The sequence below is a fragment of the Ranitomeya variabilis genome, chromosome 6 (assembly GCF_051348905.1).
Source record: "Ranitomeya variabilis isolate aRanVar5 chromosome 6, aRanVar5.hap1, whole genome shotgun sequence".
Lineage (NCBI taxonomy): Eukaryota > Metazoa > Chordata > Amphibia > Anura > Dendrobatidae > Ranitomeya > Ranitomeya variabilis.
The window spans coordinates 281,423,824-281,495,912 of NC_135237.1; the positions used below are offsets into that span (position 1 = coordinate 281,423,824).

The 72,089-nt window shown below is 43.8% G+C and overlaps 1 protein-coding gene across 1 annotated transcript; it reads right to left on the bottom strand.

Annotated features, from left to right (window-relative positions):
• Nucleotides 1-11,846: 11,846 nt before the first annotated feature.
• On the bottom strand, nt 11,847-59,958 carry MED10 (mediator complex subunit 10). Its single transcript, XM_077269689.1, has 4 exons — nt 59,633-59,958; nt 53,552-53,635; nt 18,260-18,362; nt 11,847-12,363 (listed from the first exon to the last, which is right to left on the bottom strand). Exons 1-4 carry the CDS (start codon nt 59,752-59,754, stop codon nt 12,265-12,267), a joined length of 408 nt encoding a protein of 135 aa, XP_077125804.1. The 5' UTR covers nt 59,755-59,958; the 3' UTR covers nt 11,847-12,264.
• Nucleotides 59,959-72,089: the final 12,131 nt, after the last annotated feature.

Genomic DNA, 72,089 nt, shown 5'->3' on the forward strand with positions numbered 1-72,089 from the left:
GTGCCAGAAGGGCTGGTCTGAGTATTTCAGAAACTGCTGATCTACTGGGATTTTCACGCACAACCATCTCTAGGGTTTACAGAGAATGGTCCGAAAAAGAAAAAAAATCCAGTGAGCGGCAGTTCTGTGGGCGGAAATGCCTTGTTGATGCCAGAGGTCAGAGGAGAATGGGCAGACTGGTTCGAGCTGATAGAAAGGCAACAGTGACTCAAATCGCCACCCGTTACAACTAAGGTAGGCCTAAGAGCATCTCTGAACGCACAGTGCGTCGAACTTTGAGGCAGATGGGCTACAGCAGCAGAAGACCACACCGGGTACCACTCCTTTCAGCTAAGAACAGGAAACTGAGGCTACAATTTGTACAAGCTCATCGAAATTGGACAGTAGAAGATTGGAAAAACGTTGCTTGGTCTGATGAGTCTCGATTTCTGCTGCGACATTCGGATGGTAGGGTCAGAATTTGGCGTAAACAACATGAAAGCATGGATCCATCCTGCCTTGTATGGAGCATCTTTGGGATGTGCAGCCGACAAATCTGCGGCAACTGTGTGATGCCATCATGTCAATATGAACCAAAATCTCTGAGGAATGCTTCCAGCACCTTGTTGAATCTATGCCACGAAGAATTGAGGCAGTTCTGAAGGCAAAAGGGGGTCCAACCCGTTACTAGCATGGTGTACCTAATAAAGTGGCCGGTGAGTGTATATATATATATATATATATATATATAAAGATGTCAGTCACATATATAATTAGTGCAGTGCTTGTGTAGCTTACTTCACATGTATTTTATTAATAAATTATTTTCTGAAAAAAATGGCATAGGCTCCCCCAAAATTGTATGAACCAGCAGATGGAAAGTGGACAGCTGGGAGCAGATGTTTATAGCCTGGGAAGGGAGTAATACCCATGGAGCTTCCCAGGCTAATAATATCAGCGAACAGCTGTATATCAAGCTTTTACTGGTAATTAAAATGGGGGACCGCAAAGAAAAAATAACATAGGGTCCCCCTATAATTAATAACCATTAAAGGCAATGCAGACAGCTGCATACTGATATTAATAGCCTAGGATGGGGTCATGGATATTGGCCCCATCCCAGACTTAAAACATCAGTTCTCAGCTGTCCCAGAAATGGTGCATCCCTAAGATGCGCCAAATCTGGCCCTTAGCCTCACTCTTCCCACTTGCCCAGGTGATAGAATTGGAGTTCATGTCAACTTTGTATTGTCAGTTGACATCAAGCTCAGGGGTTAATAATGGAAAGGTGTCTAAAATAGGTCAGAAAGTCTGTGTATCTATTTCAATTAAAGGATTTTACTACGTGTTTCTTTATTAAATTTGACTATGGAGCTAGTAATGGGGGTGTCTGATAGAAGCTTCTCCATTACTAACCCGTGGGCTTGATGTCAGTGATCATAAAACAGCTGACATCAACCCCATCACTATTACCCCACTTGCCACTGCACCAGGGCAAGTGCCAAGCAAAATGCCAGAATTTGCGCAGCTAATAGATGCGCCTTTTCTGGAGCAGCTGCGGGTTGCTATTTTTAGGCTGGGGAGGGCCAATGTCCATAGTTATTTAAATAATTAAAAATTGGCATGGGGACCCCAGCCAAGATAACACTGACAGTTGAGAGCTGCAATCCGCAGCTGTCAGCTTTACCTTTAATCTTGCCTTACGCAGGCGTGTACTATGGAGGACAGAGAATGAACTTCAATCCAATATTGCAGCCAACATGCAGCCAGCGGGTAAGGAAAGGGTGAATCAAACACCCGAAAACCCCGCCCCTATGGCTGAAAATTGTTCCCTCCAAATTCAGGTGACAGAGTCCCTTTAAGATAATAACCTCCACGAAGTACAGTGCCTTGAAAACATATGCATACCCCGTGAACCTTTCCGCATTTTTTCATGTTACACCCACAAACTTAAATGTAGTTTATTGGGATTCTCTGTGATATACCAAGTATTTGTGAAGTGTAAAGGAAATGATACATGGTTTCCTAATTATTTGAAAAATTAAAATTTTAAAATTGTGACATGCATTTGTCATTAGCACCTTGTAGTCTCATACCCCTAAATAACATCCTGAGTGACCAATTGCCTTCAGAAGTCACATAATTAATAAATTGAGTCCATCTGGGCATAATTTATTCTCAGTATAGATACAGTTGTATTGTGAAGGATTCAAGAGTTGTTTGATAATATTAAGGATCAAACAGCATCATGAAAACTAAGGAAGACACCAGATCAGGTCAGGGATAATACAAATAAAAAAATATGCCAAACTGTGAATATTTCAAGGAGCACTATACAATCCATCATACTGAAATGGAAAGAGTATGGTACAACTGCAAATCTTGCAAGACATTGCTGTCTACCTAAACAAATTAGGGAAGCAGCCATGAGGCCCATGGTCACTCTGGAGAGGATACATTGATCCACAGCTCAGTTGGGAGAATCTGTCCACAGGATAATTATTAGTCATATTCCCCACAAATATGGCCTTTATGTAAAATGGCAAGAAGTAATTTTTGAAAGCAAGCCATAAGTGTTTCAGTTTGTAGTTTGCAATAAGCTATGGAGTAGACAGAGCTAGTACGTGGACGAAGGTGTTCTGGTCACCAAGGTGTTCTGGTATCCAAAGTGTAGCTGCTTGAGTTAAACGCAAAACGCTAGGTGTGGCGAAAAACTAACGATGCATATCACCCTGAAAACACCATCCACACCGTCAAACATGGTAGTGGCAGCATCATGCTGTGGGGATGCTTTTCTTCAGTATGGACAGGAAAGTTGATCAGATATGATGGGAACATGGATGAAGCTAAATACAGGGCAATCCTGGAGGAAAACCTGTTAGAGTCTGCAGAAGACTAGAGACTGGGGTGTAGGTTCACCTTCCAGCATGATAGCAACCCTAAACATACTGCCAGAGCTACAAAGGAATGATTTAGATCAAAGTATAATAATGTGTTTGAATGACCCAGTCAAAGTCCAGACCTAATTCCCATTGAGAATCTGTGGCAAGACTTAAAAATTGCTGTTCACACACGCATCCATCCAAGAGTGGGCAAATATTTCAGCTTCTAGATGTGCAGAGCCGGTAGAGACATAACCCAAAAGACTTGTATCAATAATTGCAATGAAAGTTGGTCCTACAAAGTACTGACTTAAGGGGGCAGAATACAAATGCATATCCCAATTTTTAGATATTTTTTAAATATTTGAAAAACTATGTACATTTCCTTTATGCTTCACAATACTTGATGCTTAGTGTTGGCATTTCGCATGAAATCCAAAAAAAATACATTTAAGCTTGTGGGTGTAACATAAAAACTGTGGGACAGTACATGAGGGATGAATACTTTTTAAATGCACTGTACTCCTCTATTATTCAGTTTTTCAGTGAAGGTCATGTACAGTACAAGATTCTGAGCACTGTTTGTCAATTATATTATAGTCATCAAAGATAAGCTACAGAATAAAGTGTTCCTCTCTCTTAAATAATATACAGTGACCCCCATACCTTGGCTCTGAAAAGTGACTGTTCATTTCTAACCAACAGTCATCCTACCCACTTACATTCTCCGCTCAGATTGGTGGTCTGCTCCCCCTGCTTCCAAGATGGCTGCCGCAATAGTATGAGGAGTACAATGGTAAATCTAAAGCACAATATTCCTGTGTAGTGGGGTAGGAAAGGCAGGGAATGTGTGCTTTAGACGTACCACTGTACCTTCCATGCCGCTGCAAAGTTCATCTTGGAAGCAGGAGAAACAGATCTGAGCAGGAGGTGGCAGCAGGTGCCAAACAGGGCACAAGATATACATGAGAATTGTACAGTCATCTTCAGTTACCGGCGCGAGTAGGGTCACTTCAAGGTCTCATTCAGATGTCGGTGATTTTCCTCCGACATAAAAACTTAGACCATTATTCATCAGTGTTTGGTCAATGTGAGCGTTTTTACCGTAAATGTTTCATGAATGATTTTTACGTATCTATTGCAATGTAATACAATAAAAGATGGACAGGTCTTTGTGACTCGTTTTACAAAAAAACACGGATATGTGAACAGCCCCAGAGAAAACACGGTAATGGATATGTGTTCTATCTGTGAAGAACAAGAATAGAACATGTACGTGACTCGTGGACATCTGAATAGGCCTAATATACAGAACATTGGATGAGCATCTTTCCCACAAGACCTCTAAATAAATTCCCGGATGTGCATTGTACATTGTGTCATGATATCTTACGGGTAAATGTCATAAGTGAATACATCATAGGTAATCACACTTCTTAATCAGCAAACAGTACACTAAAAGCAGGATGAATAATTATTTCTTCATTTAGTCAAATAGAGCAGGAGATGTTCTCATAACAATCTATCAGGGGCAGGAAGTGTAGACAGATTGGAATGATGACAGCCAAATTACGACAATCTGATTCATGGAAATGATCCTGCTGTTAAATAAAATATAAATGATATTACAGCATGTTTTCCACATAAAAACACACATTTTCTAATGTCTTAGCTAGATATTTCCATAATGTGTCTCTCTAGATGTTCCAAAACTACAAACTGAGACAGCTCTGCCAGCGGATTCAAGATCACTGGTCTACAGGAGATCGGTCAATGAAATTAATATTTAATAATCACGTCATATCTCACATATGTAGACAAAACTTAGGTGCCTTTAAAATTCTTATTCTTAATAAATGGCACTAGAATATTCTATCGCACTGAGCAAATATTAATTTCAACCGGTGCTAGCACCTTTAAAGATTCCCAATTTCCTTTTGAGCCAGAAGGAAATTCTGGGTGATTTTAGCTCCGCACCTGGTAGGATTGTAAATGCAGCTGTGAATAGGAATAGATTATAATATATGGATCCGTTCAAGATGAGTAATCCAGTGTAGCCGTGCTGACAAAGTTCCTTTAAGTGCACCTATGTCACTGCCCCCTGTATTTTGATTGACAGCCCTATAAATAATAAGGTTTTATGTGCTGACAGATTCCCTTTCACACATCCCCTGAATTTTATGGGACAACACATGATGGCACCACAGATGTGTTATCCATTACATCACGGATCGACCTGTGAGGTTGGTACACAAATCAGACCAAAGTCAGAATTTTTTTTTTCTGGATCATTGGCAAATATATCCATAGAACGTTTACCTGTTAGATTGTATGAACAACGCAGAACACACACGTAAATTACGGACATGTGAATTGGAGCTTTCTGCAAAAACCAACTTCGCTTGCTAAAAAAAAAAAACCTTGACAGATACTTTGTCACAATATGTTATTCAATTCATCGGTCAGTGGTTTTAATTTTGTGGCAGATCAGTGTATAGAATTCTATACTAAATTAGATCTTGATTTTGTAGTATTATTAATCCTAATGTTTTACTGGTTTATTCCTTTATCTATTCACGTCAGTTTCTGGTTTTATCTTTTGAATCTGTTTTTTCACATCTGGTTTTGAAAAGTAAAGTTGGTAAATTGTCAGAACTTTATTTTTTTCAATGTCACATAGCAATAGATCCATTAAAAGCTGATGAAAACTGGATGGACAGCGAATAGACGTAGACGTCAAAGGCTTATTATAATCTGAAAACAAATGCAGTATAGGAGATGCTCAGAGATTAAAGTCCACTGCTCGGGCAACCCCTTCTCAACCACTATATTTCTCCCAGCGAAAATAATAACGGGTATTATGGCCTCTTGTGCTGCACCATTCCAGTAATATTGAGCCCCAGTGAAGAAAGTACCGACATTACTGGAATGGCGCCCACACTGGAAAGGAGCATAGGTGTTATTTTACATTGGGGAAATCTAGTGTTTGAGTTGTCCAAATAGTGGGGCTTTACTTGGACAACATCTTTAATGCAACACATATCAATATGTTAAAAATAATATTGTGTGAATAGTTCCATTAAATGCTATGGATTTGTGTGTTCTACACTTTGAAAAATAAACAGCACATGGATGATGAAAAAAAAACACGATGTGTAAATCAACCCACACACACACAGCCATCATAGAAATAATCATAACATTCTGCGCACCTCCTGCCATCACTGGTGAGACCTTATTGAGCTAATTGAACCTAGTAGGAAATGTGATTTCAGTCAATGGCCCCTGCCTTCAATGGGTAGATGTCTCATCAGTATGTCATTGACATCACAGCTATGACTACACACTACCCAGGAGGGCGGCTGAAAGGGCCTGCAGTACATGGGCTGCCCATGTACAAATTCTATCTACTATATAATTGTCTAAGGGTCACTTCCGTCTTTCGGTCTGTCCTTCTGTCTGTCACGGAAATCCCAAGTCGCTGATTGGTCGCGGCAAAACAGCCACGACCAATCAGCGACGGGCACAGTCCGGCGGCAAAATGGCCGCTCCTTACTCCCCGCAGTCAGTGCCCGCTCCATACTCCCCTCCAGTCAGCGCTGACACAGGGTTAATATCAGCATTAACGGACCGCGTTATGCCACGGTGTAACGCACTTCGTTAACGCTGCTATTAACCCTGTGTGACCAACTTTTTACTATTGATGCTGCCTATGCAGCATCAATAGTAAAAAGATCTGTTAAAAATAATAAAAAAAAAAGTTATACACTCACCGTCCGTCGGCCCCTCGGATCCAGAACAGGCCTTTCCCGCTCCTCGCGACGCTCGGGTGACCGCTCCATGCATTGCGATCTCGCAAGATGATGACGTAATGCTCTCGCGAGACCGCTACGTCATCTCGCAAGATCGCAATGCACTCTTGGGACCAGAGCGCGCGAGGAGCATCGGTAAACGCTTCGCCTGGATCCGGGGGCCAACGGAAGGTGAGTATATCACTATTTTTTATTTTAATTTTTTTTTTAACATGGATATGATGCCCACATTGCTATATACTATGTGGGCTGTGCTATATACTACGTGGGCTGTTATACACTACGTGGGCTGTTATATACTACATGGGCTGTGTTAAACACTATGTGGGCTATGTTATACACTACGTGGGCTGTGTTATATACTGCGTGTGTGGGCTGTTATATGCTATGTGAGCTGTGTTATATGCTACGTGGGCTAGTATAAACTACGTGGCTGTGTTATATGCTATGTGGGCTGTTATACACTCCGTGGGCTGTGTTATATACTCCGTGGCTGTGCAATATACCCGAGGTGTCAAACTGCATTCGAGGGCCGCCAACAGGTCATGTTTTCAGGATTTCCTTGTATTGCACAGGTGATAATTTAATCACCTGCACAGAATGATTCCAGCACCTTGTGGAATGCTAAGGAAATCCTGAAAACATGACCTGTTGGCGGCCCTCGAGGAATGCAGTTTGACACCTCTGCAATATACTACGTGGCTGTGCTATTTACTACGTGGGCTGTTATATACTACATGGCTGTGCTATATACTACGTGGCCGGCCGCGAACAATCAGTGACAGGCGCAGTCCGGCCGCGAATTGACGTGGGATTTGAACCACGCTTTGCTAATTGGTTGCAGCCAGCCGAATCCTGTGTATTCAATGTATTATTTTAAAATCTTCATAAACTACATACATATTCTAGAATACCCGATGTGTTAGAATCGGGCTTTCATCTTGTCAACTAATATTTAGACATCTAGATCATGATTCTATCACAGTGTTAAAAATATTGGATTTAGTGCAAGCTTCTTGCTTTCTGGGCTCTACAAAAGCAGCCAATTTTCCTTCAGAACGTACGAATGTTAGTACTTCCAATCTTCTGATCTATTTCCTGCAAGTTCATTTTAATTTTTGTTTTAAACTAATCTCTCATTCTAGTTTGGTGATTAGACTTTTAGAGCAAGTTCTATTATCTTTCAGTCTTTTCTGCAGGAATGAAATGATACAAGATATCACTTCAACGGGTTATTCCACAGACAGCGTAGAATAATACAAACTCTATAAATATTCAACTTCTAGAATTTAAAAGATATGCACATTAGAATTACGGTGGACCCGTTTGGATTATTATTATTTGTAATAAATAGGTGAAATGAGGAAATTGTCAGGGAGTGATTTTCACAAATAAAGGACTTTTCTGTGTGCGTGTTTATTTCTTTTGACGAGTCAGTAATGTGGCTGTCTGTCAGACACCTCTCCATTACTAACCCCAGGGCTTGATGTTAGCGATAGCTGCTGACAAACCCATTACCGCGATCGCCAACACACCAGGGCAATTGGGAAAAGCAGAGGCTCAGAGCCAGAAATGGTGCATTTAATGGATGTGCCTCTTCTGGGGTGGCTGGGGGCAGATCTAGTTAGGCTGGGAAGGGGCCAATATTCATGAAAATTCCCAGCCTATTAATATCAGACCACAGATGTGTCTGCCCTTCAGAGTCTAATAAAAGCCCGCAGCTGTCTGCTTTCCCTTAGCTGGTTATTAAAAATATGGTGGACCTTACTTCGCATTTTTAAAAAAAAAATAATGAATTTACCGTATACACTTGAGTATAAGCCGAGATTTTCATCCCAAAAAATGGGCTGAAAGTGCCCCTCTCGGCTTATACTCGAGTCATTGGGGGATCAGCGGGTGAGGGGGAGCGACGACGGGCACATACTCACCTGCTCCTGACGCAGTCCCTGCATGTCCCATGGTCTCTGGCAGCTTCTTCCCCTGTTCAGCGGTCACGTGGTACCGCTCATTAAAGTAATGAATACGGACTCCACTCCCATAGGGGTGGAGCCGCATATTCATTCCTGTAATGAGCGGTACCAGTGACCGCTGACCGAGGAAGAAGCTGCCGCACCCGGAGACCATATGTCCAGAAGCAGGGACCGCGCCGGAAGCAGGTATTTCATATTCACCTGTCCCTCGTTCCAGCGTCGGCGCCGCTCAGTCGTCCGTGCGTCCTCTGCAGTGACTGTTCAGGTCAGAGGGCGCGATGACGTATTAGTGTGCGCGCCGCCCTCTGCCTGAACAGTCAGTGCGGAGACACGGGACGCTGAGGAGCAGCGACAAGAGGAGAGTATGTCATTTTTTTTTTTAATTGCAGCAGCAGCATTATATGTGGCACATTGTTATATGGAGCATCTATGGGGCCATAATGAACTGCATGGAGCATTATATGGGGCATATTTGTATATGGAGCATCTTATGGGGCCATAATGAACTGGATGGAGCATTATATTGGGCATATTTGTATATGGAGCATCTTATGGGGCCATAATGAACTGGATGGAGCATTATATTGGGCATATTTGTATATGGAGCATCTTATGGGGCCATAATGAACTGTATGGAGCATTATACAGGGCTCCTGATTCAATATGGATATTCAAAAACACGCAACCTACTGATCTCAATTAATTTTACTTTTATTGGTATCTATTTTTATTTTTGAAATTTACCAGTAGCTGCTGCATTTCCCACCCTATGCTTATACTCGAGTCATTAAGTTTTCCCAGTTTTTTGTGGCAAAATTAGGGGGGGGGGGGGGGTGTCGGCTTATACTTGAGTATATACGGTAATATGTTAAAGTTAAACACCCTTTAGTGCCACATGAACGGCACTTAAAGGGTGCTAGTTTATTATATATAAATATATGGTTGTGACATTAAAATTTCTACATGACAAATCTATTTTAACAGTTAGGGCTGTGAATTTACTGTGCCTGGCTGATGAAGCGTCAGGTTACCTTTGAGATGTGCAAGGACATTTTTTTTTTCCTTGCACCTATTGATTTGCATTGGCAAGTGTGGTCAGATTCTCGCAGACAATGTCAGTATGATACGATTTCTATGTCTTATCTGAGCTGAGAAAAAACTTGCAAATGAACACCGACTCATTTAATTTTGGTCAGAGTGCAATGCAATGTTTCCTTGCATTGTACACCTCCATATTATACGCCAGTGTGAGCGAGCCCTTAAAGCAGCTCTAGATGAGACTCTACTTATGTTTCCATGTGCTGTATTGAACGGTCGACCATCACTGGAGATTTATTTTTCATCATTTGAACACGCTATGTGCAGTAAATATTGACAAGCTGTGCATTTCAAGTTAGAAGAGCAGGTCAATTTACATTGATTATTTTCTACACGGTGCATGCATAAGATTATATGAAATCTATTTGCAATGTTGCTACTGTAATACATAGTGAATTTTCAACATGCAAATCTACGTTCCCATGGAACATGTTTACTGCGATCCTTCAGCATCACAGGTCTTGCAGATGATATGAAAAAATGTGCAGGAAGTCAGAGATTTCACTCTTTGCAATGCAAACATTTAAGTAGGCACTTATAAAAATCTTTGGGGGGGACTTTTTTTTTTTACACTTAAAAACCCATGATTTCTGATCTATCTTAAAAATAAATAAAAATTTGTTTGGTTTAATTGAAACTTGAGCGCCATTTGGCTTTTATTGCCTCTTTCTTGCACTGTCTATAGTTGGCTGTGGAATGATTTGTGAATCCATCAATGGAGCATGGGAGTTGATAACTTGTCGTTCTTTTTCGGAACTCCTCTCCGCTGATGTATGACCACAGACCACATTAAAGTGGAATAATTAAACAAAATACCAGCTATGTACTAGCATCCAGTTAGTTCAAACAACTCATGCATAAATTTATATAAATAGGAGGACACAGAGTTAAACTGAACATATAATTTATTGAAATAAAGATAAATACACAAAAAATATCTATTTTACATAAAAAATGGATAATACATCTCAAGATGCAATAAGTGAACTACCCAGGTGAGTATATATGACCTATGGGCCACACAGAAAGCCAAAAAAGAGCCAAAAAAGAGCATGCTACTAATCAATAATAACGTAGTCAGCCTGATTTAATCATACGTCTATGCTTCAGCATGTAACTAGCTGACCACCAAACATCTTATACATGTCCCATCCACTTCCTTGGCAAGGTATCATCATGCAGGGTATATTTGTCTCAATATTTACCCATTTTGGTGTTTCTCAGCTTCCTGTGTGGGCCTCAGTCTCCCCTAGTGGGGAGACTGAGGCCCACACAGGAAGCTGAGAAACACCAAAATGGGTAAATATTGAGACAAATATACCCTGCATGATGATACCTTGCCAAGGAAGTGGATGGGACATGTATAAGATGTTTGGTGGTCAGCTAGTTACATGCTGAAGCATAGACGTATGATTAAATCAGGCTGACTACGTTATTATTGATTAGTAGCATGCTCTTTTTTGGCTCTTTTTTGGCTTTCTGTGTGGCCCATAGGTCATATATACTCACCTGGGTAGTTCACTTATTGCATCTTGAGATGTATTATCCATTTTTTATGTAAAATAGATATTTTTTGTGTATTTATCTTTATTTCAATAAATTATATGTTCAGTTTAACTCTGTGTCCTCCTATTTATTAAAGTGGAATAAGCAGAGAAACAACCCAAATGGTGTAAAAAAAATTAAACATAACTTAATGGTAAATTTTTTACCTCAAAATACATGCATTTATAATTATAAAGGAGTTTGAGCAAAAGCTAGCTGCTTGACCTATAGGTGAGAAAAAAATAAATAAATAATAATAAATTATATATATATATATATATATATATATATATATATATATATATATATATATATATATATATATATATATATATATATATATATACATATATACACACACACACATACATACACACACACACTCCCAACTTGGAACAACTCCTTTAAAACAGAGGATCCTGCAGGTATCCTTTCGTCACTGCTGTCTTATTTCCACAGTCAGATGTGTAATATTAGGAGACCGGAATGTGTGTTTGCTCCTGCAGTTCTCCATCAGATCTCATTGTGCCTATTGTTAAGACCCAAGAGCTGCAAAGTGAGGCATTTCATACAGATTTAATCATTTATTGAAAACAGTACACAAAATGCATAACTATGAATTGAACCAAAATAAAATAAACAAAAATGTAGAAAAAAATATATACATATCTGAAACAGGAGAGAGAATGCATTATTCATTTTACTCAATTCAGTGCTGTATGGGGTTTTGTGATGTGTGGCGAGAAAACGGTGAAGAATCTTCAAATATTCCATGTTCAGCGTCTCCCAGTGATCACTATAGCCTGTATGGTGCATTGTCCTCAGTTCACCCCTCTAAATTGCAGGTAATGTGACCTATGAAGTACGTCTGCCATAAGAGGTCTTCCAGTGACATTTTCTCACACTTGTAAACGCAAGGCTAGAATTATAATCCTGCAAGTGTCTGTTAAGTTCATATCATGTAAAGGTGAAGTGCAGTCATGATGGAGGGTGCTCTTCTCCTCGAATTGCCTTGTATTTAGCCATATCTTCAGGAAAGACCTTGCTCAACTCTTGGATTAAAAGGCTTTGAAATTTCTGCAGAATGCAAAATACAAAAATTAAAAAAATAAATATAAAAATAAAACTTTTCAACAAAAGTAAACAAAAGACAAATACATTTATTAAAACTGGTGCTCTGGACCACCGTCTGAGCAGCCGTTCTAGCCCTGATGCAATGCCTTCTAATATGTGGCCCATTATTTATGTAGCCAGACAAATTTCCAGACTGCCACCGATCATCTTTTCTATGGATTGGCAATTCCTTTTGATTATATGGAACCCCTTAAAAGTGAACCTGTCTCCAGATTTCACAATACAGACTGCATATATTATGCCCTTGTCACTGATGCAAAAACAAAAATTAACGTTTTTTCGAGTGCAATAACATTTTTAATTTTCCTGTTGACAGCCATACAAATTTTTGCTTTGACACCAATTCATTTTAATAATTAATGTACTGGAAAATAAGATACAAAAAAAAAATCCAAGTGGGGCTAAATGGGGAAGAAAAAACAATTCTCATTATTACCGAATTCATTGTGCCATAAAAAGAACCTGGCAACATGATGCTCCAGGTCACTTTCATTATAATGACACCAAGATTGTACAGTTTTTTTTTTGTTTTTTTTTTAAACTAAAAAATAAAAAGGGATCTTGTCAGAAAGTTATGGGTCTCACAGAATAGCTACATTTTTTGCAAATATGAGATGACCATGAAACATCAGATTCCAGTATTTAGCTTTTAATTTCTTTTTTTTCTTTCCCATTTATAGTTTGTACCATATGGGTTAACTTCATTGACTTTTACATATGCAAATTGTCTCTTCAGAGAGGAAGGGGACTAACTACTGGCACCAATTGGAAATAGCAATCATCCTACAAGTCAATATCGACCCTTTAACGAGCTTTGATTTTTACAGAAGTGATAGCAAATGTTTTTTCCTCTATTATTTTAAATTTGGAAAAGGGGTGACTTGGTTTAACATTTTTCAAGCACTTTCACTGTTATTTATTAAATTCCTCTTGGAGACAATAAAGTGTGATGCTTTGATTTCTATACTGCACTTTATAGCAAAAATGACAAATTTCCCAGGACGTCCAACTCATTGGAGTACACAGTTGGTGGGATAGGTAAGTTTTGGTAGGTCCATGGCTGCCATGATAACCCATGAGCCCCACCACCACTCACAGACTCCGTGCATGCTGGCTGCAGGAACTGACCTTAAATGGCACAGTCAGACAGATTAAACGGAATCGGTCAGCAGGTTTTTGCTATGTACTTGGACAGCAGCATGAACTGAAGACAGACCTTGACTCCTGCGATGTATCACGTAGTTTACTGGGTACAGCGGTTATGACAGTTCTCTCTGCTGCAGATTTAGCAGAGCTCAGATGTTGATCTGTGTACACTGTATTGTGACAGAGCTGCTGATCAGTGCTAGAGGTGTGACTGGACTAGGAGGCATGATGCCAGTTGTCCTGTAGTGATCATTTCCTGCTGATAAAGCACCGATTGTATTGAAACAGCAAAGCACAACCCATAAAGTGACACATCACTGGAATCAGGGGCTCTGCTTCTCCTTTATGATGCAGATTACATAGCAAAAACATGTGACATATTCCCTTTTAATCAGCAGCAAATGAAACAAGCTCTAGCCACTATTGTTGAAGGCTGCTCTATATACCTGCCATGGGATGTAAAATTACTTCTTGCGGGCCCGATAAGGCTGGCATACTTCCAATGAAATTCCTTGTCAGGATAGCTGGAAATCCTAATAAAATGCTCATTTTATCTATTAGGCACAAAAACATTTATACCTAAACAGATCCAGTATGAATCCACTTACTGTAATTTTCAGACAATAAGACGCCAGACCATAAGATGCACCCCAAACAGAGCAAAATAAAAAATGTTAAATCTCTAATCAGGATCAGGCATGTCAGGGGTCACAGGTGAGTCTTACAGTCCGAATGTAGCTTACACCCCCAGTAAACTACACCCCCCCCATTTTTATACCAAATTTGGGGGAGGACGTGCTTCTCATGGTCCGAAAATTACAGTAAATGTCTTGTTCATACAATGCAATTCTAGTGAAGATTTTAAAGTGTTTTGCCACTTTAACCAATGTACTGATGACATGGTTTTGTGGCACTTACTAATATGTAAAGTACTAGTAGAATAACCCGGCTTCACACAGTTGTATTTAGTTTATGTGCTTGATGTTTCTGTATGTTTAAAATCTTTGTGTGGGTGTTCATTTTTTGGGGGCAAAAAAAATGTTCTGAAGTGCTCGATTTTCCTATATGCTAAATTAGTCGAGTCACTTGATCGTAAATTAATATTTGCTTTTGTGGTCTATTTTTTTTGGCAAATACCTTGAAAACGCTTTTGTATTACGTTTTTTGACAAGTGGGCTGAAACCTGGTTGTAAAACCTTCCGAATTTCCTACTATACAAGTTTAGGGTCACCCAGACAATTTTGTGACTTTCATGAAAACTCATACTTTTAGTAATCAAATGAGTTGCCAAATGAATTGAAAATCTAGTCCAGACATTGACAAGGTTCGAAAAAAAAGATTTTTATTTGAAATAATTTTCTCCTTCAAACTTTGCGGTCGTCAAAGAATGATCCCTTTGCAGCAATTACAGCACTGCAGATCTTTGGCATTTTAGCAGTTAATTTGCTGAGGTAATCTGAAGAAATTTCACCCCATGCTTCCAGAAGCCCTCCCACAAGTTGGTTTGGCTTGATGGGCACTTTTTGCATACCATATGGTCAAGCTGCTCTCACAACAGCTCAATGGGGTTGAGATCTGGTGGCTGCGCTGGCCACTCCATTACAGACAGAATACCAGCTGCCTGCTTCTTCCCTAAATAGTTCTTGCATAATTTGGAGGTGTGCTTTGGGTCATTTTCCTGTTGTAGGATGAAATTGGCTCCAATCAAGCGCTGTCCACAGGGTATGGCATGGCGTTGCAAAATGGAGTGATAGCCTTCCTTATTCCTTGGAACGGTAGTGTAGCTATGTGCCAGATTGGTTTGTTTGTTTGGTCATGCATAAAGAACGGACATCAGAAATTCATTTGTACATACGTACAGAATTCAGATCCTCCTTCTCCACTTGTTAGTGCTGCATTCCTCAGCCTGCCCAATTCTCCTCCATAAAATGGCTGCTGGTGGAGAAGACTGACCAGATCTAACCATCAGCCTCCTCCAATAATATATAATAGTTAAAGGGTAACATTTCCCACATGTATAATTTACATCACCATAACTTTGGAAAATACATTTTTTGTTAGGACATTATAGGGGTTAAAAAAGTTGACCAGCAATTTCTCATTTTTACAACAAAATTTACACCACCATTTTTTTTTAGGGACCACCTCACATTGGAAGTCACTTTGAGTGGCTTATATGACAAAAAAAATACGCAAAAGTGACACCATTCTAAAAACTGTACCTCTCAAAATGCTCAAAAACACATTGAAGAAGTTTATTAACTCTTCAGGTGCTTCACAGGAAATTTTGGAATGGAAAAAAAAAAGGAACATTGAACTTTTTTCACAAACATTTTTACTTCAGATTCAAAATTTGTTATTATTTTGACAAGAGTAACAGGAAAAATTGGACCCCAAAAAATTTCTTGTGAAATTTCTCCTGAATATGCAGATACTCTATATGAGGGGTAAACCACTGTTTGGGCGCACGGCAGAGCTCAGAAGGGAAGGAGCGCCATTTGACTTTTTGAATGCAAAATTTGCTGGAACACTCGGTGGACGCCATGTTGCGTTTGGAGAGCCCCTGATGTGCCTAAAGAGTGAAAATCCCCCACAAGTGACACCATTTTGGAAACTAGACCCCTCAGGGAACTTATCTAGATGTGTGGTGAGTACAATGAACCCTCAAATTATAACGGTGAGCCTTAAAAATTAAAAAAGACAAACAAATTTTTCCCACAAATATGAAAATGCAATATTTTGTGCTAAAAACATAAGGGTAGCAGGAGAAATTACACCATACAATTTGTTGTGCAATTTTTCCTGAGTATTCCAATAACCCATATGTAGGGGAATACTACTTTTGAGGCACAGTGCAAAGATCAGAAGGGAAGAGGCGCCATATTGAAGTACAGACTTTGCTGGAATGGATTGAGGGTGCCATGTCGCATTGGCAGAGCCCCTGAGGTGCCAGAACAACAGAAACCCCCTATAAGTGAACTCATTTTACAAACTACACTCCTTAATGAATTCATCTAGGGGTGCAGTGATCATATTAACACCACATGTGCCTCACACAATTTTATACCACTGAGCGGTGAAGAAAGAATAAATTACATTTTTACCACTAAAATGTGGTCTAAGCCCCAAGTTTTTAGCTTTTCTAAGGGCTAATAGGAAATTTTTACAACAAACTGAGGTCCATTTTTTCCGGAGTGCGCCAATAGCCTACAAGTAAATCGGGAAATACTTTACAAGCACAGTGCAAAGCTCAGAAGGGAAGGAGCGTCATACTATAGTGCAGATTTTACTGTTATGGTTTGAAGGTGCCATGACCCACTGGAAGAACCCCTGAGGTGCCAGAACAGCAGAACCCCCTATAAATGACCCCATTTTATAATCTACACTTCTTAATGAATTCACCTATGGGTGCAGTGATCTTATTGACACCACGGGTGTCACAGAATTTCTCTCTGGGTAGTGAAGAAAAAATTTCATTTTTAAACTAAAATTTTGCTTTAGCGTCAGATTTTACATTTTCACACAAGAATTGTGTATAAATGACACCAAATTTTGTCTCACACTTTCTACTGAAGGTGGCAATACCCCATTGTAGCTGTACAGCACTACTTAGCCATACGGAGAGATTCGGGAGAAACAGAGTGCTACTTGCCTCCTGGAGCGCAGATTTTGTTAGAAGAGTTTGCGGACTCCATATACAAAGCCCCTAATTGCTAGAAGAGCAGAATCCCCCCCCCCCACAAGAGACCCCATTTTGGAAACTATACCCCATGAGGAATTTATCTACAGATGTAGTGACAATTTTGACTCCATGGGTGTTTTCCAGAAACAAGTAGCAATGGATGTTGCAGAGTGAAAATTGCATACTGCCGTTGTAGTGCCAGTACATTATGCCCAATCCATGCTTCTGGAGGCGTGCACCCCTAAGTTAGGCGGGCTCTAATTGCTTAAAAAATGCCAAAAATGTGGGTGATATATGTGGTTTAGGTACACTGTGGGGCTCAGAAGGGAGGGGGCATTTGGATTTGGGTGAACAGAATTTGCTGAATTTCTTTTGGCGGGAGAGGAGCCATTTTGCTTTTCCTGAGCCTTTGTACTACCACCAACGTAGAAGCCCGCTATATTTCCGTTAACAGATGACGGACCTGAGTGAGGACTTGCTTTTTTTGTGGATTGAGTTGAAGCTTTTATTGGGAACATTTTACATAACGTTCGGGATCACATTGGTGTTTCCATCTAAATCTCTGAGTGACGTGATTCAGAGGAAACCACCAAGGGATCCATTCACTATAATGAGGCAGCAGAGTCACGGTGATCACCCACGCACAGCCTGTGTGAACGGGCGATCGCCATGCAGTAATAATACGTCCCTGGTCAGATAGGCCCAGGGCATAGGGATATATTATTACGACAAATGACAGAAAGGGGTTAATTGGGAGGGTTATGTGACCAGACCCATACATTGTCCTCTTCCATCAACTTCCAGGAGAGCTGCACAGGCAGTAAGGAAAACTGTACTAACAAGTGAAAAAAGGAGAACCTGGAAGTGGTATAAAATCTTAGACTAAAAATATAGATAAAGGTGGCCAACCCCTGTAATGAAATTTTTAGTCAAATTATGAATGGACTATAGAAAATACAGCTTTCCAAAAACTTTCCTTCATATTTGCTTAACAGATATTTTCTTCCTTACCTTCATTGTGTCTATTTTCCCTTTCACTTGTTCATTTTTCGCTAATGCTCTTTCCAAACACTCCTTTGTGTACAGCTGAGGATTTCGGCCTTGATCGATGTAGCTAGAAAACACAAATCATTGCAAATGGTAACTCTTAAACGGATGCGCTCATGTAGCAGCCTCAAAAAATAATTTATATGTTTGTTTCTCAAAAGACGTTTTAATGGATTTATTACATAATAGTGCAGCTGTAGGCAAGGATGGCAGCAGAGGGTACAACAAAAAGAAAAAATATGAACAAAGCAATTGAAACACATACATATACATACATACATACATACATACATACATGCACAATTTTAGAACATGTGGTGCTCATGCCTCCCCAGCAATACATCCATTGCTTGCCAGAATTCCATAGAAACAAAAAGGAAGGCAGCACTCCATTAGTATTCCAAGTAATAAAAGCTTGGCAATGAGCTTTATTCTCTAGGGAAGATTCACCACAACTGGTGCTTACATTTTTTGTACCAATTTTCGCCACTAAAAGCTACATCTACCCATCACAAAAACTTTTTTTTTTTTTACATGCAGATGTTATTGTGGGTTTAAACCATTTGCATTGGGAAGAAGGGAAAAATTCAGTTTCCAATCCAGATATATACGTGTAAATATATATTCCTTTATTGCAAACTATTACAAATAAAACTGGCATGCAGCAGGTTTAAAACGAAGAATCATAAGAAATTGATCTAGTGTTTGGTTTTTTTTTTGTTTAAATCAAATATTTTTTTAATAAAATTATTTTTTGTAACAGAACAAAACAACAACTCAACCATGAAAGGAACCCAGTCCCTCTTCTATTCGCCCCACAACATGTCACCCTTTGACAACATAACATCTTCAGATAAATATTTGAACAGTTCTGTCCACAGCAGATTACAAGTCTTGTAATATGAGTAACCACTATCATAACAATATTAATGGGGGAATCTAGATCTTGGTTTGGCACAGTTATGTGTGTGTGTGTCTAAAGCTGCCCAATGTGGAATAGTCTTAGTTACTCACCGGTTAACGGTGTTTTTCGGAGTCCATGACAGCACTACGGAGAGAGGGGATCCGCCCTTCAGGAACAGGAAACCTACAGATACATAAGGGCGGCACCTCTCCCACGCATCAGTTGGTTTACAGAGCACAAGAGGACCACCAAGGTTAATAGCATACATAATAAACAATGATACAAATAACTAACTATTCACTACCCGTGAATTATATAAATAAAGGAAGAGGTGTACACCCAGAACTTAAGAAGACGGGAGGGTATGTACAGGTGCTGTCATGGACTCCGAAAAACACCGTTAACCGGTGAGTAACTAAGACTTTATCGGTCGTCCATGACAGCACTACGGAGAGAATTACAGAGAGTAACTAACTAGGGAGGGACTACAGCTTGCAGCACCCTTACACCAAACGAAAGGTCAGAAGAGGCACCCAAGTTCAATCTATAATGGTTATAGAATGTGTGTGGAGAAGACCAAGTAGCAGCCTTACAAATTTGGTCGATCGACACCTCCAATCTTTCTGCCCACGAAGCCGCCATAGCTCTAGTGGAATGCGCTTTTAGACCTTCAGGCGCCGGCTTGCCCTTTGAGATGTATGCCAGCGAGATAGCCTCCCTGATCCATCTAGCTAAAGTAGATTTTGATGCCCTGTGACCCTTCCTACTACCCTGATAGGACACGAATAGGGCGTTATCTATCTTCCAGGGATCAGTTACTGCCAGATATTCCAGGATACATCTTTTTACATCTAAAGTGTGTAGCTTCCTTTCCTTATCGTTAGTAGGATTGGGGAGGAAGGATGGAAGAACTATTTCCTGTGTTCTGTGGAACCTGGACACTACTTTAGGAAGATATGCTGGATCAGGGGATAGTATCACTCTATCATCCCTAAGCTGCATGTAAGGGGGAACCCTGGATAATGCTTGGATGTCGCCTATCCTACGCGCCGATGTTAGGGCCACCAGGAAGGCTACTTTAAGGGATACATTTTTAATAGAGGCTGATGCAATTGGCTCAAATGGGGCCTCTGTCATGGCTGAGAGGACTAGGTTCAGGTCCCATGGCATGACCCTATTCTTCACCATTGGCCTGGACCGTTTTGTCGCTCTGATGAATCTGCTGACCCAGTGATTCTCAGCAATGTTGCAGCCAAAGAGGGCCCCTAAGGCTGATACCTGCACTTTAAGTGTATTTGGGGATAACCCCATATCTAACCCTTTCTGTAAGAATTCTAAAATCTGGTCTATTGGTATTGACTGACCAGCTATTACCCCCGAGTTTTGAAGGAACCTCTTCCAGATCCTAACATAAATCTTTGTGGTGATTATTTTTCTGCTCTTCAGCAGAGTGTTAATGAGGCCCGGAGAGAACCCCCTATCCTTTAACAGCGCCCGCTCAAAATCCACGCCGTCAGATGAAGGCCAACCGCCCGAGGATGGTAGACTGGGCCCTGGGACAGGAGATCCGGGATGTCTGGCAAGACCCATGGGTCGGATATCGACATAGCCCTCAGGCATGGAAACCACGTCCTTCTGGGCCAGAAGGGGGCAATTATTATCACTGTGGCTTTGTCCTTCCTGATTTTCCTCACCACCAGAGGAAGTAGAGACAGGGGAGGAAAGGCGTAGGCTAGCCTGAAGTTCCAGTCTATGAGGAGGGCGTCTACTGACAGAGGATTTTCTCTGGGGTTGAGAGAGCAGAATTGTGCCACTTTCCTGTTTTCTTTTGTGGCAAACAGGTCTATTTCTGGTTGACCCCATCTTTCCACGATGAGGTTGAAGATGGAGTCGTTCAGGGACCACTCCCCCTGCCTCAATGTGTTGCGGCTTAAGAAATCCGCTGTAGTGTTTTCTGCCCCTCTTATGTGAAGAGCCGTCAATGAGAGAAGATGTTGCTCTGCTAGATGGAATAGACGATCTGCTACGCACATTAGGGATTTGGAACGAGTCCCGCCTTGGTGATTTATGTATGCCACGGCGACCCGATTGTCCGAGAATACCCGCACGTGGTGGCCCTGTAGATAGACAAGGAGTGATTTAACTGCCTGTTCCACAGCCGTTAACTCCTTTAGGTTGGAAGACATTTCTATCTGATCCCGATCCCAAAGCCCCTGGATCAATGTATCCCCCATGTGAGCCCCCCATCCAGAAGGGCTAGCGTCCGAGGTGACTATACGAGTTACATTATATTCCCAGGGGACCCCTGTGGACAGGTTCTCTTGGACTAGCCACCATCCGAGGGATATAATAGCGTCTTGGGATAGGGTCATCAGGCTCTCCAGACATCCCCCCAACCTTTTTTGTTGTAACAGCACCTCGCCCTGAAGTATCCTCGTATGATACTGGGCCCATCGGACCGCTGGAATACAGGACGAGAGAGAGCCCAACAGAGACATGGCTCTTCTAAGGGACATGGTGGGGTTTTTAGAGGCATTCAGCACCTGAAGGTGCAAGCGATCAATTTTTTCTTGAGGCAAACGGCATTCCTGAACCTGGGAATCCAGGGTCAGGCCTAAAAATCGCTGCACCGTCATGGGCTGTAAGCGTGATTTTTTGACATTTAGCATCCACCCCAGACGCTCCAGAGCAGACATCACTTTATGTAACTGTTCCAGACAGTGATCCGCCGTTTTACCTACGATAAGGAGATCGTCCAGGTAGGGGATTATTAGAATGTTGGACTCATGCAAGTGAGCCATAACCTCCGCCATAACTTTGGTAAACACTCGAGGGGCGACCGATATACCAAAGGGGAGGGCCCTATACTGGAAGTGTCTGATTACCCCATCCAACCTTACCGCCACCCTCAGGTATCGTTGGTGACCTGCATAAATGGGGATATGGTAATAGGCGTCCTTCAAATCCAATACTACCATAAAGCAGTTTTTAAACAGCAGCTTTATTGCGGTGTTAATAGTTTCCATCTTAAATGATTGGACGGTCAGGAAATTATTAAGAGCCCTAAGGTTAATAATTGTTCTGAAGGAGCCATCAGGTTTACTTATTAGAAATAGAGGAGAGTAGAATCCTCTACCCTGTTCTCCTTCCGGAACCTCTGACAGGACATTCTTACTGAGCAGGTCGTGAACTTCTGCTTCCAGGGCCGCCTGTTCTGCTGGAGAGGACCTGAGTGGGGTAACTCTGAAGAAGTTCTGAGGGATGGAGGAGAACTCTAGCCGCAGACCCGTAGCTATTAACCCCAAAATCCAATCACTACTGGAGATTTTGGACCAGGCCGGGTAGAAGGCAGATAGTCTACCTCCCACCGGGGCGACTAGTCATTGGGGTGGTTTTTTGACCTCACGGGATGGCTCCTGACGTCCTCCACCTCCACACATAAATCCAGTACCTTTCTTCTTTTTCTCATCCCATCTGCTCTGGTCTCTGGCTGGTCTCCTCCGAAAGAATCTTTTCCCTGTGAAGGGACGCCTGTAAGAGGTAGCTGGTAGATTGGGAAACTTTTTCTTCTCGTCTCCAGCTTTCTCCAGCAGTTCGTCTAGGACTGGACCAAACAGGTATTCCCCTTCGCATGGGATAGAGCACAGACGGGATCTGGATTGAAGGTCACCTGGCCAACATTTCAGCCACAGGGCCCTGCGTGCTGCGTTTGATAGTCCGGCCGCCCTAGCCGCCATTCTTGCCGAATCCGCAGATGCGTCCGCGAGAAAGGCAGCGGCATTCTGAATTGTTGGCAGGAATTTCAACATAGAGTCTCTGGAAACACCGCCTTCCAACTTAGACCCTAGCTGATCCAGCCAGACCATCATCGATCTGGCTGCACATGTCGCAGCTACAGCAGGTCTCAGGGCACCCGCCGACATCTCCCATGTCCCTTTAAGGAATGAGTCAGCCTTCTTATCGAGAGGGTCCTTTAGGGAAGCCATGTCGTCGAAGGGGGATAGATGATTTTTTAGACGCCTTAGACACCGCTGCGTCCAATTTCGGCGCCTTATCCCATGTATTCACCATGGGGTCCTCAAAGGGATATCTGCGTTTAAAGGCAGGTGGAAAAGAGCCTTTCTTCTCCGGTTTTTTCCATTCCCTTTTGATGAGGTTCTGGACCTTGTCATTGAGCGGAAAAGACCTACGTTTTTTAGGGTCTAGACCGCCAAACATTAGGTCCTGTGTAGAGAGTTCTGGCCTTTCATCAGCCACCCCCATGGTGGATCTAACTGACTTAATAAGTTTGTCCATTTGGTCCAATGGGAAACAGAACCGGTTAGACTCCTCTTCCGAAGAGGACGCTGAGGAGACAGAGGCGTCTGACTCATTCTCCCTACTAGGGCCAGCGGACAAATCCGACTCTGAGGCGCTAGGCTCCCTTCTTCTTTTGGAAGACTCCCCCCGGGACAGGGATTTCAGGGAATCTTTCACCTCCTTCCTGATAATCTCCCTAAGGCTTGATGTGAAATCAGGAGACTCTTCCGCCACCTATGGGAGCGGAGAAAAAGGCTATGTAATTTATCTGGCGCTACCGCTATCAGTGTTCCCATCAATTTATTTCCTACCGTCTGCCGTACACACGACTGACAAAGTCTCTTAGGGTAGGCGTCTGGCAAAGGGCAAGCGCATAGCGCGCACTCCTTGTTTTTTGATTTACCAGCGCTTTTTTTCCCCTACGGAAATAAACATAGGAAAAGACTGCATCAGGGTACATTCACGAAGATCTCTTACCCAGGCAGTAGCGGTAGGTACCGGATTACTGGGGGGTCGGTCCAGATCCTTCTGCTTAGATCTGCGACTGGTCTGGTTACTGCGTCCGCGGGTCTTCAGCTGGGGGTTCGCATGGGACTTCTCCGAGGATCCATCCTGCTCCTGCTCCAGCAGACCGACGGCAGCTTCCGGCTCATCCATAGCTGCAGATGGGCTCACAAGCAGTGCTGCAGCATTTTGTTTGGCTATAAATAGCCCTCCCCCGGATCCGGAATCAGTGCAGGTGTGTGGCCAAATCCACCCCCCCGACTTGCAGGTGACTGCTCCACCCCCCCCTGCACCCAAACGCCCCCCCCCCGCCCCCGCCGCATGCAGGACAGCGGCGTTTTTAGAAAAAAACCGGCCGGCGTTTGACTTCCGGTTTTGGCCCCGCCCCCTGCGCGTCACTTCCGGTTTCGGGCAGAACGCTCAGAAACGTGCCCGGAAGCCTGGGAACGGCGCCGCCGGACCCCCCAGCCGCCCCCCCGCTACGCCACCGCCGCTTCCACGGCCGCAGCCCAGCGGTGACCGCGGCAGAGGCCGGCGTCCGACCCCCAGCTCCGGTCCCGAATCGAAAGGAGCACACAGGACGCCGCGCTGCACCGCACCGACGGGGAGAGTGGGGAAGACCGAGGCCCAGGGGGGAGAGCGGACCCCGGGGGGGGACATACTCACCTGCTGACCACTGGGGATGGACCTCCTCCGGACGTCGCTCCACACTGCACCGCTCACTGTCGTGGAGCCCTACCCGGACCCACCGTGGCGCTTCCAGGGACCCGCACTGCCCGAGGTAGGAGACCCCCTCGCTACCTGGGTCGGACAGCCGGCCTGGGTATTGATAGGAGAAACGAAGTCGTATCTGCAGGGAATCCTGTCCTCCAGGAACAGGAAACCAACTGATGCGTGGGAGAGGTGCCGCCCTTATGTATCTGTAGGTTTCCTGTTCCTGAAGGGCGGATCCCCTCTCTCCGTAGTGCTGTCATGGACGACCGATAAATAGCACCTATCATGTCTAATTGAATCTATACATAAATCAAAACAGACCTTCTTTGCAGTTCTTTAGATGCTAGGCCAGAAAATTAATCTACTGTTTACTTCAGGCTTGTGTGTTTAAAAACAAACAAAACAATTATTTTTTTTCATATCATGACCTCTATTAAGAAAATTAAATAATCAAAATGAGTAATCTTGCGATTGTCACACAGGTCACTGGGGCAATTTTAGGGTACGTGCACACGTTGCGGAATTTGCTGCGGATTTTTCCGCAGCGGATTTGGAAAATCCGCAGTGCAAAACCACTGCGGTTTTCACTGCGGATTTTCACGCGGTTTCTTATGCGGATTCCTCTGCGGGTTTTCAACTGTACTTTCCTATTGGTGCAGGTTGAAAACCGCTGCGGAATCCGCAGAAAGTAGTGACATGCTACTTCTTTTTTTCCCGCAGCGTTTCGGCGCGGAATTTTCCTCAGCATGTGCACAGCGGGTTTTTTTTCCCATAGGTTTACATGGTACTGTAAACTTAGGGAAAACTGCTGCGGATCAGGGGGTCACACTTAGGGTAAGTTCATACTGCACCATATATGCGCTCATGCAAGGGGAAAAAATAAAAAAAAAAGAGCAAACTATGCTAAAGACACTGATCAGACTCTGTCAAAGTCTGAGTGTCATCTTACTGTGATAGGATTCTCTTACATGAGAGTCGTATCACAGGTGCAGAAGAGATGGAGAGCTTACGGTAATTTCTCCATCTTCTCCATTGTCAGAGTCTGCGAATGTCAAACAGCACTCAGGTGACTTCCGACTGCAGTCCGATGTCAAACTTGTATGGGTACACAAGATCAGCATATTAGAGCCACTCGCTGAACTTGTTTTCTCATGCCGAATTAATTAGTAAGTAACCTACACCAGACTACGTGCTGTAGTTTAGAAAAGAAGAACAGTTAAAAAAAGGCTATCAATGAGAAGACTAGTAAACATACAGCAAAGTAGTCCTTGACATCGCCACTCACCACCAATGATTGTCAGCTTTCTTCCCATACACAGTGTAGACGGGAAGCTAACAGTTAATGGGGTTTGTCCAGAGCTCATCATTGACAGGACTAGCAGAGCCACTGGAAATAAAAGTGATCAAAAAGCACAGCAAGAACAGTAAGTGATACATCGCAGGAATCAGGGTCTCGGCCCCTACATCATTGTGTTCTCAGATGGAGTAGAAAAACCTGCTAACTGATTTCCATTAACCATTTCGCAGGTCAATGCACATACAGATATTTCATGTGGATAGCTGATGTTTAAAGAGATTTTCTCACAATAGACATGGAATTAATCTACATTAATAAACTGTTACATTATAGCCACACATACTGATCCTGAGTGACAACCTGCATTATAGTGAGAATTGGCAGAAGCGTTTCTTTTGGCTATTGTTAGAATAGTAGGAAACATGCTTATGTGATGCAGTGAAACAGTTAGGCATCAAGAACAAAAAAAAATAAAAAAATTACTGTATAAAATTCTGCCCCTCCCCCCCACCACAAAAAAAAAAATGCACAAATGTGCTGCAAAACATACTGCATAACTGGCATTAATATTACAAGGGCACATGGGGTGTAACAGTGCAGATCTCCACTTTGAGGCCTACTGATTTGTGAATGCAGTTCTGGACTATAAGGACAGGATGTCACCCAAGGCTCAGCCAAAGACAAGCAATACAAAGTTTCAATGGGAGTAAATTTTGCATCACATATAACCAATACTGGTCAGTTCAGATGCATCAGATTATGAGTGTTAAAGAGAACCGGTCAGCAGGATTTTGCCAAGTAACGTAAAGGTATAGCCATACTGGCGCTGTAATACTAATTAAAATGATTCATGTGGCGAAGATATACTTTTTTTGGCCTTTGTTTAATTAGTATTTGAAGTTTTATTGTAACGATAGGTCTATGCATTGGGGCAGGACAGTGGGGACCTTTTCTTCCTGCTCTGGTCCCTTCGTCTGCCTCTTGTGTCTGACCGACAGGGCACTGAGCTGTCAGAGACCTGCCTCTTATCTCACATCTCCCAGGTCTCCAATAAGACAGCGGTTCTTCAATAAAATGGCGCTGATAGCGGCACACACGCAGTTGATTCTGAAAGTCATTATTAATATTGATGGTGAAACATTAAATATAGTACATATCTTAAGGTCATCCAGACTAGTATTATCTGCATCTCATGCCTGCAAAAACTGAAAGTCCCATAATGGGACAAAGAAAAACAATGAAAAAAGTACACATATTTGTTATTGCAGAGTCATGAACGACCTGACCTTTACAACTTTCCCACTAGTTAACAGCCTTAGTGAACTATACAGTGCCTACAAGTAGTATTCAACCCCCTGCAGATTTAGCAGGTTTAATAAGATGCAAATAAGTTAGAGCCTTCAAACTTCAAACAAGAGCAGGATTTATTAACAGATGCATAAATTTTACAAACCAAAAAGTTTTGTTGCTCAGTTAAATTTTTATAAATTTTAAACATAAAAGTGTGGGTCAATTATTCTTCAACCCCTAGGTTTAATATTTTGTGGAATAACCTTTGTTTGCAATTACAGCTAATAATCGTCTTTTATAAGACCTGATCAGGCCGGCACAGGTCTCTGGAGTTATCTTGGCCCACTCCTCCATGCAGATCTTATTCTGTTATCTAGGTTCTTTGGGTGTCTCATGTGGACTTTAATCTTGAGCTCCTTCCACAAGTTTTCAATTGTGTTAAGGTCAGAAGACTGACTAGGCCACTGCAACATCTTGATTTTTTGCCTCTTGAACCAGGCCTTGGTTTTCTTGGCTGTGTGCTTTGGGTCGTTGTCTTGTTGGAAGATGAAATGACGACCCATCTTAAGATCCTTGATGGAGGAGCGGAGGTTCTTGGCCAAAATCTCCAGGTAGGCCGTGCTATCCATCTTCCCATGGATGCGGACCAGATGGCCAGGCCCCTTGGCTGAGAAACAGCCCCACAGCATGATGCTGCCACCACCGTGCTTGACTGTAGGGATGGTATTCTTGGGGTCGTATGCAGTGCCATCCAGTCTCCAAACGTCACGTGTGTGGTTGGCACCAAAGATCTCGATCTTGGTCTCATCAGACCAGAGAACCTTGAACCAGTCAGTCTCAGAGTCCTCCAAGTGATCATGAGCAAACTGTAGACGAGCCTTGACATGACGCTTTGAAAGTAAAGGTACCTTACGGGCTCGTCTGGAACGGAGACCATTGCGGTGGAGTACGTTACTTATGGTATTGACTGAAACCAATGTCCCCACTGCCATGAGATCTTCCCGGAGCTCCTTCCTTGTTGTCCTTGGGTTAGCCTTGACTCTTCGGACAAGCCTGGCCTCGGCACGGGAGGAAACTTTCAAAGGCTGTCCAGGCCGTGGAAGGCTAACAGTAGTTCCATAAGCCTTCCACTTCCGGATGATGCTCCCAACAGTGGAGACAGGTAGGCCCAACTCCTTGGAAAGGGTTTTGTACCCCTTGCCAGCCTTGTGACCCTCCACGATCTTGTCTCTGATGGCCTTGGAATGCTCCTTTGTCTTTCCCATGTTGACCATGTTTGAGTGCTGTTCACAAGTTTGGGGAGGGTCTTAAATAGTCAGAAAAGGCTGGAAAAAGAGATAATTAATCCAAACATGTGAAGCTCATTGTTCTTTGTGCCTGAACTACTTCTTAATACTTTAGGGGAACCAAACAGAATTCTGGTGGGTTGAGGGGTTGAATAATAAATGACCCTCTGAAAAGACTTTTCACAATTTAAAAAACAAAAACAAACAAAGAAATAACATTCTTTTTTGCTGCAGTGCATTTCACACTTCCAGGCTGATCTACAGTCCAAATGTCACAATGCCAAGTTAATTCCAAATGTGTAAACCTGCTAAATCTGCAGGGGGTTGAATACTACTTGTAGGCACTGTATATACATATATACACTCACCGGCCACTTTATTAGGTACACCATGCTAGTAACGGGTTGGACCCCCTTTTGCCTTCAGAACTGCCTCAATTCTTCGTGGCATAGATTCAACAAGGTGCTGGAAGCATTCCTCAGAGATTTTGGTCCATATTGACATGATGGCATCACACAGTTGCCGCAGATTTGTCGGCTGCACATCCCAAAGATGCGCCATACAAGGCAGGATGGATCCATGCTTTCATGTTGTTTACGCCAAATTCTGACCCTACCATCCGAATGTCGCAGCAGAAATCGAGACTCATCAGACCAAGCAACGTTTTTCCAATCTTCTACTGTCCAATTTCGATGAGCTTGTACAAATTGTAGCCTCAGTTTCCTGTTCTTAGCTGAAAGGAGTGGTACCCGGTGTGGTCTTCTGCTGCTGTAGCCCATCTGCCTCAAAGTTCGACGCACTGTGCGTTCAGAGATGCTCTTAGGCCTACCTTGGTTGTAACGGGTGGCGATTTGAGTCACTGTTGCCTTTCTATCAGCTCGAACCAGTCTGCCCATTCTCCTCTGACCTCTGGCATCAACAAGGCATTTCCGCCCACAGAACTGCCGCTCACTGGATTTTTTTTCTTTTTCGGACCATTCTCTGTAAACCCTAGAGATGGTTGTGCGTGAAAATCCCAGTAGATCAGCAGTTTCTGAAATACTCAGACCAGCCCTTCTGGCACCAACAACCATGCCACGTTCAAAGGCACTCAAATCACCTTTCTTCCCCATACTGATGCTCAGTTTGAACTGCAGGAGATTGTCTTGACCATGTCTACATGCCTAAATGCACTGAGTTGCCGCCATGTGATTGGCTGATTAGAAATTAAGTGTTAACAAGAAGTTGGAGAGGTGTACCTAATAAAGTGGCCAGTGAGTGTGTATGTATGTATATGTATATATATATATATATATATATATATATATATATATATATATATATATATATATATATATATATATATATATATATATATATATATACACACACACAAAAAACAAATGCTTTATCATCATCATAATAAAATACGTGATTAAGATGGAACCCCAGGCGGTAGATTCCCTATAATGAGGCAGAAGGAGGCACTGTGGACGCCATCTGACCTGTGATCCGGTGATGTCCATCTTTTTAGGATTGCATACAATTGCCGTTGGCCACAGTTTTGTGCACTGAAAAGAGGCCAGACGGAGTCCAGAGTAACTCTGCTGCCTCATTATAGTGAATGGATCCCTTGATGGTCTTATCTGAATCACGTGTTTCACATATTTAGAGAAAAACAAGTGCTCAGCATAGAGCGCCGGATAAACGTGATCCTAAATGTTATGTAATATGTGCCCAATAAAAGCTTCCTCTCAGTCCACAAAAAGAGCAAGTCCCCACTCAGGTCTATAATCTGTTAACGGAAATATAGAGAGCTTCCATGTTACTAGTAGTAGAAAGGCTCTAAAAAAAGCTAAATAGCTCCTTACCTCCCAAAAAAAATTCAGCAAATTCTCAGCTGCCAAATCCAAATACTCCCCCCCCCCTCCTCCCTTCTGAACCCCGGTGTGCCTAAACCACATTTAGAGCCCACATGTATGGCATTTCTGTAGTTATGAGTGCCCAAATAATTTACAGCTGCATGTCTCCAGAAGCATGGGCTGGGCATAATGTACTGGTCACTACAACGGCAGTTTGCAATTTTACTCAGCAACATCCACTGCAGCTTGTTTCTGGGAAACACCCATGGAGTCAAAATCGTCACTACACTTGTAGATAAATTCCCAAAGAGTTATAATTTCCAGAAAGGGGTCACTTCCGGAAAGAGGATTCTGCTCTTCTAGAAATTAGGGGCTCTATATATGGAGTCTGTACACTATTCTAGGAAAATCTGCGCTCCAGGAGGCAAATAGCGCTACGTCCCTCCTGAGTCTCACCTTGTAGCACTGTGCAGCCACATATGGGGTATTGCCACTTCAGCAGAAATTGCGGCATAAAATGTGGTGCCATTTTTACCCAATTCTTGTGTGAAAATGTAAACTCTGAGGCTAAAACAAAATTTTAGTAGTAAAATGTACCATCATTATTTTTTTCTTCACTACCCAATGGAAAAAATATTCAGTGACACCTGTTGTGTAAATATGATCACTGCACCCTAGATGAATTCATTGACAGGTGTAGATTATAAAATGGGGTTCTGCTGTTCTGGCACCTCATGGGCTCTCCCAGTGGGTCATGGCACCCACAAACCAGAACCGTAAAATCTGCACTATAATCTGGCGCTCCTTGCCTTCTGAGCTTTGCACTGTGCTTGAAAAGCATTTCCCGATTAGATGTAGGGTATTGGCACACTCAGGAAAAAATGGACCTCAGTTTGTTGTAAAATAATTCCTATTAGCTCTTAGAAAAATTAAAAACTTGGGGCTAAAACATTTTAGTGATAAAAAATTAATTTATTCTTCACCACTCAGTGGTATAAAATTCTGTGAGGCACATGTGGTGTCAATATGATCACTGCACCACTAGATCAATTCATTGAGGGGTATAGTTTGTTAAATGAGTTCACATATGGGGGGTTGTTCTGTTGTTCAGGCACCTCAAATGTGACATGGCACCTTCAAACCATTCCAACAAAATCTGAACTCCAATATGGCGCATCCTCCCTTCTGAGCTTTTGCACTCAAAAGCAGTTTTTGCCAAAATATGGGGTATCGGCGTACTCAGGAGAAATGTCACAAGTTGTATGATGCAATTTTTCCTGTTGCATCATACAAAATTTTTTTTTTAAAAACCCGCAAAATTTGGGGCTAAAAAACATTTTGAGGGGAAAATGTGATTTGATTATCACATTTAATGTTATAAACTTCTGTGAAGCACCTGGGGGTTCAAAATGCTAACCACACATCTAGATACATTCCTTGAGGGGTGTAGTTTCCAAAATGGGGTCACTTGTGGGGGATTTTCACTCTTCTGACACATCAGGGGCTCTCAAACACAACATGTGTTCGCCAATTGTTACAGCAACTTTGCATTCTAAAAGTTAAACGGCGCTCCTTCCAATCCAAACTCTGCTACGCACCCAAACCGTGGTTTTCCCCCACATATGGGGTATTTACATGCTCAGAAGAAATTGCACAACAAATTTCAGGGTCCATCTTTTTGTGTTATACTTGCAAAAATAAAAAAATTGGGGTGTAAAGTAAAAATTTTGTGAAAAAGTTAAATGTTCAGTTTTTCCTTCCCCATTTCAAAAATTCCTGTGAAGCACCTGAAGGGTTAATAAACTTCTTGCATGTAGTTTTTACAATGGTCTCACTTTTGGTTCTGTGTCATATTGACCCCTCAAAGTCACTTCAAAAGTAATGTGGTGCCTAAAAAAAAAAAATAATAATAATTGTGCTGATGAAAAGTAAAAATGTGGGAAATGTTATTTATTAACTATTTTGTGTGACATCTCTCTGATTTAAGGGTATAAGAATTTTAAGTTTGAAAATTGCAAAAAAGTTCAAAATTTCCTTTTTTTTCCCCACAAATAAATGCAAGTCATATTGAACAAATGTTACCACTAGAGATGGGCGAACCCCTGGATGTTCAGGTCTGGCAGGTTCAGCTGAACAGTTAAAAAAAAGTTTGGGTAACAAAACAGTAGCCGGACCCCATTAACATGAATGGGGGGCCCAAACATCCAGTGTTTGCCACGCTGTCATGTGCATGACAGCGAGGCAAACACTGGTTCCCACGCTGTCAAATGACAGAAAGGGCCAGCAGCTGTGATCGGAGGTTAAAAACAAAAATAAATTTACCTCCGGACACTGGGGTCGGCTGATGAGAGTACTGCTCACATCAGCCTACGCCTGCTGCCACTAATAACAGCGAGAGCAGGCAGTGGGCTGATGGGAGTATTCATCAGCCAGCACCTGCACTTATATATATATATATATATATAAAAAAAAAAAAAAGCAACCCTCAGCTGCCAGCGTTAGCGAGGCTGGATATCAAAAATAGAGAGGTCCCCACGCTGTTTTTATTTAAATAATTAAAAAAAAAAAAAGGCACTGGGTCACCCCCCATTTTTGACAATCAGCCTTGTTAAATCAGACAGCTGAGGGCTGGTAAGGAGCCATGGATATTGGCCCCTAGCAGCTGCTCAGAAGAAAAGTTACATCTATTAGATGTGACAATTCTGGTGGTTTGCCCAGCTCTTCCCACTTGCCCTGTAGCGGTGGCAAGTGGGTTAATATTTGTAGGGTTGATGTCCCCTTTGTATTGTCTGGTGACATCAAGCCACGGATTAGTAATGGAGAGGCGTCTATAAGACACCTATCCATTACTAATCCTATAGCTGTAATGTAAATAAACACACATTCAGAATAAAGTCTTTAATTTGAAATAAAAACAAAACATTTTTTTCCCTTTTGTATTTAAAAACAGTCAAACTCACCTAACGCCCATTTCATTGAATCACTCATTTCTGTGATAAAAAAAACAAAACAAGATCCCTCAGCTGTCCGACGTTCTGTCCCACGTCATAATCCATGTCTGTGGATATATAGTTATCAACCTGGACGGTGCCAAAATGCGACTGTCCAGGCTGAAAACCACGGGAGAACTAGCTGTGCAGCGGTGACCTCATCAAGGTCACTGAGACTGTGTTCCCAGCCAGGCCAATTAACTGCGGTGACCTCCCTCCAGTGAGATCACCGCTAGCACAGCGAGAAAAAGTCTAACGGTGCAGAGGAGAGTTCACCGCAGTTCATTTCTTGTTTTATTACAAGAGACTAGGGATTCAATGGAATGGGCATTAGGCAAGTATAACTGTTTATTATTTTTAAATAAAAAGGAAAAAAATGTGTTTGTTTTTATTTCAAATAAAAGACTTTATTCTGGCGCTTCCAACAGATGTGTTTTTTTCAGGGCGGTTGTGGGCTGCTATTTTTAGGGGCTGCTATTTTTAGCCCCATACCAGCCTGAGAATACCATCCCCCAGCTGTCTGCTTTAGCAAGGCTGGTTGTCAAAAATGGGGGGGGGGGACTCCACAACCTTTTTTTTTTTTTTTTTTTTTTTCATTATTTATTTAGAACGCAGGTGCCACCTGATGAACACTCCCTCCAGCCACTGCCTGCTCTCGCTGTTACTAGCGGCAGCAGGCGTAGGCTGATGGGAGCAGTAGTCTCATCATCCGACGCCAGTGACTGGAGGTAGACTTATTACCTCCGAACACAGCAGGGGGGCTCACGCTGTAATTTGACAGCGTGGGAACCGTGTGCCTCTGAAAGGTGGTAATTATTTTAACGCCCATCAGGAGCAGCGCAAACTTACACCGGATGTTCGTGGGGGGGCCGAACCCGAACACGGACTTCCTGGTGAAGTCTGTGTTCTGACTCCGTGCCCGAACAGCAGGTGTTCGGTAAGAACACCGGACTTTACTATTCGGGTTCACCCATCTCTAGTTACCACTATGAAGTACAATATGTCACAAAAAAAAAAAAAAAAAAAAAAAAAAAGAAATTCTCAGAATCAGTGGGATACGTTGAAGCTTTCCAGAGTTATTACCTCATGAAGTGACATTGGTCAGAATTGTAAAAATTGGCCTAGTCAGGAAGGTGCAAGCCACCTTGGGGGGGTAAATGGGTTACTTCAGATGTAAAGATAGAGGATAACACAGGGGTGTAAAAACGATCATAACTGTTGCTCTATGATATACAGCGATAGTAAAAATATTTACAAATTACTGACTCATTTCGTCAATCCATCATAGAGGGTCATTGATGCTTATCTCTATTACCATCAGGGAACTTTAGATGGAGTTCGGCACCGTGTTTGATCTTCCATTACTCCATTTACTATGTGGTTTTCCTGTTAAACCAAAAATGGGGAAACGCGTTGAGGCAGAAGAGAAGGATAAGTAACCAGTGATCATTTATTCATGTTGCATCATTCATGAACTGACATTCTATGATTATTGCCATCAGGGATATTGGACAGAGATAAGCAGAAATGAACTTCTATGATGCATTGAGGAGATGAGTCAGTAATTTCGGTAGTAATTTTTTTTTTTTACTATTGCTTGATATAGAGGAATAGTTATTATACTTTTTACACCACTGTTATCTGCTTTCTTTACATCCTGTTTAATCCATTTTTTTCCAAGGTATAATTCCCTTTGTAGCCTAGGATCTTAGAGGATTATATAACGAAAGCCACAGATGAGCAGGGGCTCCATTTATTGTTGATCTTTAGGGTGGCTAGGCAGATTTAATAAGATAGGATAACAATATAGGGTATAATAACGTCTCTTGGTGACATCAAGATTTCGCCCATTGTGGAATTATTGTTTTTTCATTTTAATGTACAGTATATATAATAAAATTGATTTTTATGACTAATACCAATGTTGCCTTCACGAGCACGCTATCAGGAGCAGTGGCGATATGTCGTCCCTCTTCTGTGCGCTCCTGCACTTGTCTGCACACAGTGGGCGGCATATGCACTGTTTGAGAACTCGGAGCAGTGACTTAGATAGTGCCATTTTATTGGAGACCACAATGACTGCGCCGGCACAAAATGTGAAATTGGAGGTAGGTGCCCAGAGCGGTGCCCAGACATTCAAAACACTGGAGGCAGACGGAGGGGCCACAGCAGGAAGAAAATACCCCACCCACAGTCCCACTCTGATGCGCGGAAATATCATTACAAAAAACTTCAAACAAAAATTAGACAAAAATACAAAAACGGATGTCTTCATTATAGGTATCACTTTAATCAGGATTAAAGCACCAACATGGCCATGCCCATACTTGACTTAGCAAAATCATGCTGACAGGTTTTCTTCAACCCCTTAGTGACAGAGCCAATTTTACAACTCTGACCACTGTCACTCTATAAAGTTGTAGCTCTGGAACGCTTCAACGGATTCCACCGATTCTGAGATTGCTTTTTCAGGACATTGTACTTAACCCCTTTCTGACATTGGACATACTATCCCGTCAAGGTGGTGTGGGCCCGTATGACCACCGACGGGATAGTACGTCCAGCGCGATCGGCGGCGCTCACGGGGGGGGGGGGGGGGGGGGAGCGCGGACGATCGCGGCCGGGTGTCAGCTGATTATCACAGCTGACATCCGGCACTATGTGCCAGGAGCGGTCACGGACCGCCCCCGGCACATTAACCCCCGGCACACCGCGATCAAACATGATCGCGGTGTGCCGGCAGTACAGGGAAGCATCGCGCAGGGAGGGGGCTCCCTGCGGGCTTCCGAGACCCCCGGAGCAACGCGATGTGATCACATTGCTCCGAGCGTCTCTTACCTCCTCCTCGCTGCAGGTGCCCGGATCCAAGATGGCCGCGGCATCCGGGTCCTGCAGGGAGGGAGGTGGCTTACCAAGTGCCTGCTCAGAGCAAGCGCTGGTAAGCCTGCAGTGCTCTAAGTCAGATCGGTGATCTGACAGAGTGCTGTGCACACTGTCAGATCACCGATCTGTGATGTCCCCCCCTGGGACAAAGTAAAAAAGTTTTTAAAAAAATTTCCACATGTGTAAAAAAAAAATAAAAAATAAAATAATAATTCCCAAATAAAGAAAAATATATATATATATTATTCCCATAATACATTTCTTTATCTAAATAAAAAAAAAATCAAACAATAAAAGTACACATATTTAGTATCGCCGCGTCCGTAACGACCCAACCTATAAAACTATATCACTAGTTAACCCCTTCAGTGAACACCGTAGGGAAAAAAAAAAAAAAAAAAACGAGGCAAAACAACGCTTTATTATCATACCGCCGAACAAAATGTGGAATAACACGCGATCAAAAAGACGGATATAAATAACCATGGTACCTCTAAAAACGTCATCTTGTCCCGCAAAAAACGAGCCGCCATACAGCGTCAAAGAAAAATTAAAAAAGATAGTCCTCAGAATAAAACGATGCCAAAATAATTATTTATTCTATAAAATAGTTTTTATCGTATAAAAGCGCCAAGACATAAAAAAATGATATAAATGAGGTATCGCTGTAATCGTACTGACCCGAAGAATAAAACTGCTTTATCAATTTTACCAAACGTGGAATGGTATAAACGCCTCCCCCAAAAGAAATTCATGAATAGCTGGTTTTTGGTCATTCTGCCTCACAAAAATCGGAATAAAAAGCGATCAAAAACTGTCACGTGTCCGAAAATGTTACCAATAAAAACGTCAACTCGTCCCGCAAAAAACAAGACCTCACATGACTCTGGACCAAAATATGGAAAAATTATAGGTCTCAAAATGTGGAGACGCAAAAACTTTTTTGCTATAAAAAGCGTCTTTTAGTGTGTGACGGCTGCCAATCATAAAAATCCGCTATAAAAAATGCTATAAAAGTAAATCAAACCCCCCTTCATCACCCCCTTAGTTAGGGAAAAATAATAAAATAAAAAAAAAGTATTTATTTCCATTTTCCCATTAGGGCTAGGGTTAGGGCTAGGGTTAGGGCTAGGGTTAGGGCTAGGGTTAGGGCTAGGGTTAGGGCTAGGGTTGGGGTTAGGGCTGGGGTTGGAGCTAAAGTTAGGGTTGGGGCTAAAGTTAGGGTTAGGATTACATTTACGGTTGGGATTAGGGTTGGGATTAGAGATAGGGGTGTGTCAGGGTTAGGGGTGTGGTTAGGGTTACCGTTGGGATTAGGGTTAGGGGTGTGTTTGGATTAGGGCTTCAGTTAGAATTGGGGAGTTTCCACTGTTTAGGCACATCAGGGGCTCTCCAAACGCGACATGGCGTCCGATCTCAATTCCAGCCAATTCTGCATTGAAAAAGTAAAGCAGTGCTCCTTTCCTTCCGAGCTTTACCGTGCGCCCAAACAGGGGTTTACCCCAACATATGGGGCATCAGCGTACTCGGGACAAATTGGACAACAACTTTTGGGGTCCAAGTTATCTTGTTACCCTTGGGAAAATATTAATTTGGGGGGCTAAAAATCATTTTTGTGGGAAAAAAAGATTTTTTATTTTCACGGCTCTGCGTTGTAAACTGTAGTGAAACACTTGGGGGTTCAAAGTTCTCACAACACATCTAGATAAGTTCCTTAGGAGGTCTAGTTTCCAATATGGGGTCACTTGTGGGGGGTTTCTTCTGTTTGGGTACATCAGGGGCTCTGCAAATGCAACATGACGCCTGCAGACCAATCCATCTAAGTCTGCATTCCAAATGGCGCTCCTTCCCTTCCGAGCTCTGCCATGCACCCAAACAGTCGTTTACCCCCACATATGGGGTATCGGCGTACTCAGGACAAATTGCACAACAACTTTTGGGGTCCAATTTATCCTGTTACCCTTGTGAAAATACAAAACTGGTGGCTAAAAAATCATTTTTGCGAAAAAAAAAAAGAATTTTTATTTTCACGGCTCTGCGTTATAACCTGTAGTGAAACACTTGACGGATCAAAGCTCTCAAAACTCAACTAGATAAGTTCCTTAGGGGGGTCTACTTTCCAAAATGGTGTCACTTGTGGAGGGGGGGGGGGGGTTTAATGTTTAGGCATATCAGGGGCTCTCCAAACGTGACATGGCGTCCCATCTTAATTCCAGTCAATTTTGCATTGAAAAGTCAAATGGCGCTCATTCCCTTCCAAGCTCTGCGGTGCGCCCAAACAGTGGTTTACCCCCACATATGCGATATCGGCGTACTCAGGACAAATTGTACAACAACTTTTGGGGTCCATTTTCTCCTGTTACCCTTGAAAAAATAAAACAAATTGGAGCTGAAATAAATTTTGTGTAAAAAAAATGTAAATGTTCATTTTTATTTAAACATTCCAAAAATTCCTGTGAAACACCTGAAGGGTTAATAAATTTCTTGAATGTGGTTTTGAGCACCTTGAGGGGTGCAGTTTTTAGAATGGTGTCACACTTGGTTATTTTCTATCATTTAGACCCCTCAAAGTGACTTCAAATGAGATGTGGTCCCTAAAAAAAAAACGGTGTTGTAAAAATGAGAAATTGCTGGTCAACTTTTAACCCTTATAACTCCCTAACAAAAAAAAAAGTTGGTTCCTAAATTGAGCTGATGTAAAGTAGACATGTGGGAAATGTTACCTATTAAGTATTTTGTGTGACATATCTCTGTGATTTAAGGGCATAAAAATTCAAAGTTGGAAAATTGCGAAATTTTAAAAATTTTCGCCAAATTTCCGTTTTCACAAATAATTTTACCACTATCATGAAGTACAATATGTCACGAGAAAACAGTGTCAAAATCGCCAAGATCCGTTGAAGCGTTCCAGAGTTAAACTCATAAGGGTATGTGCACACGTCAGGATTTTTTGCGTTTTTTCCGCTATAAAACCGCGATAAAACCGCGAAAAAACGCTAACATATGCCTCCTATTATTTACCGTGTATTCCGCATTTTTTGTGCAAATGTTGCGATTTTTTTCCGCGAAAAAAATCGCATCGCGGAAAAAAAAGCAACATGTTCATTAAAAATGCGGAATTGCGGGGATTCCGCACACCTAGGAGTCCATTGATCTGCTTACTTCCCGCACCGGGCTGTGCACACCATGCGGGAAGTAAGCAGATTATGTGCGGTTGGTACCCAGGGTGGAGGAGAGGAGACTCTCCTCCACGCACTGGGCACCATATAATTGGCCAAAAATAAAAGAATTAAAATAAAAAATAGTCCTATACTCACCTTCGATGTCCCCCGCAGTGTTCCCGCCTCACCGCTGCATGCTGCCGCTTCGGTTCTCATAGCTGGTGTGCGGTGAAGGTCTTGTGATGACGTCACTGTCTTGTGATTGGTCGTGAGCGGTCATGTGACCGCTCACGTGACCGCTCACGTGACCGCGACGTCATGGAAGGTCCTGCGCGCACACACCAGCTATAGGAAGAGGAACGGACGCCGCTGAGGAGATCGTCTGGGTGAGTATAAGCATTTTTTTTTTCTATTTTTAAACATTCTTTTACTATTGATGCTGCATAGGCTGCATCTATAGTAAAAAGTTGGTCACACTTGTCAAACACTATGTTTGACAAGTGTGACCAACCTGTCAGTCAGTTTTCCAAGCGATGCTACAGATCGCTTGGAAAACTTTAGCATTCTGCAAGCTAATTTCGCTTGCAGAATGCTAAAAAAAAAACGCAAAAAAAAAAAAAATGCGGATTTCTTGCAGAAAACTTCCGGTTTTCTTCAGGAAATTTCTGCAAGAAATCCGGACGTGTGCACATACCCTAAAGGGACAGTGGTCAGAATTGTAAAAATTGGCCCGGTCATTAACGTGCACCTTGGGGGTAAAGGGGTTAATGTTCGTGGTAAAATTTCTTCAATATGATTGTGTTTATTTATAAAAAAAAACAGAAATTTGGCAAAAATTTTGTAAACTTTGCAATTTTCAAAACCTTTAATTTTTGTGCCCTTAACCCCCTTCATGACCGTGGGATTTTTCGTTTTTCACTCCCCTCCTTCCCAGAGCCTTAACTTTTTTATTTTTCCGTCAATTTGGCCATGTGAGGGCTTATTTTTTGCGGGACGAGTTGTACTTTTGAACGACATCATTGGCTTTACCATGTCGTGTACTAGAAAACGGGAAAAAAATTCCAAGTGCGGTGAAATTGCAAAAAAAGTGCAATCCCACACTTGTTTTTTGCTTGGCTTTTTTGCTAGGTTCACTAAATGCTAAAACTGATCAGCCATTATGATTCTCCAGGTCATTACGAGTTCATAGACACCTAACATGACTAGGTTATTTTTTACCTAAGTGGTGAAAAAAATTCCAAACTTTGCTTAAAAAAAAAAAAAAAAATGCGCCATTTTCCGATACTCGTAGCGTCTCCATTTTTCATGATCTGGGGTCGGTTGAGGGCTTATTTTTTGCGTGCCGAGCTGGCGTTTTTAATGATTCCAATTCGGTGCAGATACGATCTTTTGATTGCCCGTTATTGCATTTTAATGCAATGTCGTGGCGACCAAAAAAACTTAATTCTGGCATTTCGATTTTTTTTCTCGTTACGCCATTTAGCGATCAGGTTAATGCTTTTTTTTATTGATAGGTCGGGCGATTCTGAACGTGGCGATACCAAATATGTGTAGATTTGATTTTTTTTTTATTGATTTATTTTGATTGGGGCGAAAGGGGGGTGATTTAACCCCTTAGTGACAGAGCCAATTTGGTACTTAATGACCGAGCCAATTTTTACAATTCTGACCAGTGTCACTTTATGAGGTTATAACTCTGGAACGCTTTATCGGATCCCGCTGATTCTGAGATTGTTTTTTCGTGACATGTTGTACTTCAAGTTAGTGGTAACATTTCTTCGATATTACTTGCGATTATTTATGAAAAAAATGGAAATATGGCGAAAATTTTTAAAATTTTGCAATTTTCAAACTTTGTATTTTTATGCCCTTAAATCAGAGAGATATGTCACGAAAAATAGTTAATAAATAACATTTCTCACATGTCTACTTTACATCAGCACAATTTTGGAAACAATTTTTTTTTTTGTTAGGGAGTTATAAGGGTTAAAAGTTGACCAGCAATTTCTCATTTTTACAACACCATGTTTTTTTTAGGGACCACATCACCTTTGAAGTGATTTTGAGGGGTCTATATGATAGAAAATAACCAAGTGTGACACCATTCTAAAAACTGCACCCCTCAAGCTGCTCAAAACCACATTCAAGAAGTTTATTAACCCTTTACGTACTTCACAGGAACTAAAACAATGTGGAAGAAAAAAATGAACATTTTACTTTTTTTTGCAAACATTTTACTTCAGAACCATTTTTGTTAATTTTCACAAGTGTAAAAACAGAAATTTAACCACAAATTTTGTTGTGCAATTTTTCCTGAGTACGCAGATACCCCATATGTGGAGGTAAACCACTGTTTGGGCGCACCGCAGAGCTTGGAAGTGAAGGAGCACCGTTTGACTGTTTCAATGCAGAATTGGCTGGAATTGAGATCGGACGCCATGTCGCGTTTGGAGAGCCCCTAATGTGCCTAAACAGTGGAAACCCCCCACAAGTGACACCATTTTGGAAACTAGACCCCCCAAGGAACTTATCTAGATGTGTGGTGAGCACTTTGAACCCCCAAGTGCTTCACAGAAGTTTATAACGTAGAGCCGTGAAAATAAAAAATCGCATTTGTTTTCACAAAAATGATTTTTTCGCCCACAAATTCTTATTTTCACAAGGGTAACAGGAGAAATTAGACCACAAAAGTTGTTGTGCAATTTCTCCTGAGTACGTCGATACCCCATATATGGGGGTAAACCACTGTTTGGGCGCACCGCAGAGCTTGGAAGAGAAGGAGTGTTGTTTTACTTTTTCAATGTAGAATTGGCTGGAATTGAGATCGGACGCCATGTCACGTTTGGAGAGCCGCTGATGTGCCTAAACAGTAGAGACCCCCCACATGAGACACCATTTTGGAAACTAGACCCCTTAAGGAACTTATCTAGATGTGTGGTGAGCACTTTAAAGGGAACCTGTCACCACGTTTTTGGAAGATGGGATAAAAATAGCGTTAAATAGGGGCAGAGGTGGGCGTTACATTAGTGTGTGTGTTATGCGTTTATTACCCACCTAAGTTGCCGAAATAACTTTGCAAAGTCTCCGTTTTCGCCTGTCAATCAGGCTGGTCAGGTCGCATGGGCGTTGTCTTCCCCCAGATTTGGCGTAGTTTTCCGTTGGTGGCGTAGTGGTGTGCGCATGCCCAAAGTCCGGAATCCTCTTCCAGGGGATTTAAAATAGCGCGGTGTTCGTTATTGCATTGGTGATCGGTGGGCGCGGCCATCTTACTTTGGCCGCGCGTGCGCAGAAGCGGCGCTCTGCTGGCCGCGGCTTCAGGAAAATGGCCGCCGCGATATCCATCTGCGCACGCGCGGCATCCCGCGGCCATTTTCCTGAAGCCGCGGCCAGCAGAGCGCCGCTTCTGCGCACGCGCGGCCAAAGGAAGATGGCCGCGCCCACCGATCACCAATGCAATAACGAACACCGCGCTATTTTAAATCCCCTGGAAGAGGATTCCGGACTTTGGGCATGCGCACACCACTACGCCACCAACGGAAAACTACGCCAAATCTGGGTGAAGACACCACGCCCATGTGACCTGACCAGCCTGATTGACAGGCGAAAACGGAGACTTTGCAAAGTTATTTCGGCAACTTAGGTGGGTAATAAACGCATAACACACACACTAATGTAACGCCCACCTCTGCCCCTATTTAACGCTATTTTTATCCCATCTTCCAAAAACGTGGTGACAGGTTCCCTTTAAACCCCCAGGTGCTTCACAGAAGTTTATAACGTAGAGCCGTGAAAATAAAAAAAATCGCATTTTTTCTACAAAAATGATCTTTTTGCCTCCAAATGTTTATTTTACCAAGGGTAACAGGAGAAAATGGACCCCAGAAGCTGTTGTACAATTTGTCTTGAGTACGCCGACACCCCATATGTGGGGGTAAACCACTGTTTGGGCACATGGCTGAGCTCGGAAGCAAAGGAGCGCCATTTGACTTTTCAATGCAAAATTGACTGGAATTGAGATCGGACGCCATGTCGCGTTTGGAGAGCCCCTGATGTGCCTAAACAGCAGAAACCCCCCAAAAGTGACCCCATTTTGGAAACTAGACCCCCCATGGAACTTATCTAGATGTGTAGTGAGAACTTTGAATGCCCAAGTGCATCACAGAAGTTTATAATGCAGAGTCGTGAAAATAAAAAATATATATTTTTTAACAATAAAGATTTTTTAGCCCCCAAGTTTTTATTTTCACAAGGGTAACAAGAGAAATTGGACCCCAAAAGTTGTTGTCCAATTTGTCCTGAGTATGCTGGTACCCCATATGTGGGGGTAAACCACTGTTTGGGCGCACGGCAGAGCTCAGAAGGGAGGGAGTACCATTTGACTTTTTTAGCGCAAAATTGGCTGTCGTGTTTGGAGACCCCCTGATGTACCTAAACAGTGGAAACCCCCCAATTCTAACTCCAACCCTAACCCCAACACAGCCCTAACCCTAATCTCAACCCGATCCATAATCCTAATCACAACCCTAACGATAATCACAACCCTAACCCCAAAACAGCCCTAATCTCAACCCTAACCATAACCCTAATCAAAACCCTAAATCCAACACACCCCTAACCCTAATCCCAACCCTAACCCTAATCCCAACCCTAATCCCAAACGTAACACTAATCCCAACCCTAATCCAAACCCTAACCCTAATCCCAACTCTAACCCTAACTTTAGCCCCAACCCTAACTTTAGCCCCAACCCTAACCATAACTTTAGCCCCCGTCGTCACAAAAAAAGTTCAATGTAACCTTTTTTTGTACGTCGCGTCCGCCATTTCCGCAGATGCGTGGCTGTAACTCTGCCCCCTCCTCCCCAGGACATAGACTGGGCAGCGGATGCGTTGAAAAACTGCATCCGCTGCCCACGTTGTGCACAATTTTCACAACGTGCGTCAGTACATCGGGCCGACGCATTGCGACCGCCCCGTACCGACGCAAGTGTGAAAGAAGCCTAAGGCTACTTTCACACTAGCGTCGTACTCGGCCCATCGCAGTGTGTCGGGCCGACGTACCGACGCTAGCGTTGTAAGCGCCGCACAACGGGTGCAGCGGATGCTGTTTTTTCAACGCATCCGCTGCCCCATTGTGAGGTGCGGGGAGGCGGGGGTGGAGTTCCGGCCACGCATGCGCGGTCGGAAATGGCGGACACGTCGCACAAAAAAGTTACATGTTTTTTTTGTGTCGACGGTCCGCCGAAGCACGACGCATCCGTCGCACGACGGATGCGACATGTGGCAATCCGTCGCAATGCGTCGCTAATGCAAGCCAATGGAGAAAAAACGCATCCTGCAAGCACTTTTGCAGGATGCGTTTTTTCTCCAACGACGCATTGCGACGGAAGCCAAAAAACGCTAGTGTGAAAGTAGCCTACCCCTAACCCTAAATTTAGCCCCAACTCTAACCCTAACTCTAACCCTAACTCTAACCCTAACTCTAACCCTAACTCTAACCCTAACTCTAACCCTAACTCTAACCCTAACTCTAACCCTAACTCTAACCCTAACTCTAACCCTAACTCTAACCCTAACTCTAACCCTAACTCTAACCCTAACTCTAACCCTAACTCTAACCCTAACTCTAACCCTAACTCTAACCCTAACTCTAACCCTAACTCTAACCCTAACTCTAACCCTAACTCTAACCCTAACTCTAACCCTAACTCTAACCCTAACTCTAACCCTAACTCTAACCCTAACTCTAACCCTAACTCTAACCCTAACTCTAACCCTAACTCTAACCCTAACTCTAACCCTAACTCTAACCCTAACTCTAACCCTAACTCTAACCCTAACTCTAACCCTAACTCTAACCCTAACTCTAACCCTAACTCTAACCCTAACTCTAACCCTAACTCTAACCCTAACTCTAACCCTAACTCTAACCCTAACTCTAACCCTAACTCTAACCCTAACTCTAACCCTAACTCTAACCCTAACTCTAACCCTAACTCTAACCCTAACTCTAACCCTAACTCTAACCCTAACTCTAACCCTAACTCTAACCCTAACTCTAACCCTAACTCTAACCCTAACTCTAACCCTAACTCTAACCCTAACTCTAACCCTAACTCTAACCCTAACTCTAACCCTAACTCTAACCCTAACTCTAACCCTAACTCTAACCCTAACTCTAACCCTAATTTTAGCCCCAACTTGTCTTCTCCTGCCGGCCGGCAGATGGCAGCAGATGGCGGGCGCACTGCGCATGCGCCCGCCATGATGAAAAAGCCGGCTGGCAGGAAAAGACAGAAGAGGACCCAGGGACCCCGGGTGAGTATGATAGGGTCCCCGAATCCCCCTATTTCTCTGTCCTCTGATGTGCGATCACATCAGAGGACAGAGAAATAACTGATCGCTTTTTTTTTTTTTTTTTTTTTTTTGCGGTCGCCGGTAAACTGTTAATTACCGGCGATCGCAAAACAGGGGTCGGTGCAAACCGACCCCGATCATGTTCTTTGGGGTCTCGGCTACCCCCGGCAGCCGAGACCCCAAAGAACATCCGGGTGCCGGGCGGCGGGCGCACTGCGCGTGCGCCCGCCATTTTTTCCCGGAAAAAAGATGGCGGCGCCCATGGGGAGACACGAGGAGCACCGGGGGAGGTAGGTAAGTATTGGGGGGCTATTGGGGGCCATCGGGGACCACATTTCTCTGTCCTCCGATGTGCGATCACATCGGAGGACAGAGAAATTAAACGGCAAATCGCTTTTTTTTTTTTGTTGCGACCGCCGGTAAACGGTTAATTACCGGCGATCGCAACTCGGGGGTCGGTAAAAACCCCCCGAATCATGTTCTCTGGGGTCTCGGCTACCCTCGGCAACCAAGACCCCAGAGAAAATCCGACTCTGGGGGGCGCTATTCACTTTTTCCACAGCGCCGTTAATTAACGGCGCTGTGGATTAAGTACCCTTAGCGGCCGCCGTTAAAAGGCGTATCGGCGGTCGTTAAGGGGTTAAACTTATTTTTTTTATTTTTTTCAACTTTTTTTTTTTTTTTTTTAAACTTTTGCCATGCTTCAATAGCCTTCATGGGAGGCTAGAAGCAGGCACCACTCGATCGGCTCTGCTACATAGCAGCGATCATCAGATCGCTGCTATGCAGCAGAAATGCAGGTGTGCTGTGAGCGCCGACCACAGGGTGGCGCTCACAGCTGCCGGAGATCAGTAACCATAGAGGTCTCAAGGACCTCTATGGTTACCATTCTGAAGCATCGCCGACCTCCGATCATGTGACGGGGGTCGGCGATGACGTCATTTCCGGCCGCCCGGCCGGATGCGGTAGTTAAATGCCGCTGTCTGCGTTTGACAGCGGCATTTAACTAGTTAATAGCAGCGGGTGAATCGCGATTTCACCCGCTGCTATTGCGGGCACATGTCAGCTGTTCAAAACAGCTGACATGTCCCGGCTTTGATGCGGGCTCACCGCGGAGCCCTGCATCAAAGCAGGGGAGCGGACATCGGACGTACTATCCCGTCCGATGTCAGTAAGGGGTTAAAGAGTCATACCGCACAAAATAGTTAATAAATAACATTTCCCACATGTCTACTCTACATAGCAATTTTGGAAACAATTTTTTGTTCACGACGTTACAACGGTTAAAAGTTGACCAGCGATTTCTCATTTTTCCAAACAAAATTACAAATCCATTATTTTTTAGGGACCACCTCACATTTGAAGTGAGTTTAGGGGGGTCAACATATCAGAAAATACCCAAAAGTGACACCATTCTAAAAACTGCACCCCTCAAGGTGCGCAAAGCCACAGTCAAGAAGTTTATTAACCCTTCAGGTGCTTCACAAGAACTAAAGCAATGTGGAAGGAAAAAAAAATGAACATTCTACTTTTTTCACAAAAAAAATAGGCATTAGACCTATTGGTAATTATGTTTCCAGGAGTCCATCCTGACAGCACCCTGGAGGACATCCTCCTCCTCCTTGCCGGGACAGGAAACACACGAGAGTTTAAAGGTCATGTCCCACCCCCAATTCCTCAGTGTTGTAACAAGAACCACCTCATGGAAAATGCAAATAACACCTTAATGACAGAATCATATTACATCATATGACATATCAACAAACCAGGGGGGAACTACCAGTGCTGTCAGGATGGACTCCTGGAAACATAATTACCGGTAGGTCTAATGCCTATTTTCCAGGACGTCCCTCCTGACAGCACCCTGGAGAGTACCAAAGCACCTCCTTAGGGTGGGATTACCGCCTGGAGAACTTTCCTACCAAAATCGGTCTGTTGACCAGACAGTACATCAAGCTTATAGTGTTTGGAGAAAGTGTCAGCACAGGCCCATGTTGCTGCCCTACATATCTACTCTAATGATGCTCCTGCCCTCTCGGCCCAGGAAGCAGATATCCCACGTGTAGAGTGGGCACATAGACCTGCTGGAGGAGAAATCCCCTCAGCTTGGTAAGCATCTGAGATTACGGTCGTGATCCAACGTGTGATTGAGGCCTTAGAGGCCTTTTTACCCTTATTATTTCCCCAAAAAAGAATAAACAGGTTTCAATCCACCCACCAGGAACTGGTGGCCTCTAGATAATCTAAAACCGCCTGTCTGACATCCAGAGAGTGAAGGGCTTTCTCCTTCGCGTTGGAAGGTTTGTTACAAAAGGAAGGTAACACTATCTCCTGATTTCGGGTTTTTTCAGAGCCTACCTTTGGTATGAATGAAGGATCTAATTTCAGGATTAAACTATCCTCCCTGATCTGGAGATATGGGTCTCTGGTACATAGGGCTTGGATCTCCCCCACCCTCTTAGCCGTGGTGATCGCTACTAAGAACGGAGATTTCCGTGTGCGAATTGATATAGGAATATTCTCGCCCAGAGCCTATGATCCCTTACACAAGGACCTGAGGACCAGGTTAAGGTCCCAAGGTGGAGTCAACTGCCTAATGGTGGGGCGCAGCATCTGAGTAGCTCGAATGAACCTTACTATCCATGGGTGAGATGCTAGAAATGCAAATAATCACTGATGTCAGGCCAATAACTGTAGAAAAAACATGTAACTTTATTAATATATCAAAATACAAGCCAGACACACAAGTGCACGTACTAAAATTAGAATAGAGACTGGACAATGAACAATGATGCAAACTGGCAGAGGTAGGCAATCCAAAAGAAAGGCACTCAAAAATATTTAAAGTATATGCACAGTACAGAGTAAATATAAGACCAAGTGTCATAACATCATATACATATAAGTTAAAGAGTAGCTAAGTAGAAACCTACTGCTTTGTAATGGGCAAAAAGATATACCACATATCCCAGGGACACATTACCTATAAAGTATAGCATATAGAAAGATTACCATGTTCCCATGAGACTAAAAGGTAAAGTGCAAAAAATGCTTAGTTGTCAAAATGTAGGCATATCTTAGTCAAAATGTAGGCATATCTTACCCACGGATGCCAAGAGCCAACCGCACAGATGCCCCAACGCGTGTTTCGCTGCCGCTTCTTCGGGGCTTCTTTGAAGTTGGAGGATCTCTCCTTGATGTCTACTGGCCACCTGCCCTGGAGGATTCTGCCCTGTAGATGAGCTCCTCAGCCCCACGCGCTGGCGTCCGTGGTGACCACTACATAAGGGGAGGTGGACAGATTCTCTGTGTCCACCAGTGTAGAGACTTCCGTACTGGTCCCGATAGCCTCATGGGACCGTCTAGTCAGGACTGGCGGCGATCCCAGATGGACAATCTGTCTCTGCAGTAGCCTTGAATGTGACTGTGCCCATCTGACGCATGGTACACATGCCATCATTAGGCCTAACACTTTCATAGCGACCCTTATGGAAATTCGGTGTTCCAATAGGTACCTGACTCGGACTCGAATTGCCTCCAGCTTGTCCTCTGGTAAGAGGGATATTCTGCGTCTGGAATCTAGACATACTCCCAGGAAGATCTTCCTGTGATCTGAAATCAGGTCGGACTCAAAGTCTCCACCGATTTTGCCATGAGGAGAAAGTCGTCTAGGTATGGAATTATTATGATACACTGGTTTCTCAGGAAGCCACCACCTCTGATACCAACTTCATGAAGATACGGGGTGCCGAAGCAAGCCCAAAGGGGAGACATTGAAACTGGTAGTGGCAGGTCCGGGTTGGCAGAGCTACCGCAAACCTTAGCAGCCTCTGTGATGAGGGATGAACCGGGACCTGATAGTAGGCACTCTTCAGGTCGAGAGTGCACATTACAGAATCCAGATCTATGAGATGAATTGCCGACCGGATAGATTCCATTCGGAACCTTTTGTATCTGACCCAAGCATTCAAAAGGTTTTAGATTTATAAGTGCGGGTCTCGCCGGACGGTTTTGTGATGGCGAATATGGAGGAGTAGTGTCCCCTGCCTACTTCTGACGGGGGAACAACTGAGCATGTCCTGCAAGTCTATCGGTATGGCAGAGTCTGCCGAGACTACAGTAAGAGAGATGTATCTTTCTGGAGGAGGGGAGTAAAGCTCGATGCTGTATCCCTCTGCTATGGTTCTGCGTACCCACTGATTCTGAGTGATTTGGGCCCAATTTCCTGCAAAATGACATAGCCTTCCCCCAATGCAAGTGGCGTCATTGTGTTTTGGTTTTGGAGGTCGGGCTAAAGAAGAAACCTCGGTTCTTATTACCCTGGCTACTGAAACCTCTGTAGGACCATCTATTGGACCTACCCTGCCCTCTGAAGTCATACTGTAGAAACCTCTCCGAAAGGGCTGAGGCCATTTATGTTTGTCCTCAAAGAACCCCTTCTTTTTGTCAGAGGCTGATTCTAGAATAGTATCTAAGGCTGGCCCAAATACCCTTAGCCCTGAAAATGGGATGGAGCAGAGCTTGGTCTTAGAGGCGTTATCTCCTGACCAAGATCTTAACCATACAGCCCTCCTAGCTGCAATAGACAGGGAACCGTTTCTGGCTGAAAATCTAACCGACTCAGCCGTCATATCAGAAAGGAATGCCATGGCCCACTTCATAATGGGAAGGGAACTTAGAATGTCAGTCCTAGGGGTCTCATTGGACAAATGCTCTTCCAACTGACCCATCCATAGGTACATAGATCTGGCCACCGAACTGGCTGCTAGGTTTGTCCTAATTATTGCCGCAGAAGCTTCCCAGGTCCTCTTTAGGAGAATGTCAGCTTTTCTGTCGATAGGGTCGCGCAGGTTAGACGAGACCTCAAAAGGGATGACAGTCTTTTTGGCGACCTTTGCTACTGGGACGTTGAATTCCTAGGGGTCAAATGGTAAGTGACCCTTAAAGTCACGAGATAGCACCAGCCGGCGTTCAGAATCCTTTCACTCCTCTAGTATCATGGCCTTAATATGTTCACTAATAGGAAAAACTATGTCTCCATGACATAAGTCCCCCGAACATCAGGTCCTGTCTGGACTGTAGCTTGGAAGTCTCCTCGATTTGCATGGTACTTCTCACCGCCTGGACAAGCTCGTCCGTTCCCTCTGACTGGAAAAGGTACTTTCTACGCTGCTCCTGGCTCCCTGAGGGGAGCTCCCCCTCTTCTTTTGAGACAGAGCCCCTTAGATCTGAACCGTCATAAGAACTATACTCCGGCTCTCCTTGGTCTCTCTCCCGCCTGGCTTGTTTGCGGCCTGGGAAGGGGCTGGACGGATGTTGTGAAAGGCTGGACCCAGAAGCCTGGACCTCCTCCTGGATTAGGGACCTAATTTCTGAAAGCAGCGATCATTGCTCATCTTTCATGACCTATGATGCACAAGGTGCACAAAGTCTTGCAATGGGAGTCTGGGAGCTTTACATGGCATACAGGACATCTGTTAGACTTCGCCGAGACCTTGCCAGTCTTTAAGCTGTGGTCGGGGGAGCAGCGGGGGTTCCCTTATCCTAAACGAGATAAGATAGGGAGTAATAAGCTAGACCTGTGCTAAAATCTGAGGTGAGGGTGGACTGCGCCAGGCGCACTTACCCCTCCATCCTCAAGCATGTCTCCTTCCATAGTTGTCTTCCGCAACTGCAGCCAGAAGCACCGCGGCAAAACACAGGATGCTATTTGCCAGAAGCGTCCACACTGCTATGCGTTCCACCGCTGGAGCGCACGCACTTCCCCGCTTTCTAAACGTCACTGGAAGTGACAATACCAGAAGTGACGTTACCGGAAGTGACGCGGTCCCACCAAAACTCCGGAAGCCGCTCTGGCTCGGAAGATCTGCGTACCACGCTGGATGTAGCGTCGCAAAAGACAGCGACCCTCCGCTGTCTGCGAGGAGCCCTTCATCTGCACTGTGGCATCGCGTCCCGAGCCGAGAGCCTCCCACCAGGAGGAACGGCTCTATCCAGGAGCCTCGTCCTGCTCCTGGCCTTTGGGGTAAAGGGACTCCCCCTCGGAAAGTTTCGACCCTGAGCCTCTTAACAGGGGGAAGGGTATTGGCAAGCCGCACGATCCTCCTGAGCTGGTAAGCCTGCGCAGCTCTTCTTGTGCGTCCCTCCGTGCAGGGACAGGAAAAACACTGAGGAATTGAGGGTGGGACATTACCATTAAACTCTCGTGTGTTTCCTGTCCCAGCAAGGAGGAGGACGACGTCCTCCAGGGTGGTCAGAAGGGACATCCTGGAAAAATTACTTTGGAACCAATTTTTTTTTTATTTTTTATTTTCACAAAGGTATCAGGAGAAAATGGATCACAAAATTGGTTGTGCAATTTCTCCTGAGTACGCCGATACCCCATATGTGGGGGAAAGCCACTGTTTGGGAGCAAGGCAAGGCTCAGAAGGGAGAGAGGATCGTTTGACTTTTTGAATGCAAAATTGGCTGGAATCAATGGTGGGCGCCATGTCGCGTTTGAAGAACCCCTGATGTACCTAAACAGTGGAAACCCCCCAATTCTAACCCCAACCGGAAAAAAAATATATACATTTTTTACATTTTATTATTTTTACCTAACTGGGGGTGATAAGGAGGGGTTGATTTACAATTTTTTTTGGATCACTGTGATAGGGTCTATCACAGTGATCAAAATGAACCAATAGGAAAAATCTCCCATTGTTGCCGGGTGCCGGTTGGTAGGCGCACTGCACGTGTGACCACCATTTTTTCCGGAGGGAAAGGGGGACACCCGAGGTACGGGCTCGGTGAACCCTATTTCTCTCTCCTCTGATGTGCTAGATCCTATCAAAAGAGAGAGAAATAGATGGGAAATCGGACTTTTTTGCGGTTGCCGTTACTCCGTGAATAACGGTGATCGCAACACTGGGGACAGTAAAAACCCTGGTAGCCAAGACCCCAGAGATTTTCCAACACTGGGGGTGCTATAACTATTTCTCAGCACCGCTAAAAAGCAGTGCTGAGGAATAAGTACCCTTAACTGCTGTCGTTAAAAGACGTATCACCGGTCGTTAAGGGGTGAAACCTGACAGAGAAAAGACGCCCCCTCAGCCTTGCATGGCATAAAGCCACTGATTTCAAAACGAGCGTAAATAGAATAATGCTTGAGAGATTAAGAAAGAAGCAAATGAAGACTAAAGAACAGAACTCCAACTGCAGAGTCCTGTTAAAAGTCACACATAGTAATCAAGTGTTACAATGAGATTAGTTCCCAATTTATTTTTGTCACAAGAATGGAGAAAATCAACTGAATAACTGTATGTTGTTATCAATGTAACTGACAAACTAGAAAACAGGAAAGAAAACTCACTGTAAACCCCATTATGACACATGATTGTCACATAGTAGACTATTGGGGGTGGGGGCCCAGGTAAGATCAGTTCCTGCTTTGGGAAATCCTAGGAAATTATATTACCACACAGTGAATTAGAGTGCCACGTAGTACTAGATTTCCACTGCAGCTGTCCCCCCCCAGACATTGAATTATATACACATCAAAATGGGTTGCTGGTCCTGCCAAATTAGCAGGTTTTATTAATTTGATGTGTATGGGGGACACTAGGAAACTCATTTATTGGGAATGAAAAATATGGTATCAGATTGAAGAGAATAGTGCACTATAAGCAAACATTTCACCGATACGTGCAAGTCATTCATGCTGTAAACACACAAACTATCCAGGAAACTTACTCGAATACTTCCAAGGGCACAGTTATGTCATGAAGCTGCTGACGACACTTGTCAATATCCTGTAATCCTGTGATCATGAAATTCCTGTAGAAATACAAGCAATTCATTAGTAGGCACACTGCATGCAGGTTTGTCTAGCTAAAACATTTTAGGAAGCTGCTCTTCTACGCATTATTAAAATTTGCAGCTAAAGCAACATTAAAATAAATGCAAAGAAGTATCCGGAAATGCTTTCACTTTGGCTTGAGAAAGGTCCACATATGGACCGAAACTTTGTCGTCATTGTGGACTAATCGACTTTATTCCTAATTTTTTTTGCATTGGTGTGCTGCATCAATGTTGTTATATATTTGGTGGATTGTTATTTGCCTGAGAGGCTTGGCAGCTTTCTTTTTCTGCTGCAGTGTTGCCCTGTTCCTTTTGGAAATTCTTTAGGATAGAAAAAAAAAAAAAGCAGGAGACATAATAGCCAGCGAATGTAGAGGTTCCAACCAGAGGTCCTATTATATATTTTACAGCGGGGTAACAATATTTCTCTGAAAATGTTTAGGTGTATTTTTAGCTGAAGAGGAGTATGTAATTACATGGCATTAGTGTAGTTTGTAAGACATACAAAATATTAAAGGGAACCTGTCACCTGAATTTGGCGGCCTCTTTTTTCGGTCAGATTGGCGGTGTTTTCGGGTCTTTTATTCACCCCTTCCTTTCCCGCTGGCCGCAATATTGTCTTGAAGTTGATTCGCTTTCCTTGCACACGCGCAGTATGCTTTGCCCAACTGCGGGCAAACCCGAAAAGCATTAGTGCGCATGCGCCGACGCACTATGTCCCATTAGTATTTTGCTGTGTTCCGGGACAAAGTGTGCCGGCGCATGCGCACTAATGCTTTTCGGCTTTGCCCGCAGTTGGGCAAAGCATACTGCGCGTGCGCAAGGAAAGCGAATCAACTTTAAGACAATATTGCGGCCAGCGGGAAAGGAAGGGGTGAATAAAAGACCTGAAAACACGCCCATCTGACCGAAAAAAGAGCACGCCAAATTCAGGTGACAGGTTCCCTTTAAGTACCGTACTCAAAAGTTTATGTAGAGAAATTACTTTATCTTATAACCAGGGCAGTGGAGTCGGTAAGCCAAACTACTGACTGACTCCACAGCAGATTAGCAGCTAGAGTATATCTGTATATCATTTAAGGTCTATTGTCATTTTTGCTGCGATGTGTGTTATACTAATATATTCATCTCTGACTTAGATCCTAGACAGCCGCATTATCATTATTTGTGACTCTGGTTTGTTGTCAAATCTATCATTGCATGTGTTTCTGTCGTGTTTATAGTGCTGACTAGCAGCCAGAATTTTTCTGCACATCATTTACATTTTTGTTATTCATGCTGTGAGCTGTGATACACCAATACATTCATTTTCGGCTAGCATTAATGTTATATTCCGTCAGTAGGTATGTTTACATCTATATTCAGATCCATGACAGCTGTATTATTGTTGTTTGAACATATTTATGCATCTTTACACACTCGCTTGTATATTGCTGCCTATTACGACCATGTCCAGGGGGGTGGTTTCTGATGTGGAACCCATGATTTAATTCGGCTTTTAAGTGATTTTAATAGTGTGGTGTTGTTTTTCTTGGTTGACAAAATAAAAATTTCTATAATCGTGTAATTGTTCTAGTGGTGGTCCCTATTATATAGCCTGACGCTTTTTGTTCTTTTCGAACACCTACTGTTCGGGCACGGACACCGGACTTCATCAAGAAGTCCGTGTTACTGTTCGGCTTCTCAAACACCGGGTGTTTGTCACGCTGTCATGTTTTTCTCACAGTGCTAGCAGGAATGGCACCGAGGTCACCGCAGTTCAGCCCGGCTGGCAACAGAGCCTCAGTGACTATAGGTAACCGATAACGTCACCTCCAGTCACTGAGGCTGCACTCGCAGCAGTTCACTCCCCAGTGGTTCTCAGCCTGGATGGTCGCATCTTGGCACCGTCCAAGGTGAAAACTGGTTTTCCCTCAGACATGGATTACAGTGTGGGACAGAACGACGGACAGGTATGGTATATTGTTGATTTATTATTTTTGGTTTATTACAGGAGATCGAGGGCTTCGATAGAATTAGGCGAGGTCTTAAGTATGGTTTAATTGAGATTTTTAAAGGAGTCTGTGTCATTTTTTTCAATTAAAGGATTGTATTCTGGCTGTGTCTTTATTTACCTTACAAATATGGGATTAGTAATGGATAGGTGTCTTATAGACTCTTCTCCACTACTAGTCGTGGTCTTGATGTCACCTGACAATACAAAGGTGACATCAACCCCACTAGCCACTGCTACAGGGCAAGTGGGAAGAGCCAGGCAAAGCATCAGAATTGGCACATCTAATAGATGTGCCTCTACTGGGAAGCTGCGGGCTGCTGTTTTTAGGCTGGGGGGGCTATATCAATGGCCCCTTACCAGCCTGAGAATACCAGCCCCCAGCTGTCTTCTTTAGCAAGGTTTGCTGTCAAAAATGGGGGACCCCACATGGTTGTTTTTTTTTTTTTTTTTTTTTTAATCTATTTAAATTAAAAAATACGGCATGGGGACCCCTCTACTCTTGAAAACCAGCCTTGCTGAAGCTGACAGCTGAGGGATGCAGCCCCCAGCTGTGAGTTTTGCCTGGCTGGTTAACAAAAATACAGAGGAACCCACGCCGTTTTTTTTTTTTTTTTTCTTTTTTATTATTTATTTTACAGCGCAGGAGCGGCTGATGAATACTCCCATCCGCCGCTTCTGAACGCTCTATTAGCAGCAGCAGGTGTCAGATCATGGGCGCAGTTGTTCCATCAGCTGACACCAGTGATCGGAGGTAAACTTTTAACCTCCGATCACAGCTGAGAGCTCGAACTATCTTCCGACAGCGTGGGAACCGCGGCTCTGACCAGCGGGGATGATTTCACCGCCGATCAGAAGCGGTGTTTGCCGGGCTGTCATGCACATAACAGCGCAGCAAACACTGGATGTCCGGGCCCCCCATTCAAGTGAATGGGGTCCGGGTACTGTTCTGGTACCTGAAGTTTTTGTAACTGTTCGGCTGAACCTAAACATTTTAGTACAAATTAATCTATACAGTAAAATATCGAGACAAAAAATCCAAAAATGATGAAAAAAAGTCTTACGTACTATTCCAAGGAAAACAACTAACCACACAAAAAACAAAAAAAAAAACAAAAAAAAAAAAGAAAATCCTTCCCAGCTCCATAAATGGATTAAAATAATAAGATAAAAAAAAGTTATGGTTCTCAGAAAATGGCAACACAATCTTTTCATAAGAGACAAAAAACCTGAGGGCACTACTAATGGTTAATATATGGGATCACCAAAAGCACACTAAAAAAACGTGTGACCAAAGAGAAGAAAGTAGCGTGTAAAGGTCAGGATCACCACAAACAATATAACAAATAAGATTAATTTTATTAAGACAATTAAAGTTAGACAAGCCACAAACAGGTCAAAAACAATTAAAAAACCACAATGGTAACAAATGAACCACAGTGTGGAGGGTCTTGTAAGTGCCCCCCACGCACAAAGAAACCTTCCTCCACTATGTGCATCGGGAGTGTGTTATGATAAAACAGACTAGGCTACTCAGGATGGTAACCAGAGCTGATGAGGCTCGCCAGGATAACCCCTGCACTTCCCGCCAGGATAACCCCTGCACTTCCCGCCAGGATAACCCCTGCACTTCCCGCCAGGATAACCCCTGCACTTCCCGCCAGGATAACCCCTGCACTTCCCGCCAGGATAACCCCTGCACTTCCCGCCAGGATAACCCCTGCACTTCCCGCCAGGATAACCCCTGCACTTCCCGCCAGGATAACCCCTGCACTTCCCGCCAGGATAACCCCTGCACTTCCCGCCAGGATAACCCCTGCACTTCCCGCCAGGATAACCCCTGCACTTCCCGCCAGGATAACCCCTGCACTTCCCGCCAGGATAACCCCTGCACTTCCCGCCAGGATAACCCCTGCACTTCCCGCCAGGATAACCCCTGCACTTCCCGCCAGGATAACCCCTGCACTTCCCGCCAGGATAACCCCTGCACTTCCCGCCAGGATAACCCCTGCACTTCCCGCCAGGATAACCCCTGCACTTCTCACAAGAATAAGGCTCTTATTTTTGTCTTTGGTACCACGATTAAATTTTGTCATCACATTTGCTGCTGTTAATTTGCAGGATTTATCCTGTGAGCCTCATAGTGCACGTAGTGGAGCAAGGTTTCTTTGTGCATGGGGGGCACTTACAAGACCCTCCACACTGTTGTTCACTTGTTAACCTTGTGGTTTTTTAATTGTTTTTAACCTGTTTGTGGCTTGTCTAACTTTAATTGTCTTAATAAAATTAATATTGTTATTTGTTATATTGTTTGTGGTGATCCTTAGCTTTACACGCTACTTACTTTCTTCTCTTTGGTCACACAATCTTTTCATGAAGTTCAGGTTTTCTTCTTAAACCACTAATAAATTATAACAACATTAAGAAAATAGTTAATGCTCACTAAGAGTCTTACAAACAAAACACAATAGTGAAACTGCGTTTTAGTCAGTTTAAACAACAGATTTTTTGCAGCTCTGAGTGAGATGTTCTGTCTACCTGGAGACGCTGCACACAGGAGCCGCAGAGCTCACTGATCGGCTGCCATATTGTCACATAGACAAAGCAAGAGGCCGAGAACAGTGGAGAAATTCGCCTATGGACCTGGGGAGGGAGAATAGAACGCAGATTGTTTCTTTACAATAATCTGAAGCCAATGCCTAACTTAGTGAAAGGGAACAACCCCTTTAAAGGGAACCTGTCACCACGTTTTTGGAAGATGGGATAAAAATAGCGTTAAATAGGGGCAGAGGTGGGCATTACATTAGTGTGTTTGTTATGCGTTTATTACCCACCTAAGTTGCCGAAATACCTTTGCAAAGTCTCCGTTTTCGCCTGTCAATCAGGCTGGTCTGGTCAAAAGGGCGTCTTGTCTTCCCCCAGATTTTGCGTAGTTTTCCGTTGGTGGCGTAGTGGTGTGCGCATGCCCAAAGTCCTGAATCCTCTGCCAGGGGATTTAAAAGAGCGCGCTGTTCGTTATTTCATTGGTGATCGGTGGGCGCGGCCATCTTCCTTTGGCCGCGCGTGCGCAGAAGCGGCGCTCTGCTGGCCGCGGCTTCAGGAAAATGGCCGCGGGATGCCGCGCGTGCGCAGATGGATATCGCGGCGGCCATTTTCCTGAAGCCGCGGCCAGCAGAGCGCCGCTTCTGCGCACGCGCGGCCAAAGGAAGATGGCCGCGCCCACCGATCACCAATGAAAACGAACAGCGCGCTCTTTTAAATCCCCTGGCAGAGGATTCGGGACCTTGGGCATGCGCACACCACTACGCCACCAACGGAAAACTACGCAAAATCTGGGTGAAGACAACGCCCTTTTGACCAGACCAGCCTGATTGACAGGCGAAAACGGAGACTTTGCAAAGGTATTTCGGCAACTTAGGTGGGTAATAAACGCATAACAAACACACTAATGTAACGCCCACCTCTGCCCCTATTTAACGCTATTTTTATCCCATCTTCCAAAAACGTGGTGACAGGTTCCCTTTAAGTATAAGATGGCCGAGTCTGTGGCTTGGTGACATATATGCTGTGAATGTAAAAATGAAGCGGAGGACATGCATCCGGATCCAAAGGCGAGATTTACAGGACGTGACATTGGGCTAGTACAGGCAATCAGGCTGCGATGGGCGAGAATATTTTGATGAGGACCATGAATGGAAGGACAGAAGGTGCAGCCCCTATGGCTGAAGGAGAAGGTATGCAAGGCAATCACCTAAGGGTTAAAAGCGGGGTGATTCGATAAATAGTGGGAAGTTTTGCTTGAGAAGATTAGTGATGCACATTGCATCCATAGCAAGTGACCCCGGCGCTCCATATGGGCCACAGTATTCCCTATGAGGACAGCCGCTCACATGTAGCACCTCCAGCCATAGGGAAAGACACAGGTCACGTGATGACTGGGGCTGTCACTGGCCCCACAGTCACAGCACACACTGACTCACAGCTTCTGGTTGAGGCCAGCCTGGCTGCTGGGCTGGAAGTCGCTCACGATGATTCCCAGCTGTCGTATGTTCTCCACGAACTTCTCCAGGTGCTCCTCCAAGTTATCAAACTTCTCCGCCATGCTCCCTGCTCCTCCCACGTTTCTTCCGCTTATGTCGCTACCGGCCAAACATGCTCCTGTCACTAACTCTCCTCACCGGGTCCTTAGGGCTCTCAGTCAGCATAAAGGCTGCGGAACACTCCACTTCCGAGAGCTCTCAGCTTCCGGTCTAGTCCCCGCCCCCAGGTGGCGCAGAAAGAGTATCACATGATCAGAGTCAGCAGCACGTCTGGTCGCTGACTGCGCACTCTTCACAGGCGGCTCACGGCTGAGCGGTGACGTCACGTGTAGCGGGAACGTGCACCGGTGTGTGCGCGCTCTCTTCGCCGGAGGTGTACACACGACTGCATGTCACAGCAGATAGCGACGTGTTCACTGTGGAAACGTGCGTGAACACCCGCTGACAGCAGAACGGTTGTCGCTACGATCATTCTGTGCATGTGGGATAGCATCCTTACCTGCAGCAGCACACCTGCTCAGGGCTGACAGCACTAGGAATTTCGGTGCACCATACTGGCAAAGTTTTCGTGCCCCCTTGAGACTCCGCCCAGGCCTCCACCCCAGCCCTGCCACCAAGGTCCCACCGCCACTCTTGGAAAAACTCAACTCCTGCACCATGTCCTCACCAGATATTAACAGTTCCCATCAAACACCAGATCACATTCATAACCAGCAGCTTTTGTTCTGGCCAAAAGAATTTTTAAGCTGCCACCACGACACGGTAGACTCTTTCGGCCGGGCCCTACTCTAAACTATTAAAAATATATTTTTATTTATGGGAATGAGTCACATACATGACCATTAATACCACATACAAGGGACAAATATCACACCATGACCAGACGACATTACCACCACATAGTGACCAAATAATACCCACATACAAGGAACAAATACCACCACACCATGGCAAGACCACATATTACCACCACATAGTGACTGAATAATACCACATGCAAGGATCAAATACCACCACACCATGACCAGATCATATATTACCACCACATAGTGATTGAATACTACAATACTGATCATTAACTTTAAAAAAAACAATACTAAGTGCCATTGTACGCAGGAACTCTGTATTTACTGTTAGTGTACAGGTAATACAGTGATCACTGGTGACATTTTACACAGGAGCTCTATATATTGTGTCAGTGTACAGGTAATACAGTGATCACCGGTGACATTATACACGGGAGCTCTGTATATAGTGTCAGTGTACAGGTAATACAGTGATCACCGGTGACATTATACACTGGAGCTCTGTATATAGTGTCAGTGTACAGGTAATACAGTGATCACCAGTGACATTATACACGGGAGCTCTGTGTATAGTGTCAGTGTACAGGTAAGGCTAGGTTCCCATTGCGTTTTAGTGTGAGCGGTAACGGACAGCGTTGCACGGCGAAATTAACACCGTGCAACGCGTCCGTTAGCGCTCCCATTGCCGGCAATGTTAAAGCGCATTGCTAGCGCGTGTCTTTTTCGGCACGCACTAGCGATGTGCCGTTCTTCTGTAGCGCGCCTCGGACGCTGCTTGCAGTGTCCGCAGCGCACCCGAGGTCCGTTCCCGCTCTCGCAGATCGGGGATCTGCGCTAGCGGGGACGTTTAACGCGACCCCTTAAAAGACATTGCGTTAGCGCAATCCGCTAGCGCTTAGCGCTAAACGGATTACCCTAACGCAATGGGAACCTAGCCTAATACAGTGATCACCAGTGACATTATACACAGGAGCTCTGTATATAGTGTCAGTGTACAGGTAATACAGTGATCACCGGTGACATTATGCACAGGAGCTCTGTATATAGTGTCAGTGTACAGGTAATACAGTGATCACCGGTGACATTATACACAGGAGCTCTGTGTATAGTGTCAGTGTACAGGTAATACCGTGATCACCAGTGACATTATGCACAGGAGCTCTGTATATAGTGTCAGTGTACAGGTAATACCGTGATCACCAGTGACATTATACACAGGAGCTCTGTATATAGTGTCAGTGGCTTGAGAAAGGCATGTGATTGCCGAAACGTAACAGCGGAAGCATATCTGTATATACCAGTGTCTTATGTTTTGCATATGGGGTGGACGTTTTGCCTTTTTTTGTTCCCATACATTGGATAAGAATAAACTGTTACTTGTTGAGTGCTGAAGATGTTATCATTTTTGTATATTTTGTCTTTTTTCTTCTGAGCACCAAACTCTTTTTGCAGTGAGCACCCCTTAGTTTTTCCAATTCCAGTGTACAGGTAATACAGTGATCACCAGTGACATTATACACTGGAGCTCTGTATATAGTGTCAGTGTACAGGTAATACAGTAATCACATTGTCTTTTCTTTGATTTTGTTTGTTTCCATGGCCAGTGTGAACATGCTTTTATATCATGCATGTTTTCAAGTCATACTCCGGCTCAGTTTTTTTTCTACATTAAATGAGGGGTACCAACAATTTTGACCACGTGTGTACATGCTCCTCCTGCCCCAATTCATTGTCATGTCTTTCTCTCCCACCCTCTATTCATTATCAACTGCTCTCCCCCACATTCAATACATCATTTACTCCCCCACCCTTAAAATTTATTATTTGTTCTCTCCCCCTAGATCATCATTTGCTCTCCCTACCCCCACCTTCAATTAATCAATTGCTCTCCCCACCCCCCCACCTTCAATTAAATTGCTGTCCCCCATTCCTCACACTGAATTCATCATCTGCAGTCCCCGTTCCTTCCCCCCACTACATCATTTGCAGTCCCCCCACTTTAATTTGAAGTGCCCTTACTGCATCCATTGCAGTCTCCTATCACTCCCTCACTTCATCTGCAGTGACTAGTGTTGAGCGATACCTTCCGATATTCGAAAGTATCGGTATCGGATTGGATCGGCCGATACCGGCAAAATAACGGATCTCGCCGATACCGATACCCGATACCAATACAAGTCAATGGGACACAAATATCGGAAGGTATCCTGGATGGTTCCCAGGGTCTGAAGGAGAGGAAACTCTCCTTCAGGCCCTGGGATCCATATTCATGTAAAAAATAAAGAATAAAAATAAAAAATATGGATATACTCACCCCTCCGGCGGACCCTGGACCTTAGCGATGTAACCGGCAGCCTCCGTTCCTAAGAATGCAGAGTGAAGGACCTTCGATGACATCGCGGCTTGTGATTGGTCGCGTGACCGCTCATGTGACTGCTCACGCGACCAATCACAAGCCGCGACGTCATCGCAGGTCCTACACTCACTGCATTCTTAGGAACTGAGGCTGCCGGTTACATCGCTAAGGTCCAGGGTCCGCCGGAGGGGTGAGTATATCCATTTTTTTTTTTTTATTCTTTATTTTTTACATGAATATGGATCCCAGGGCCTGAAGGAGAGTCTCCTCTCCTCCAGACCCTGGGAACCATACACTGGGAACTTCCGATTTCCGATATCACAAAAATATCGGAACTCGGTATCGGAATTCCGATACAGCAAATATCGTCCGATACCCGATACTTGCGGTATCGGAATGCTCAACACTAGCAGTGACCCTTCATCATTTGCAGCCCCCTATCCCCTTTCATTTCACCATGTGCAGTCTCCCCTAAGACACACTTCATCATGTGCAGCCCCCTTCCACCAGCTTCATCATGTGCAGTCCCCCTTACCCCCCAACTTTATCATGTGCAGTGCCGCTTACCCCCATTTCATCATGTGCAGCCCCCTCTCCCCCCACTTCATGTGCAGTCCCCCTTACACTCAGAAGTAATAAAACATAAGCCAGCTCACCAGTAACCACCACAGGTGCTCGGAACTCCGCTGCAGGCAGACGTAGATTCAATGGAAAAGAAGGGTAGGGTTCCAGCTCCGTAAAAATATTATTTTATTGATGCTATTTAAAAAACGTATAGTACAGTGTGTACACGCTCCCTAGGTATATGCCGATAGACAACAGAGACTCATAGGCAACGCGTTTCGATCAGACCGATCTTTGTCAAAGCCATGTCAGCATGCAGCGAAATATCCCGCCAGGGCTGGGATGAGGGGTAGGTGCAGACTTAGAGAGCTACTTCCTGCCTCTCTAACGGGGGCGCACTTTGACAGAAAAAATGACATCAGTGAATGCTTGTGGCTACACGACATCTTTCTCTGGCCACAGGCATTCAGCACAGCGATGGCCGGGGTACGGGCACACAAAGGAGCAGCGTCAGTCACTATATATGGGGATTGCTGTGGGGATATACAGTGGCATGTAAAAGTTTGGGCATCTGTTGTGATTCTGTTCGTGGGCTCCCCCGGTGGTCTCTTGTGGTACTGGTGTCCTGCAAGCTTTGCCTTCAGTTCACCTGTTCCTATCAGGATGTGGGAGTATCCTATTTAACCTTGTTCCTCAGTCATTCTAATGCTGGCCATCAATGTATCCAGAGTGATTCTGTTGCATGTTCCTGCTCCCAGTTTTCTGCTCAGCTAAGTTGGACACTTTAGTCCTTAAGTCTATTTTTGTATGTTTTGTCCAGTTTGCACTTATGTGAATCTCTGCAGCTGGAAGCTCTTGTTGGGCTGAAATTACCACTCCAGTGGCATGAGTTGTCACATGAGTTAAGGTAATTTCAGGATGGTGTTTTGAAGGGTTTTGCAGCTGACCGCGAAGTCCTCTGTTGTATCTTTCTGCTATTTAGTTAGCGGGCCTCTCTGTGCTAAATCTGCTTTCATACTACGTGTGTCTTTTCATCTGCTCTCACCGTTATTATATGTGGGGGGCTGCTATCTCCTGTGGGGACATTCTCTGGAGGCAAGCCAGGACTGTGTTTTCTTCTACCAGGGGTAGTTAGTTCTCCGGCTGGCGCGCGGCATCTAGAGACAACGCAGGAATGCCCCCTGGCTACTTCTAGTGTGGTGTGTAGGTTTAGCATCGCGGTCAGCTCTAGTTTCCATCACCCGAGAGCTTGTCTGTTTATTCTATGCTTCTGATGTTTCCTTGCCATTGGAAACCATAACAGTATGGCCAGCCCAAATGTTTAATCTATAGGCTGAAGCAGGAGAGAAAAGGAACTGTGTGAAACCTTTTTTTTTTTTTTTTTTTTTTTCCTTCCTCTGAAGTTGCACTCCAGCTCAAATTGCAGTCTCCTGTTTTCCTCTCCTCTTAACCCCTGAATGGCTCAGACTTTATCTGTTGAAATATGGATCCCCAGAGTCTGGCCACCAATTTGAATAATCTTGCCTCTAAAGTTCAGAATATACAAGATTTTTTGTTACATGCTCCTCGGTCTGAACCTAAAATTCCTATACCGGAGTTTTTTTCTGGAGATCGATCTTGTTTTCTAAATTTTAAATACAATTGTAAATTGTTTCTTTCGCTGAGATCTCATTCTGCTGGAGATCCTGCCCAGCAAGTAAAAATTGTTATTTCTTTACTGCGGGGTGACCCCCAAAATTGGGCATTTTCATTGGCACCAGGGGATCCTGCGTTGCTCAATGTGGATGCGTTTTTTCTGGCTTTGGGGTTGCTTTATGAGGAACCAAATTTGGAGATTCAGGCTGAGAAAGCCCTAATAGCCCTCTCTCAGGGGCAAGATGAAGCCGAAATATATTGCCAAAAATTTCGAAAATGGTCTGTGCTTACTCAGTGGAATGAGTGCGCTCTGGCGGCAATTTTCAGAGAAGGTCTCTCTGATGCTGTAAAAGACGTCATGGTGGGGTTTCCTGCGCCTACTGGTCTGAATGAGTCCATGACAATGGCAATTCAGATTGATCGGCGTTTACGGGAACGCAAACCTGTGCACCAGTTGGCGGTGTCTTCTGAAGAGGCACCACAGAGTATGCAATGTGATAGCTTTCTGTCCAGAAGCGAACGACAGATTTACAGGCGCAAAAATCATTTGTGCTTCTATTGTGGAAATTCTACTCATGTTATATCAGCATGCTCTAAACGAACAAAGAAAGTTGATAAATCCTCTGCTATTGGCACTTTGCAGTCCAAGTTTATTTTGTCTGTAACTCTAATTTGTTCGTTATCTTCTATTGTTGCGGATGCGTATGTGGATTCTGGCGCCGCTTTGAGTCTTATGGATTGGTCCTTTGCCAGGCGCTGTGGGTTTGATCTACAGCCTCTGGAAGTTCCTATACCTTTAAAGGGTATTGATTCTACACCATTGGCTAGTAATAAACCACAATACTGGACACAAGTGACTATGCGTATGACTCCAGACCATCAAGAGGTGATTCGCTTCCTTGTACTGTATAATCTACATGATGTGTTGGTGATGGGATTGCCATGGTTGCAAACTCATAACCCAGTCCTGGACTGGAAAACAATGTCTGTACTAAGCTGGGGATGTCAGGGAAATCATGGGGACACACCTTTGGTCTCCATTGCTTCATCTATTCCCTCTGAAATTCCTGAGTTTTTGTCTGATTATCGTGAGGTTTTTGAGGAATCTACTCTTAATTCTCTTCCTCCTCACAGAGATTGCGATTGCGCCATAGGTTTGATCCCTGGCAGTAAATTTCCTAAGGGTCGTCTATTCAATCTGTCTGTACCTGAACATGCTGCCATGCGAGAGTATATTAGGGAGTCCTTGGAAAAGGGACATATTCGTCCTTCTTCGTCTCCTCTTGGAGCGGGGTTCTTTTTCGTAGCTAAAAGTGATGGTTCTTTGAGACCTTGTATTGATTATAGACTCTTGAATAAGATCACAGTCAAGTATCAATATCCTTTGCCATTGCTGACAGATTTATTTGCTTGCATTGAGGGGGCGAAGTGGTTCTCTAAGATTGATCTTCGCGGTGCGTATAATTTGGTGCGAATTAAGCAGGGGGATGAGTGGAAAACCGCATTTAATACGCCCGAGGGCCATTTTGAGTATTTGGTGATGCCTTTTGGTCTGTCAAATGCCCCTTCGGTCTTTCAGTCTTTTATGCACAATATTTTCCGTGAATATCTGGATAAATTTATGATTGTGTATTTGGACGATATCTTGATTTTTTCGGATGACTGGGAATCTCATGTTCAACAAGTTAGGAGGGTTTTTCAGGTTTTGCGGACCAATTCTCTGTTTGTTAAAGGTTCAAAGTGTGTTTTTGGGGTTCAGAAGATTTCTTTTTTGGGGTACATTTTTTCCCCCTCTTCTATTGAGATGGATCCTGTGAAGGTTCGGGCTATTTGTGACTGGACGCAACCGACTTCTCTTAAGGGCCTTCAGAAATTTTTGGGCTTTGCTAACTTTTATCGTCGATTCATAACTGGTTTTTCTAGCGTTGTCAGGCCTTTGACTGATTTGACTAAAAAGGGTGCTGATGTTGCAGATTGGTCTCCTGCTGCTGTGGAGGCCTTTCGGGAGCTTAAGCGCCGTTTTTCTTCTGCTCCGGTGTTGTGCCAGCCTGATGTTTCTCTTCCTTTTCAGGTGGAAGTTGATGCTTCCGAGATCGGAGCGGGGGCGGTTTTGTCGCAGAAAAGTTCAGATTGTTCAGTGATGAGACCTTGTGCGTTCTTTTCTCGGAAATTTTCGCCCGCCGAGCGAAATTATGACGTCGGTAATCGGGAGCTTTTGGCGATGAATTGGGCATTCGAGGAGTGGCGTCATTGGCTTGAGGGTGCTAAACATCAGGTGGTGGTCTTGACTGATCACAAAAATGTGATTTATCTTGAGTCGGCCAGACGTCTGAATCCTAGACAGGCGCGCTGGTCGTTGTTTTTCTCCCGGTTTAATTTTGTGGTTTCGTATCTGCCAGGTACTAAGAATACAAACTGAACTAGAGCACATATTTCAAATAAGGGACAATTTGACACTTAATAGTGAAAAAAAGACCCCAGGCCTACAAAGGAGGCCACCCACTCCATGCTAATACTGAAACAAAGAGAACCAAGGAGTATAATAGGTATCAAATTTTATTACATCTGCCAAAGCGTAAAAATACACAAGTGTTAAAATTATCTAAGACATATACGATGTGATACAAAATGCATAAGAACGGAGTATAAGAACAGGGTCCCACCTGGATGAACGATGCCCAAATAGTACATAAATCTGATTTATGTACTATTTGGGCATCGTTCATCCAGGTGGGACCCTGTTCTTATACTCCGTTCTTATGCATTTTGTATCACATCGTATATGTCTTAGATAATTTTAACACTTGTGTATTTTTACGCTTTGGCAGATGTAATAAAATTTGATACCTATTATACTCCTTGGTTCTCTTTGTTTCAGGTACTAAGAATGTGAAGGCGGATGCCCTTTCTAGGAGTTTTGAACCTGATTCCCCTGGTGATTCTAAACCTACGGGTATACTTAAGGATGGGGTGATATTGTCTGCTGTCTTCCCAGACCTGCGACGTGCTTTACAAGAGTTTCAGGCGGATCGGCCTGATCGTTGTCCGCCTGGTAGATTGTTTGTGCCGGATGAGTGGACCAATAGAGTCATCTCGGAGGTTCATTCTTCTGCGTTGGCAGGTCATCCGGGAATTTTTGGTACCAGAGATTTGGTAGCTAGGTCCTTCTGGTGGCCTTCCCTGTCTCGGGACGTGCGTACTTTTGTGCAGTCTTGCGATGTTTGTGCTCGGGCCAAGCCATGTTGTTCTCGGGCTAGTGGGTTGTTGTTGCCCTTGCCTGTTCCTAAGAGGCCTTGGACACACATCTCTATGGATTTTATTTCTGATCTCCCTGTTTCTCAGAAGATGTCCGTCATTTGGGTGGTGTGTGACCGCTTTTCTAAGATGGTTCATTTGGTGCCCTTGCCCAAGCTGCCTTCCTCATCTGAGTTGGTGCCCCTGTTTTTTCAGAATGTGGTTCGGCTGCATGGTATTCCGGAGAATATCGTTTCCGACAGGGGATCCCAGTTTGTGTCCAGATTTTGGCGGGCGTTTTGTGCCAGGATGGGCATTGATTTGTCTTTTTCGTCTGCATTTCATCCCCAGACAAATGGCCAGATGGAACATACTAATCAGACCTTGGAGACTTATTTGAGGTGTTTCGTGTCTGCTGATCAGGATGACTGGGTCTCCTTTTTGCCGTTGGCTGAGTTTGCCCTTAATAATCGGGCCAGTTCTGCCACTTTGGTCTCCCCTTTCTTTTGCAATTCAGGGTTCCATCCTCGTTTTTCATCTGGTCAGGTGGAGTCTTCGGATTGTCCTGGAGTGGATACCATGGTGGATAGGTTGCATCGTATTTGGGGGCAGGTGGTGGACAATTTGGAGTTGTCCCAGGAGAAGACTCAACGTTTTGCTAATCGCCATCGTCGTGTTGGTCCTCGTCTTCGTGTTGGGGACTTGGTGTGGTTGTCCTCCCGTTTTGTCCCTATGAGGGTCTCTTCTCCTAAGTTTAAGCCTCGGTTCATCGGTCCTTATAAGATTTTGGAAATTCTTAACCCTGTGTCTTTTCGTTTGGACCTCCCAGCATCCTTTGCTATCCATAATGTCTTCCATCGGTCATTATTGCGGAGGTATGAGGTACCACTTGTGCCTTCTGTTGAGCCTCCTGCTCCTGTGCTGGTTGAGGGTGAATTGGAGTACGTGGTGGAGAAAATCTTGGACTCCCGTGTTTCCAGATGGAGACTTCAATATCTGGTGAAATGGAAGGGCTATGGTCAAGAGGATAATTCTTGGGTTACAGCTTCTGATGTTCATGCTTCTGATTTGGTCCGTGCCTTTCATAGGGCTCATCCAGATCGCCCTGGTGGTTCTTGTGAGGGTTCGGTGCCCTCTCCTTAAGGGGGGGGTACTGTTGTGATTCTGTTCGTGGGCTCCCCCGGTGGTCTCTTGTGGTACTGGTGTCCTGCAAGCTTTGCCTTCAGTTCACCTGTTCCTATCAGGATGTGGGAGTATCCTATTTAACCTTGCTCCTCAGTCATTCTAATGCTGGCCATCAATGTATCCAGAGTGATTCTGTTGCATGTTCCTGCTCCCAGTTTTCTGCTCAGCTAAGTTGGACACTTTAGTCCTTAAGTCTATTTTTGTATGTTTTGTCCAGTTTGCACTTATGTGAATCTCTGCAGCTGGAAGCTCTTGTTGGGCTGAAATTACCACTCCAGTGGCATGAGTTGTCACATGAGTTAAGGTAATTTCAGGATGGTGTTTTGAAGGGTTTTGCAGCTGACCGCGAAGTCCTCTGTTGTATCTTTCTGCTATTTAGTTAGCGGGCCTCTCTGTGCTAAATCTGCTTTCATACTACGTGTGTCTTTTCATCTGCTCTCACCGTTATTATATGTGGGGGGCTGCTATCTCCTGTGGGGACATTCTCTGGAGGCAAGCCAGGACTGTGTTTTCTTCTACCAGGGGTAGTTAGTTCTCCGGCTGGCGCGCGGCATCTAGAGACAACGCAGGAATGCCCCCTGGCTACTTCTAGTGTGGTGTGTAGGTTTAGCATCGCGGTCAGCTCTAGTTTCCATCACCCGAGAGCTTGTCCATTTATTCTATGCTTCTGATGTTTCCTTGCCATTGGAAACAATAACAGGCATCCCTGATCAAAATTACTGTTATTGGGAACAGTTAAGCAACTTGAAAATGCAAAGATCTATTAAAGGTCTAAAGTTAAAGATGACACATTTTCTATGTAATTTAGGCAAAATTATACTGTATATATTGTCTTTTTTTTATTTAAAAATTACAAAAAGTAAACTCGGCCACTACAAAAGTTTTGGCAGCCTTGGAAATTTGTGTGCTCAGATACACAAGATAACTTTGACCAAGGTTTCAGACCTTAATTAGCCTACTATGGTTATGGCGTGTTCACTATCATCGTTAGGAAAGGCCAGGTGATGCAAATTTCCAAGCTTTATAAAAACCCACCCTCCTCTAACCTTATGCCAAAAAAACAGCAGCCATGGGTTCTTCTAAGCAGCTGCCAAGCACTATGAAAATGAAAAGGGTGGAGGCCCACAAAGCAGGAGAAGGCTATAAGAAGATAGCAAAGCTTTTTCAAGTTGCCCTTTCCTCAGTTCGAAATGTAATTAAATGACAGTTTACAGGAACAGTGGAGGTCAACATAACGCCTGGAAGACCAAGCAAAAATTTAGAGAGACCTGCTCGTAGGATTGCTAAAGAGGCAAATCAGAACCCCCTGCTTGGCTGCAAAAGACCTTCAGAAAGATTTAGCAGACTCACAACAGAGTACCTCAAAAGGCCAAAGCTGAAGGTTTTACAATTGCTCTCACAGTCCATTGATCTGATCATCATTGAAAATCTGATAAACAACAGGAGGAATTACCAGTATAAATTGCCTATAAAAACTAGAGTTTATTATTCATCGTTAAACAAAATAACAGAAAATAAATTTAAAAACAGGGTTGCTGCTAACCAAGCAGGATAACATATCACATCAGGCCATAGACTAAATAGAGTGCATAGAAACCTGATAAGAACTGGGCATATAGTGCCAATATAAGTGCAAGGGATACTGTGTTCCCAATAGTACGACAGATCAGGCAAAGAAAGTGTGAAGAAGGCACTTACATGACTGGATGTTGGTGTTTCTATGGCATCCCCTCCACCCCAATGCACGTTTTGCTTCTTCGTCCGTAGGCAAGCAGCAAATGTAACATCAACGGATCTTCTTGGTGCCATTGAAGGAATAAAAGAATCCATAAACAGAGAGATGGTGATGGTGAGGGAACACTTAGCTAATTTAAATTAATTTAAATCTCCTGGTCCAGATGAATTACATCATAGGGTACTGAAATAGTTGGCAGAGGAAATTGTGGAACCACTAGCCAAACTCTTTGAAAAATCATGGAAAACAGGAGAAGTCCCAGAATACTGGAGAAGTGCAAATGTCCCTACCTTCAAAAAAGGCCAGTGAGCCTTACTTCTATACCAGGAAATATATTTGAACAAATTATTAAACAGCATGTATGTAATTACTTGGATAAGGATACAGTAATTAATCAGAACCAGCATGGGTTTGTAGCAAATAAGTCATGCTAGACTAATCTAATATCCTTCTATGATGGAATCACTGACTGGGTGAATCAGGGAAATGCGGTAGATATAGTATATCTCTAGTTCAGCAAAGCATTTGAAAAAGTATCTCATACTATCCTTATTGAAAAAATGACCAAGAATGGGATTGACAAGGCTATGGTTAGGTGGATCCATATCTGGCTCAGTGATCGTACTCAAAGAGCGGTAATAAATGGTTGCTCATCCAATTGGTAAAGTTTTTCAAGTGGGGTACCACAAGGCTCTGTCCTGGCCCCAGTGTTGTTCAACATTTTTATAAATTATATAAGGGAACTAAAGGTAAACATATCAAATTTGCAGACGATGCAAAGCTAGAAGTGATAGCTAACACTAGAAAAGATAGAAAAATTCAGAAGGATCTTGATAAGCTTGAACAATAGGCAGCAACTAATAGAATGATATTTAACAGGGA

What these genes read in the sequence shown, in the direction of transcription:
- MED10 (XM_077269689.1), bottom strand. Translation starts at nt 59,754, where the DNA reads ATGGCGGAGAAGTTTGATAACTTGGAGGAGCACCTGGAGAAGTTCGTG. An exon ending in GCTGGCCTCAACCAGAAGCT is followed by an intron (nt 53,636 to 59,632) that starts GTGAGTCAGTGT and finishes GTATTTCTACAG; the next exon opens with GAATTTCATGATCACAGGAT. An exon ending in GGAAAATAGACACAATGAAG is followed by an intron (nt 12,364 to 18,259) that starts GTAAGGAAGAAA and finishes TGCATTCTGCAG; the next exon opens with AAATTTCAAAGCCTTTTAAT.